We start from the raw sequence: 72089 nt of genomic DNA, 5'->3' as shown, positions 1-72089 counted from the left end.
TCTAATATTCAATTTGAATTTAACAGGCCCTACATCTAAACCATCCAACCCTTGTCCTCATTGTTCTCCTCTCTTTTCCCTTTTTGTCTCATTTGTTTGATGGTGAAGTAATGATTATGGGTAGCTCTTGAAAGGTTCTTTACAACTTAAAGGGTCTTTCAATATCCCTTTAGCTACAAAGGCAATCTATTGAAAAATCCTCCACCTAGTATCATAGAATTTACATCTTATGAACACACAGTCCCTCTCTGCATGTGATCACTCCATTTCTGAAATTGTTCTAAAGTAAATACAAAGGGTCGCTTTTATAATCATACTTGGCCAATGCATTAATTATTAACTTAAAAAAACTCAAAGGCTCTAAAAATAGCCTAACTTTATAATGTCATGCATGCAACCAATATTTTCTACTTTATGCTTTTTAAGAAAACTAAAGCTTTCTTATTTGTCTTCCAACTGCCATTCAGTTACTCTTTTGAAAATCTCTCTCACCCGTACCCATGGAGCCTCTTTCGTTGTTGCTTTGAATCCTTTGGACCATCTACATATAAGGCTTTCTGGCTGTCCCATCTAGAGCTAATCCTATACAAGAGATTTGTCATGATCTTCCTATCTTTTGATCATAAAATTCACATTTCCTAGTTCCATACATTATAATTTCCTTCGTGTCTATCTTTTCAATCTTATCCATTGATTTAAGCAACATCTATCACTACCTACAAAGGCTCAACTTTATACCTAATTTTGACAAAGGTAATTCCTTTTGAGCTTTCTTTGGATCCATATGTATTTCTCACATTTCTTTCTTTTACTCAAAACTCGCTAGAGTCATCCTATTTGTGTCACCACGTGTCGAGCTCACATGTCAAACCCCTTTTCATCAGCTGACGAAGTGCCTTGTCCTCTTTTACTCAAGGCTCATTGAAATGAAAAAAACACCCCTAATGAGTGCCGAGTGACTTTTGCACATCACTTTCGCAACCATTCTCCTCAAATACTCGTTGAGCTAGAAACAAAAAATTCACCAAGCTCCGAGTTCTTAATCTTTCATGGCACTTGGGGTTCGGTGAAATAAGAAAAGTGCCTTCGCCGAGTTCCGAGTTCTTCTTTGGAACATTGCTTAATTGCCACATTGGACAACAACTCAATCATACATGAAAGACACCTCAAAAGTGGGGCCCATTTTAAAATAACTTAAAGCATGTGTTTTGATTTAAGTCCTTAGGATACCATGTGAGAGGGGACAAAGATTAAGGTGGATTAAATGTTAAAGTTACCAGTTGAAGAAAAGATACTAGGAACTAGGGGCTGGTTTCCAACGATCAAAAAACCCATGGGAAAGTGACTAAAACAATAGGTGATCGGAACATAAGGTCAATGATAAAAAAGAACATGCCCGCCAAAGGGACATTTAAATTCTTACTGGGACATAGTTTTGATTCCCTTTTGGGCCCTCTAACATGGTGAAAAGTAAATGCAAAGTATGGTTGTGAGTTGTAGAATTTGAACATGAATGAGTTGTGAAATGCATTTTCACAACTCACAACCATGGTTGTGAGTTGTGAATCATCAAAAGATAACCAAAAAGTAGTTATATTGACTACCTAAAAATAAAAAAGTTATAAGCAGTCATTAAGGCCGAAAAACCATGAAGATTCGATAGTCAATATAACTACTTTTTGGTTATCTTTTGATGATTCACAGAAGCGGCTAAACTCCACACCTGTACAGTTTTAAAAAATTACAAAACACAATCGATTTCTGCCAAATTTTGAAGAGTTAAATCTTCATGCTCTCATCTCCATTGCTGTTAAACCGCAAAAAAAAAACACTATATTTTATAAATCTGAAAAAAATTAAAATGCCTATACCATTCATTAAAGCATTAAAAGTAGTGGCAAATATTGTGGTTACAGCTCCCCTAGTGGGTACGCATGCACAACATGGAATCATACACAGAGAGCCTGAATTGATATAAATGTCTCGAAATGACATCATTCCTTGTACAGAATGATTAAGAATGATTACAGAGATTGCACAAAATGGATTTCCTAACAAGGCTTTCGAGATTTTTGAAGCAAATGCAACCGGTGTCGTGATGCCAAATTTCTCCAACTTTTGTCAATTCCTCTCTGCATACGCAGCGAATGGGAGCCTTGGAACAGCCATATGAGCAATGTTCTTGTGGATTGCTTTTAGTTTACCGGTAATTTCAAATGAAACAATCTGGGACAAAGACTTGCACTATACCAGTGCGTATCAGGTATCCAACAATAATTGAATGGACTGCCATTAAAATGCAAAAGATAGAGGATTTTTGACAGAGGGTGTTCGTGGTTTTTATTATCACAATAGGCTTGTATGCAAAATTTGAAAACATACACAAGGCTTATGCGAACTGTTTGACAGATTGCATCGCATATGGAAGTTTGAAATAAGGTTATGGACATCCATCAAAGCACAATTTCAACGCTTTGGTGGGCATGAATACAATTATCAGGTGTAAAGCCGAATTCCACTAGCTGCCTGACCAAAATGAAAGATTTGAAACAGCGAAGAAACTCCACCAAATCATAAATGGCAGAGAGGTTTACGTCAGATCTTATAAAGTTGTTGTTCACCAGAGATGAAATGCGTGTAATACATGGAAGCATAGAGGAGGCATGTGAAACGTTCGACAGAATGCCTCAATAGACTGTCATCTCATAGCTCGCAATGGTTGTAGTGACTGGACAAATGGACTTGTCTATTAGCTTTAGAAAGTCTCAAACAAATGCAATTCAGGTATAAAACCATAACTTGCCCTCGAAGACATACATGCAACGTGTGGGATCAAAGACATCGGCCCGAATTGTTTGATAGATTGCCTCAAACAGATGTCATCCCAGGGAATGAAATAAAATGATTACAGCATGTACAAAATGGATTGGTTCAATAAGTTTTAGGAACTTCCAAGAAAATGCAATTAACAGGCGTAAAGATGTGCCCCACAATCTTGGGCCAACATCTTCTCTGTGCTGCGAAAAATGGAAGCTCGATTAGTTGATATACATACCAAGCATTAACAAAGAGTGAACTGTTAGACAAAGTGTCTAAGGTAGCTGCCTCATGGTCGTCACGACCAGAGAATGTGCACAAAATGGAACGTTGAAAAGGCTTTAGTAACTTTCGACCAAATGCAATTGGTAGGTGTTATAGATAATTTCATGTATCTATAGATTGTAAATGGTATATCAGATTTTGACATTTTTTTTGGTTGTCCTTACATACGATTTAACTGTTTATAGCTATTGTTTTGGCTTCTGATTAGTAAAGATACACATTGTGGAAGTCGTTATGTATTAAGGATCAAAAAGTACACATTTCAAAGTGAAAAAGTACACATTTCAAAGTGTCATCCGATACTTGCTTAAAGATGCCCCAATAACTGTGCACTTAAAATTGCCAATACTTATGCACAAATGCCCTAGTAGTCATACACTATGGGGTACCAATAAAGGTGCACAAATGGGTCAATTATAGTCCAAAAATACTAAAAAATGAGCGACTATTGGTAGATGTGAAATTTATTAATGGACTTTTAGTTATTTGTTTTTTAGTTTTTTTGAAGTTAGTAATTGGACGGTTGGGTGTAAAAGGAGTGAACGACTATTGGAACATGAACAATAACTAGTGCTCTTCCTCTAATGGAAGGAACCTTTAGCAGATTTTGTTCAATTGGAAATGTTAGGTAAACATATATTCAAAGTGTAGAAAGCTGAGATAAATTCCCTAAACTATTTGTTCCAATGCCACAAATAAACATGGTTTTGTAAAATGCAATCATCAATGCTTATAAAATATGTATATAATGCTTTTAAAAAATATATTATGAACTTTCAACAAAATGTAATTAGCAAGCATACAACTATGTCCCACAACATTTATTAGCATCCTCCCTTCATGAGTGCCAATACAAGATATTTGAACAAATGGATAGGCATCCAATATGTGGGATAAAAAGATAGAAATAAATGTGGTCTCATAAACATGTCATTGATGAAGTAGTGGCTTAACTTTTTGTCACACTAATATAATATCCCAAATCCTAAAAAACATTAGCATGAAGATACAAAAGCATTAACTTATGTAAGATCATGAATTACAAAAAGACATTTGGATGAAATTTGGAAACATCTTGTTTCCAAGTAATGGTTGAGAATTAAAACTAAGGAAAATGTTGATCAAGCACTCAAGAACCAAATACAGGCAGAGGAGATATAGGCAAAAGGGTTTTAGGGAACAAATAGAGAATTTTGAGAAGGTAATTGAGGAGGCTTTTAAAACAATTCAAAGTTCAAAGTAGAGTTGGCTCAATTTTGAATCAAGGAAATTAAATAACAAAAATAGATAAAGGCCAAAAATTTGAAAAGCACAAGGCAAAAGTTAGAGGTCGAGCATGGTAATAGAGGTAGGAGAAATTTTTCCCAAGTGTTTATGGAATGGAGGGTTGATTTACTTTAAGATAATTAGGGTATGAAAATGGTAATGAATGCGATTGTGACTTATTGAAGATGGAAATGTGCTTAAAGATGCAAAATAACCAACTTTTGAAATCGTGAAAGTAACTAAGATGTAGACATATGTCATTGTGGGTTGGTGACTATAACAAGAGGCCCCATTTATAATATATGTTTTTAAAATGTATTTTTCAAGTTGATGTACAAGGTTTGATTTGAAAGTGGTTCCCTTGAGTATGATGAAATAGAAAGGAAAGTAAATGGATTACCAAATAGCAAAGTGGAGGATGAGTTGTCATTACTTTTAAAAGATTCATTTCCATATGAACAACTATTTTGTTTAGATATTCAATATGAGAAATTGTGTGTTGATGAAGTTTTAATTGAAGAAGATTTACTTTTAAACATTGTGTTCATTCATCACTATACACCAATTCATACCATGGCACTAAGAGGACAAGATAGACAATGCATACTGTTAAGAAAATTTTCAAAGGCTATCAAAGATGAAGCATATGGATATGAGAAAAGACCTTGATAAAACCAGTATCTTGATTTTCTTTTGAATTTATGGATATTAAATTAATTATTTGTATAAAACACTTAAGTCGCTTAATGTATGTAAAGGTTAGAAAATGAACCTTATTTTTGAAAAAATAATATAAAACACAATCAAATAAGGCTCATCATTTTCAATTTTGAAAAGGTAATGGAGTTAGTTACTAGGTAGTTACAAATTGGTTATCCAAGGAAGCCTATAAATATAGGCTATCCCATATTGTAAAAGGGGGGTGTGGGGGGGATTCTTATAGAGGGAGAAAGTATGGAGAAATTCTAAGAGTAAATTGTAAAGATTTTTAGTTTGACATTATGTATCTAAGGATTTTTGGAATTTTATAGTTTCAAATTATAACGAAGAATGCATTAAGTTCATATGTTATAATGTATTCTTACGTTGTTTCTTCTAATTTATCATATGTTAAATCAATAATCTCTTTATTTAATCATGCAAACCATTGGCAATTTATGCAATCGATGTAAGGAGGCACACTCATATATTGGTATTTCAGTTTGAATGTGTTGAAGTAATTTATCTCTTTGTATGTTGAAATTCATCATACTTATTTCATCATTATTGCATGTCAAAACTCATCTTGTGTTTAAACCCCCTTTGTAATCATTATTAGTTATGAAATCTCAATTGGTATTTCTATGTCTATCATTGGGGTTTTTGTTATCAATCTTTATTTAGTTATGTATTTTTACCTTTATGTACTTTTAGGTAAAAAGTACACAAAAATCTTAAACACCCCTATCATGCGAGGGATATACCCCTCTCAAATGCAAAGGAAGATTGTAGTTTCATAGCAATCACTTCAAATGCTGGCATGGTTGTCACTTGGGAAAATAGGCTCAATTACAAAGAAACAATCACAGTGGCAAATCTATTTGCTAACAGTTTGTTACAACAAGTTTCACTCCTTTCTTTCAAGCAATGCAAGAGTATATAGACACTCTGACTTCTAAATTTTCAAATTATTGGATTAAAGGCCAATGTTACCATTAGTAGCCTTAAATTTATGGTTACTCCTCGGCTGATAGAAAATGCAACTGGTATAAAGTAAAATGGTTTGAGAATTATGAATAAAAGCTCAAGGAATATCGGTTTTATTGACAAATTTTTTAAATATGGAGAAAAACTTGAGAATTTGCAAAATGGGTACGATAGATGAAACTTGTCTCCTCATGCATTGGTAAGCCTTCATATTATGTGTTATTTCACTTTGGAGGGTCATTACATGACAATTCATGGCTAACATTTCCCTATTTTAAATCATGTTAGGTATACTGAAAGGATACATGTGTCATTTTATTTGTTCACCTCTCTACAATAGAGAATTTAAAAATATTCTTCCCCTACCTTGCACCAAGGCTTGATTACAACCTTGTACAAGTATGTTTTGGCTACTAACCTGTGATGATATGATGAATCAATAAGGATGCAGACAACTACTGAGAGGGGGTGGGGGTGAATCAGTAGATAGAAAAAAAACTAAACTTTTACCAAACTCAAAACCCAACTCATAAATCAATCACTGAACTAACTAGTTCAAATACTGAACTATAAACTACAACTACATTGTCAAGGTTACCGGTTGACTAGTGTACCAAAATAACAGTGTAACAGATCTAAAAATCTCAAACCACTTTACTAACATTAGTAAAAGCACATTTCAGATCACTTCCAATCATCTTAACACATCTAAGTGGCTTTACCAGTTAAACAAATTAACCATATCAAAACATAACCACAAAAACCATTCACCACTTGACACAAAGATTTTTGATGTGGAAACCCAAATGGGAAAAACCACGATGGGGATGAAGACCCACAAGTATTATGAACTCTTCTGAAGTCTGCCCTGTTAGGAGCCAAGCCTTGTTAGAAGCTTTACAAAAATGTCCTCTTAGGAACAGACCCGGTTAAGGACCACCCGGTTAATGGATTGACTACAATATCCTGTTAAAGACAATACCCTATTAGGAGTAACCTTGATAGAGGATTTCAAATCCAAGATAATGGACAACCTGGTTAGAGGATTTAAAAAACACTAAGCTTGTTACCCGGTTAAGGGATTTAACTATTGTAATTGTTAGAGAACAACAGGGTTTTGCTGATATGGTAATAGCACTATTCTGCTTGGTCAGATCCTTTTCATGATCCTATCTGCCTTCACTCATTTTGTAGATACTCCTTCTAGTTTGGCAATTAATTACATTGACACTTAACCAAAATTGCCAATACTACAACAAAACAGCTCATCGACCTTATAAGAAAAACAATAGGTCAGTAACACATCACAAAACCTAAGATCTCATAGAGATTACAAACAAATCGGTTCAAACATGACCGTTAGATTATGTAGCAATCATCTTCACATTGTCCAAGACAACCTCGATCGCTCCTGAATCACCGCACACTGGATCCTGTAACTCATCACGTAGTTTCCACTTCGTACTATGCACTCGCTCATTCCCAAGATAAAACAGTTATCTCTAGGCACCAAAACAACTTTGAAACTCATCATGTGCATCATGCATACATGGCATAATCATCTCTGATCACCATTCGATCATAGATCAACACAACCAGTTCACCAAGCTCCATCGGTTAGGATTCGGTATATCAACAGGTAGGTTACTGGTTGATCTCACTGCTTCAATAGTAATATCAGTTTCCTTCACTTGCTCAACTATCGGTTGTAAAACTGTATCACTACCGGTTGCAATACAACTCCATTATGGGTTACAATTGACATCAATGACAACACAATAGTTCATCAATGCAATCTTTATGAAACGCCAACAACCTACATAGTAGCCCTACTATGAACTTTCTTGACAATTCCCACCCCCTGGCCTCCTCTATTAGAACTGAACTTCTTGATAGTAACCCTCACTTCCCTAATAGATGTAATCCCTCAGGAAGGAGAAAAGATACCAAAAATAAGGTTGCTCCCCTACTCAGCAAGAAAATGAGCTCCTGAAATTGACTCCAAAAAAATGTAAACCCTCACCTTTTCTCCTTGGGTCTTCAAAAATGAGAAATATGGAGCAAAATAGACCAAAAAATAAAGGTGTGACTATCAATTTAGTTGGTGACTAAGAAGGTGACAAGAAGGGTAGTGATAAGGACAAGTGGGAAAATGTTTTTGGGTTTACCTTTTTTGGGGTTCAAAGATCGGCCCATCTGGCTAATGTAGCCTCAAATTATAAAGGGCCTAACATCAAGGGTAAAAATCCAATTCTTGATGAGGATGGAGATGTCTTTTCCTCAAAGGAAGAATTTTTTTTTATAAAAGATGATGACTGTGAGGAGACTGAGTTAGATGAGGACCGTGAATACGAGATGGACAAGGAGGAAATTTAAGAGGAAGATAACAATTTTGGTGAGGAAGACAAAGAAAAAGATAAGGAAGATATGGGGATTGATAAAGATGGGGTTTAGTATGAGAATAATAAAAAGCAAACAAAGGAAAATATGGAAGAAATCCATAACATTGTCAATGTCACTGATGGCTTAAAAGTGCAGATCATAGATCTTCATGTTAGGATGGGTGATATGGACTCAAAATTGGAGGGGAGCTATAATAAACAAAAGATCAAAGATATGGATAATGCAATCAGTTCTTTAATCTCCATTACTGATGGTATCATGAAAAAAGATATTATGGTAATTGTCTTTGATCAAACCAAAATAAGGAAACAATTGAAGAAGAGTGGCCTGACCTCTAAAGAGAAGAAAGTTGAATAACCAAGAGAAAAGTGGTCAAACCTAATGGAAGGAGTCTCTTGCTAAACTTTAGAAGGCTTTGGATCTCATAATAGCTCCCAAAAAATGATGTTTCTTTTATGTCTCATGTTCTTCTAGTTTATAGACCCTTTTTATTAGGACTTACATTCCCTGATAATCATAGTTCTTATAGTTATATTTTATTATTTCACCATCATCCACATAAATATTGGCCCATGAAATAGAGTCCTTGAAACAAGATATGATAACCATTTAAATTAGTAGAGCGAAAATATTAACAAATCCTTTCTACCAACAACCCAGTATGCCATCTCCCATCTCACAAGAAAAAATATCAAACCCATTTAACCAAATCACAAACCAAAACCAAATATCAAATCAAAACCCATTAAACCAAATACCAAATCAAAATCCATTCAACCAAAACTAACTATCAAATCAAAACCCTATCCCAAACCAAAACCAAAACCAAATCCCTTTCAACAAAAATCAAATCACAAAACAAGAACAAAACCTCAACCAAAACAATGCTCCTCAACAACAAAAAACAATCTCCCCAAAAACACATAAAACTGAAACCCGTAACTTATATATCAAAACTACATCCCCAAAATGACATAATACCCAACCAACAAACCACATACACACTTACACCTCAAACAAACCAATCATTCACATCCAATTTCAACCAAACAACTAAAACTATGATCTCCCATCACCACCGACAAAACACATCACCTAACCATGTCACTACATATATCCCCATGATAAATCCTCAGAACCACTCACATGTTCCTCCAAAAAATGATTGTATACTAAACCTTCTCACAAGGGCTCTCCAAGCATCAAGACAAAAACACACCAATAGAGACATTTTCGCACAAGCATGATCAAAATCACATACCTATCTAGCAATAGCTTATTACAAAATCAATTTATTGATACAAATCCCTTCTAAAATTTATAAAATCCTAGATCCAATGCCAACATAAGCACCATTTCCAACAAAACCCACTCCAGAGATTCCCATTCAAATTCCACTTCAATCATGCCAAAATATGGACTTCATCCAAGAATCCCTCGTACATATTCAAACTCCTACCCCATGTTAATAGGATAATCCAAAGAATGAAGAAACAAGTCCTAAAATAAATCAAGATCAAGATCCCAAAACTTTCCAATTCCATTGAATTGTTGACCAAGATCTCATTTCCCTAGAATCTCATGATGATCTCACCATCCATTTTGATTCCATCCAAGATGTTCCCCTTTCATCTCAAGATAAAAGTGTCATTCCAAGTCCCATTCATAATCCACTTCCTAAGAAAGATCATGATATCCATTCCATCCCATCCAATGATCCCATTCAAAAGCAAGAGAAAAACATCCTTAAAATGGAATATAATGCTCCTCTCCCAAGTTAAGATCAAAACATCCTTTCACCTCAATGTCATAATATTCCATGTCCACCTCAAAATGCCATCATCCCTCATAATACCCCTCATGATCCTAGTCCACCTCAACATCTCATCATCCCTCCCAATCTCCCTCATGATCCTAGTCCACCTCAAGATCTCATCATCCCTCCAAATCCCCCGCATGATCACATCACCTCTATCCAAGCTATTCATGAACCCCCTACATATCAAATTGGTTCCTCCACTTCCATTGTAATTGGGTTTACTCCACGAGCCTATCATTTCTTCCATACCATATCCCCATCAAAATGGAATCACATCTTGTTTCAAAAGAAACAATTATCCCATTGGAAAAAAGATTTGTCAAAGAATGCATTATCAAAGAAAAGGGATAGGCCTACATGAGCAAGGTATATTAGAAAGCCTTCATGTTAAATAAAATCCTAATTATCATGACCTTGACTACATATCTCATGCTCAAGAAATTGGTATCCCTACTAAATCCCAAATTCATTCTTCTAAATCCAAAATACGCATTCCCCTTCATCCCTTCCATCAATATCAGGTTGTTATAACCCTCTATCCAATATCCATATCACTCCTATCTCACAATTCACTTACCCTATCGTAAAACAAGATATAAAAAGGGACACATATTTTAGAACCTTCTATCCATTGACCTATGCCAACCCATCCAAAAAACCTCCATATCATCCTGTAATGGTAAAAACTATTAGGGTTTCCACAATTAAAAGTATGAAAACTACTAATATTTAAACTTAGGGACCATTACATTAAAAGAGGCATGGACCCAATAGATCTAGCCACAAACCAGCAAGGATAGGGTTGAGAATTCTTATTGGATTCACTTTTTTTTACGGGTTAACCTTTTTTAAATTGAAATGTGAAAAATGTTGAAATTAGGGTAAATGTGTTGGAATTGAAATAAAAGTACACGAATAGTGAGCTATAGTCATCAGATCAGTTCGTAAACCTGGATCTGAGGAATGTAAGTGTATTCGGATTTGTTCCTAGAAGGAGCTCCTAAAATGTCAGGATCAGTATGCCTGTCACACCAGTCCTTCAAACTTTTCAACATCCAAAGGTGAATCTATTCATCACTATAAATAAAGTCAATTTTGAAGATCACAACTTTATTATTATTCCTACACACACTAGAGGAGTGAAATAGGTTGGGAATAGGGTTTTTCCTTAGGTCAAACCCTAGCTTTGGAATTAACCATGAAATAGAAATGAAATGTAATTGAATTGCAGTAATTGAAATGTTCTACTTTTGAGGGAGATGCTATATAATGACTAAAACACTAATGATATACCTTTTCATGGAGTTTTGTTTGTCTCCACAAGAAATTAGGGTTTCATGAAGTCTTCATAAACATAGAACATGAATGCCAACTCCAGTGCTTGAAATTTGACCAAGTACTTCTCTCTGATGCTTGAAAGAAGATGGATTGCTTGCTCACTTGAATTTGAAAGAATACTTGATTGCTTGATTGAATTTTTGGATGTGTGGTTGTTAAAATGAGAGGGGTAGACCTCCTGTTATACATACCCATTGAAAAAAAATTTAATTTTCCAACATCAACCGACACGGGATCTAGGTCCTTGCCAAAATGATGTGATCGTTAAGGGGCCCAAAAAGGGCATTTATTGGGAAGACCAGAACACTAGGTTCTCTGGCCCCTGAGGACCAAGGTGCCAGTGCCCCGGTCTTGACCAATCAGGAAGCAAAAAACAAGGGGGAAATGAAATGCAAGATGAAAATAATGAACAATTTGCACGGTGTGAACAATTTCAGGGCTTCTATCAGGCCTCGAGACATGAATTCCAAGGTGAGGGCCCAAATGAGGATAAAATTGTAAGGGAGTAAAATTTAGGACGCTACATTTAGCCCCCACTTTAGCAGGAGCATGAGACTAAGAATATTCTCGGTAAAGTACAAAGGTTCACATCAAAGACTTTTATCAAGATATAAAAGAGACAAGACACACTAAGCCCACAATGGACTTTAGGATCTTACTACTTCAATATCAAGATAAAAGGGACATCATATGAAAAAGAGAGAGAACCATGACTACTATCCTAGAAAGGCTTTCTTACTATGAGTCATGAAAAGAAGAAAATAACCAAAATTACAAAGCAAAAGACTACTTTTTCAAAGTAACTTGAGTATCAAGATATGCAAAGAGTGAAATATTGAGCAGAGTCTATGGCCCCATGTTAAAGTGATTGGATATGCCACAACAGGAGAAAATTCTTTAAGGTAGTATACATGCATTCAAAAGGTAAGCACGATATCACAATTATATGCCCCCAAGAAACGTTAAATCAAAGGATAATGATGAAAAAACACATAAGGGTTCTACTTAACTCTGGGGGGAGTATAATCTTATGTTAAATAATGTATATCATGTATATATTTGCATCAAATTGACCTCATCCCCCAAAGAAAGTAGAACCATAATGGAAGAAGGGCACATGTGTCTTTTGAGTGAACATGGGAGACCAAAAAAGATCTCAATTCTTTGCATCATCCTCAAGTAGACAACACTAGGGACGATAAATAGAAGAATTGAGAAACAAATAGACGAAGATTGTGAACAAGTAAGAGAGGAGAGAGAATCTACGACATGAATGAAGCTAATCAATCAAATCATCTACCTCGCAATCTTGATCAACATTGTTTTGGGAAGGTGGAGAAGATGCAAGAGGAACAACTTCAAGCATGTTAGATGGAGCTACCACAAGTTCTAAATAAGGACCATGCTCGAATGATGAGTCACTTTGTCTGTTACTACGAGCTAGGATTAATGCATGTGAGAATTGTTTAGATAAATCATTGTCAACATCAACATATTCATATTCATCACTTGAATTATCAACATTATTAGTATGAACATCATTTTCATCCATCTCTTTATCAAGGATAATAAAAATAGGATCTTTAATAGGAATAGAACATGAACCATTATTTTTCTTAAGTATTTTTAATCTTGGAGATTTAGGTTGAACTTCCTCCATAGGGTTAGGAGAAGGCTGGACAAATGGGATCATATCAACATTCGGTGTCTTCAGGGAGGAAATGGGTTGAGAAGAAAGTTCACAAGCCTTAGCATGATGTCTCCATCAGTGTTCTCTCGCACAATGGTTTCTTTTAGTTTTAGCCAAGGGTTGTGAAGATTTAAGATCAATAGACATAGGCTTCTTCTCTACTTTTAAAGAAGGATGAATAGGAGAAGGACTATTAGACTGAGAGATAGGAGATTCCAAATTCTTCCTTTTGTAAGATGTAGAAGGCAGAACCACAACATAAAAAGGAGGAATAAGAGGTGTAGGAAGGAGACTGGGTCCATCATGAGGAGGAGAAATAGGTCTAGGTTCTCTAGGCTTTGTTGGCATTTGGTGTTCTGGTGATGCTCTGGTGAAAATTGATTGTGCCTAATGCTTGTAGATTCTTAGGAGTTGTCATTGATGGAAACTCAGTCTAATGACCTGATCCAATATGAAGTTTTGGTTAGCTAGATGTCTTGAATATGGTAATTCTGGATTAAGTCTGTCAGTGCAACTCAATATACAATTTTATGATTTCTGGTGAAGAAGTTTTCCTTTCAGTGATTGGTGATTAATTATTTGGGTATATGAAGCAGATCAACATGAAATTCCATCCTCTGGTATTGATTCCTACACCTGTTTGAAGGTCTGGTATCCAGAAGAATAGTAAAACAAAGTACTCTTTATTTTTTATGGTGTATCATGTGACCAAATTCTTTAAGTTGTTTTCGGTGATTGGAAATGTCTTTGGAATGATATGTGAGACCTATAGGAAGTATGTGATCATGTATTTTGGGTTCGGTATATGATCCAACAATAGATCTAAGACAACATGTAGCCACACGTTTCACATTTTGACAAATTGGTGAAGTCGACTTGTGAGAGATTAATTTTGAGTGTCTGGATATATAAGATCATTTTGGATAATGGATTAGGTGTCAGATATAATCAATGTGGTGTTTTTTGAGCGATTAAGAGTAGTTTCATGTGCGCACTCATAATTGTGTTGATCTGGTAGAGTTGAACTGAGCAGTTTATCAGAATAGTAGAGCAGATCATTTTGTACCTAACTGGAACTGATATTTGGCATAGTCAAATGCTATTTTCTAGTTCTTTACTTATTGTAATTAATTTTTTATCTCCTATAAGGTAGTGAGCCTTGCTCCGAGCTTGTAGCCCTATTTTTGTAACTTGAGTAGTGAACTCTAGGCAGTGTGCTTGAATGCAAGTGCATTCCCCTTATATAATATCATTTTGCTACTAGCCATAGTTGAATAATATTGTTGGTTCAATCCCACTATAGATTTTACCATTTGGGATTCCACATAAAAAAATATTGGTGTTATGGTTGCATGGTTACTTGCTCTATATTTCTGCACTTTTATTTCTTTGTTGTTCATCTAGTGGTTAAATAATCTGGTGCAGTCACAAGTTAAGAGGGACCTCAAAGAGATCAGTCCGGACTGGTCAGCAAGAGTAAACACAACAAGAACACAAGGATATGATGGAGGCAGTGCATAATTGAATGAATTAAATCAAGAAAACTGATTACAAGCAACCAGTAACATCCGAGATACAAGATTGGGGTCACTAGCCTACTACAAACATGCTCAATTACATAACAGCCCACAACCGAGACCTCAAAACTTTCAATCTAGCTTCTATGCTCTAAATTTCCTCTAATCTACATTCTAATGCTCAATTACAATGATTTATATGATCCAAGGGGATCTAGTTGGCCCAAAAGGATCAAATGCCGAAGAACAAGACCAAACATGTAAAACCAGCAAGGTCGGCCTCCACCAAAGAGATCCCTCCAAAAAATCCAAAGGATGAAGTGCAGATTAAAATGAAGGATGGCCACACTGCAAGGAACATCAAAATCACCGCTTGGGGCTCTTCAAACTATGGAAGGGATCCGGTAGATTCACCAAAACAAATAGGTCCAACCGGTTTCAGTGCCAGAAAATTATCTCGGAAACCAAAATTGATAACTTGTTGGAAAATGATCCAAGTGCTCTGTGGTTTAGGAATAAGGAAGATGATCAAGTCCTCAAGAAGAATCCAACTCATGAAGATCTAGTGAGCCAATGCCAGAAAATGCATAATGAAATGTTGAAACTGCAAAACAGAAAGGAAATATTTTTGGTTGATGCAAGATTGCCAAGAACCAGGGATGCTCCTACATCAAACATCTAAGGTTGTTGAAAAAGTGAGTCTCTCACTTTGCTAGGGTAAGAGGAAAACCAAGGTGGTCCACCTCTACCTGACAAATCCAAGATGAGTCTTCAATTGGTATGTCCTTCCATTTGACAAGATACTCCTTATACTAACTACTCTGGGTACTACACCCAATCCTAATGTCCAAAATGTCTTCAATCTAATCTAGCTCCTTCTGGGGCAACTATTTTTCTAAGTTTGCAATATTGTCCTTACTGAATTGTGGTTCATGATACCGATGTAGATCTACAATGTTGAATATAGGTGAAAAACTCAAACTATCTGGTAACTCCACTTCATTTGCATTTCTAGAACTAAACTTTCTCAAAATCTGGCAAGGTTTAAACTTCCTCATCTGCAACTTGTTATAAGTTTCAACCGAGAATATTTATTTTCTCGGATACACCATCACTTAATTTCCAACTTCAAATTCCTTATGTCTTCTCTTCTCATCTGCTTTCTCCTTATACTTGTTGTTCATGTCCTCTGAATATTGCTTAACCTGAATATGCAAGGTTGTCATGTGGTCTGCAAAGTTTTTTTCTTTTACTGAATTATTGTAGGAAAACTCTTCTTGTGCAAGAATAAAATCCTAACTTCTGGTTTTGTCTCCAACTAAGCATCTTAACAAATTTCCCAAGCTCTAGTTAACTAGCTCTATTTTCCCATCAGTCTATGGGTGAAAATTAGAACTGAACTTTAAATTTGTCTTCATCGTCTTCCAAAGTGTTCTCCAAAAAAACCAATAAACTTAGTATCTTTGTCTGAAACTATTCTCTTAGGTAATCCATGCAATCTTACCACTTCCTTGAAAAATAGGTCAGCTATATGCACTGCATCTGATGTTTTCTTACAAGGTATGAAATGAGCCATCTTAGAGAATCTATCCACTACCATAAATATAGAATCATTCCCTCTCCGTGTTTTTGGCAATCCAAGTATGAAATCCATGCTTATATCCTCCCAAGGTCTCTCTAGTATTGTCAAAGGCTTATACAATCCCACATGCTGACTACTACCTTTTGCAACTTGACAAATTCTACAACTTTGCACATATTTCCTAACATCCTTATGAATTTGGGGCCAAAAGTAGCACTCACTCACCAATGCTACTATTTTATCAACACAAAAGTGTCTGGTTAATCCTCTACTATGTTTCTCCTTTATCAAATTCTCCCTCATAGAACTCTTAGGTATACACAATTGAACTCCTCTAAATAATATCCCATCCCAAATGAAGTAATCCAACCACTTGCTTCTATCTACCATAACCAGTTCTCTACATGATTTCCAAGGTTCTGCAAAATCCAGGTCATCATCATACAAGTTTTTCAACTCCTCAAATCCTAATATTGTCACTCTCATCTCTGTCGGCAAATTCCTCCTTCTACTCAATGCATCAACAACTTTGTTAAATTTCCCACTTATATGCTTCAACACAAAGGTGTAACTGTGCAAAAATTCTAGCCATCTCATATGTCTCTGATTCAACTTACTCTGACTATTGAAATACTACAAGGATTGATGATCAATATATAACAAAAACTCCTTAAGCAACAGGTAATGTCTCTACTTCTTCAAGGATTAATTATGGCATAAAATTCATGATCATGCACTGAATATCTCCTCCGAGCATCATTCAACTTCTCACTGAACTAAGCTATTTCTCTCCCTTCCTTACTCAATACGACTCCATTGCACTTCCCCTTGCATCACAATCTATCTGAAATACTTTGTTTAAATCCAATAAAGCTAACACAGGCTTCTTAGTCACTTTCTGCTTCAATAATTCAAAAATTTGTTTGCTTTGGTTGTCCACTTGAATTCCTTCATATCCCCCCTCATTGTCTCAGTCATAGGGTTACAAACTGAATTGAAATTTTTGATAAACTTCTGGTAGAAACTAGCCACTCCATGAAATGATCTTACCTCTCCAATGCTTTTTGATGTAGGCCATTCAACAATTGTTTTTAATTTTCTCAGGGTCCATCTTCAAACCATTGACAGATATCACAAATCCCAAATAGACTAATTCCTCCTCATTCATCAACCTCATGAAAGTACTCGGTACATTAGTTAGCCCAAAAGGCATCACCAACCATTCATACAATCCTTCATTTGTCTTGAACGTTGTCTTCCACTCATCTCCTTCTCTGATTATGATCTTATGCTATCCACTCTTCAAGTCTATCTTTGTGAAGTATTTCGCTCCACTCAAATAGTCCATTATGTCATCCATCCTAGGAAAAGGAAACTAGTATTTAACTGTGATTATGTTTATTTCTTTGGAACCGGTACACATCCTCCATTCTCCATTCTTCTTAGGTGCTAATATTATTGGTACTGTAAAAGGACTCAAACTTTCTCTGATCAAACCTTTCTTCAACAATTCCTACACTTGTATATTCAGCTCTTCATTCTCTGTCGGTGTCATCTGGTGTGCAACTTTGTTAGGAAAAGTAGCTCCGGGAACCAGGTCCATGCAATGATTGATACTTCTCATAGGTGGTAATCCATCAAGAACATTATCTAAAATAATGTATTCATACTCTGACGGTAACTACTATATCTCTTCTTGTTCTTCTTCTTCATGGTTTAGATTCTTAGTCTTGTTAGGAACTAGGGAGAAACACACATTATCATGTCTCATTCCATCTAGGAATTTCCTCCCATCCACCAAATAGATTCTAGCATTCGTTCAGACTTCACTGTTCAAAGACTCCTCCAAGGGAAACAAGGTTTGCTTCATCTCATTGGCCACAATAATGTATATATTCTTTCTCCCATCATGTATTGCCTATCTATCAAACTTCCAAGGTCTACCCAACAAAAGGTGACAAATATTCATAGGCATAATATCACACAAGACTTCATCATGATAATTCCTAATTTTCAATTTCACCAAACATTTCTCACTTACTAACAACTTATGATCATCCCTGAATCCATGGTATCTAATAAGGCTTAGGGTGTTTCAATCTTTCCAACTTCAACTTATTCACCATTTCTTTTGAAACAAGATTATTCGAACTACCACTATCAATAACAACTTTACAACACTTACCGGATACCTTACATCTAGTCTTATACAAATTCCTCCTCTGCAAGGGCCCCTCATCTCCTCCGATATGACACAAATCTCTCCTCATCATCAATAGTTATCCATCTTCCAGTTTGTTAGCTAATTCGATGGGGTTTTCTTCTACCAATGTTGTCCTCCCAGTGTTCTCTGTCTTCTTACATTCGAAAGCACGATTTCCTTATCCTCCACACTTATAGAAAGTTCCTCTAAACACTCTCTTATCTTGTCTTCTATCATCTTTTCCAAGAATTTTACTTCGGTAGCCATTCGGTTCTCTCCTCCAATAGAAATTTTTATCATCCTTCCAGTATGAATTACCTTCTTTGCTTATTTCTTTGTCCTTGTTCTGATCTATATAGGTTCCTCTTCCTCCTTGAAATCTTCCTTTGGAAAACCTTCGACCTCTACCTCTCTGCCTCTGCTCATGTCTTTTGTTCAGTTTCTCTTCCGCCTTTAGGGCATACTAGTAAGCTTCTTTAACACTCTACAATTTGATCAAACTAAATTCATCTTGTATAGACATCCACAATCCATTCAAATATCTTGCAACTTTCTCAACCTTGTTATCAACATGTCCAGATCTGATATTCAACTTATAGAATTCTTCGATATACTCCTTTACACTAGATTCCTTTTGCTTCAATTCTACAACTTTTGGAATAGATTCACTTGATAATCAGCTGGCATAAATTTTGATTTTAACTTAGCAACCATCTGATCCCATGTTTTGATCTTCTCTTTACCTCTTCTCTATCTATCAACCTACAAATGCTCCCACCAAAGAGATGCATGACCCTCTGACCAGGTGAAAGAATATTTCACCTTCCTTTCCTCTATGGTGTTCTTAAAATCAAAATATTTCTCCATCTCCGAGATCCAATCCATCAATTCATCTAAATCCAACTTTCCATCATATTCCAGTGGGGTAAAATGTGGTTTAGTATTCACCCTACTCAAATCCCTTAAGAACATTTCTTCATTTGGATCAATTGTTGGTGGGTTTACTTGTTCTATTGGGGCTTCTTCTCCTTCATCTTCACTCACATCTTCCATATGTCGGCCTCTTCTCTGAGCTATCTCAATGGCTTCCAAATAGGCTGTAATTCCTCTCAACATTTCTATCACAATAGGGTCTACATTCCCACGCGCTTCACCATTCCTATTTCCTCTTCACGCCAATCCTCTGTAGCTGCAGGTCGGATTCACAATCCAACACCCTACAATAAAATTCTCAGGACAATGCAATATCCAAAACAAAATCTTGCTTTGATACCACTTGGTGCAATCACCGGTTAGGAGGGAAGTCAAACAGATCAGTCTGGACCAATCAGCAAGAGTAAACACAATGAAAACATAAGGATATGATGGAGGTAGTGCATAATTGAATGAATTAAATCAAGAAAAATGATTACAAGTAACCGGTAACATTTGGGATACAAGATTAGGCTCACTGGCCTGCTACAAACATGCTCAATTATAGAACAATCCACAACTGAGACCTCAAAACTTTTTATCTAGCTTCTATGCTCTATATTTCCTTTGATCTACATTCTAATGCTCAATTACAATGATTTATATGATCCAAAGGATCCAGTCAGCCCAAAAGGATCAAATGTCGAAGAACAAGACCAAACGTGTAAAACCAACAAGGTTGGCCTTCGCCAAAGAGATTCCTATAGAAAATCCAAAGGATGAAGTGTGGATCAAAGGGAAGGTCAGCCACATGTGAAGGAACATCAGAATCAATGCTCAGGGCTCCGCAAGCTATGGAGGGGATCTGATAGATTCACCAAAGTAAATAGGTCCAACCGGTTCTGGTGCCAAAAAACTATCTCGAAAACTAGAATAGATAAGTTGCCATAAAATGATCCAAGTGCTTCGTGGTTTAGGAATAAGGAAGATGATCAAGTCCTCAACTAGAATCCAACTCCTTAAGATCCAGTGAGCCAATGCCAGAAAATGCAGAATGAAATGCTGAAACTGCAAAACAGAAAACAAAATAGAAAGGAAATATTTTTGGTTGATGTAAGATTGCCAAGAACCGGGGATGCCCCTGCATCAGAATTAGATTAACAAATTCAAAATTTTCAGAACATTGATTCACGCCCCCTCTCAGTGTTCATTGATTCCAACAATTGCAATCAATTCCTAGTTCCATTGAGGAAGCCTAACCGCTTGAGGAAGGTCTAGGAGATTGAATCAATGGATTCTAGTTTGCAGAGACAACTTTGTGTGGCTCTTGAAGATCTAGTTGCGACAAGAAATGAAATAAGATCATTGAAGAGAAACTTGAATGCGGCTAAAGACTTCATTAATGATTTGAAAGATCAAGTGAACACTTCAAGAGACAAGAGGAAAGAGTTGGTGGACAAACTAAAAGAAAAAGAAGAACAAAGCATGGAGAATCAAGACAAGTCTGATGAGTGTGAGAAGCTTGCTAGAGAGAATGTTGTATTGAAGAATGAGATGCAATCTATAGTGATGAAGCTAATATTCAAGACCAAAAGAAGAATGAAGAAAGTTTAAATCAATCATTGAAAGATAGTGTTGATGAATGTTTCATACTTACCTATGAGAATGATCAGTTGAAGCTTGAGTTGACGCAATCAAGGAATGATGGTCAAGAACTTGAAAGTGAGATCATTTCCCTAAGAGATGAACTTGCTACTACAAATGAATTCAAAGACAAATTCAATGCTATCTCAACAAGTCTTGATGATATGCTGGATAGTCAGAGGCATCGGAAAGACATGATAGGACTTGGATATGAAAAAGGAGAATCCTCTAGTTCTGGATAGAGCAATGCAAAGCCTAAGAATAAGAATCCTCTAGTAAGACAACCTAATGCTTATAAATTCAATTGTAGATGCTTTACATGCAATAAATTTGGTCATATGGCAAATCAATGCAGAAGTAAGATGAAAAATGGAATGTGGACTATTGTGAACAATGGTCCTACCTTTACTGGTCAATGTTTCATATGCAAAAATTTTGGTCACAAGTCAAACATGTGCAGAGTAGTAATGTATAATTTTTAGAAAATGAGATGTTATGCTTGTGGGATGTTTGGACATATCTCTAACCAATGTAGGTTGAGACCAAATCAAATGGATTTCAGACCTATGCAGAGAAATGGTGTTTTTCATGCATGCAACAACCCTGGTCACATTGCAAAATATTGCAGAAGCTAGAATAATGGTCTAGTAAACAAAGGCAAATCAGATGAGAAAGGCAAAGAAAAAGTAGATGAAATTAGAGATCAACATAAGAAAATGTGGGTAAAGAAATAAGATTCCAATGTGCAGAATGGCTCCTCACTTGAATCTAGTGATGAAACCTCATCTGACAACTAGGGATTTTTGGGCTTAGGGGGAACTTTACACAAATATTCATAGAACCCCCTCTTAGGCTATCTGTAATCAATTCTAGTAGGTTGAATTTTTAAATCATGTGTGCAGATGTTATTAGAAAGCTTTGATGAAGATTTGAGGCTCCAGTAAGAAATTTCATGAAAATCAAGGTTTTTCAAAGGTTAAAAAGAGAATTTCAAAGATTTACTTGTCACAATGCGATCAAGAGAAAAGAATAGAATTAGGTTTTTCAAAGACTTATTACAATACAAAATTAGGTTTTTCAAAGGTTAAAAAGAGAATTTCAAAGATTTACTTGTCACAATGTGATCAAGAGAAAAGAACAGTGTAGTGAAGAAAAGAGATTGGTGATCAAAATCAAGCTTGCAATGATTTAGAATCAATTTCTTGTGCCCGATTGAATTAAAAGGTATTTATTTGTTTCGTGAAGCTATTCATTTTCAAACCCTAGATTTAAAATGGCATCGACATTTGGAATTGCTACCCCATTGGTTGTTGAGATTAAGGATAGAGCCAAACCTTTTTTTAAGAAACATCCCTTCAAGTTTGTCAGGGATGATCCAAAAGGAGCATTTTCTTTAGTACCCCACAACCTTCTTCATAATGAGGATATTAGGGCATACATCCTTTGTGATGTTGAAGAGATTGGCAATGTTGATATGTTGACATTGTATAATAAACATTTGGTGAATAGCTTGGGTAACCTCAAACCAGAATATAAGGTTCTTTAGGACAAGGGTTTTTCATAGTTCATCCATTTTCCGTTGTTTGATGAAACAAAATGGATCCGGTATATTCTAAGTTGAGTCCATGATGAGTTCATATGGCTTGATAGGCCTCATAAGATCACTAAGCATGCAATTCAAGATTTGACATGCCAAAGTGAAATCGGTGAAGTACCTAGCCTGAGAAAAGTATCGAGTAACATAGTGATAGCCACTACCGGTTCTAAGTTTGATAACCAAGCAATGATTATCAACGACATCTTGGAGCACAATGTCAAAATTTTCATCGATAGTGGTCGGTTACAAAGTCTATCAATCAAACAAACACAACTCCATCTCCGAAACTGCAATTTATTCAGCATATTAGATACTCAAGGATGACAAGAGGTATGATATGTGCACATTCCTTTTGAATGAACTGATGAGTAATTTGAAGACATTTAAGAAAGACAAGAGGCACACCTTTAAGTAAGAGTCTCTTCTTATTTGTTTGGCCTTATATTTCTTGAATGAGATACCCAGTGTAAAAGGAAAGGTCTGATGGGCCTATGATAGACCAATGGCAATGCAAATCAAGGAGGGATTGTGAGGAATAGGAGATAGCACAATGAGAATACCCACATTATGGGGATATTTCAAGAATTTTCAAGCCTCCATGAAGTGCAGAGAAAGAATCCCTAAGGAGATTGTGGAGAAATATGAGCAAACTATTTGTTTCATAGTTGATAAAGATGTATGTCAGATGGAAGCAGTTGAGCCTAGGATAGTTTGGATCATGCCCATGGGGTATGAATTTGATGCTATCATGCTTGAAGAATATGCTCAAAACCTATTGAACCAACCAGTAGATCTAAAAGAAGAAAGATTTGGTACTTTCAAGGAAAAGGACTTAAGTCTGCATAAAGAGTTCACTAATACCAGAAGAAAGACGAAAATCAAAAAGGAAGAAGAGGTTGTTGTAGAGAAAATGGGACTGACAAAGGAAGCTATACAAAGGGAAATAGCTTAGAATATTTTGAGGGGGGAGGATGTAATCAAACCACAACCCAAACCAGCCAACCTTTCTATGCAACCCAAAGCTAAACCTAATAAGTCTGCACCTATTTCCGTAGTGAAGAAACTGGTTCCTCCACCCAAGCCCAAGCCTATAGTATCAACTTGTGGAGTGGAGAAGAGGAAAAAGGAGAAGCCTTCTAGGAATTATGTTGGAATAGAGGAGGAGACAGAGTTGGATGAAGAATTTTGAAAAGTTAAGAAGACTACTACTTATGCTTGAGTAGTTAGAAAGTCATCTGATGATACTCCACTCTCTAAGAAGACAAAGATTGTGAGCCATCCAGAAAGTCTAAAGGATCCAGGAAGCCAAAATATGAGATAGATGCAGCCTTGGAATATGATAAGATTGAGATTATTCCTCATAAATCCTTAGAAGATATAAAGAACCAAGTCATTAAGGATGGAAATTTGAAAAATCTTGGTGTATACTATGAGAATGTGAATGATAAGGAGAGGAGAGAAATTGAGGAAGCAGTTGTACTATACATGAATAAATTTAACAGAGCTCTAATTGAGTTATCATTTGAGTTGCCTAAGGAGCTGTATGATATCCTTGATATCTGGAGAAATACTACCTACTAGAAAGATGAAGAAATGCAGGAGTATGTTTTGGTGAATACTTGTTCAACAATGTCTGGGGATGAAGTTGAAAAATTATTAAAATTGGCAAAAGAAAAATTCAGAAGCAAGATAAGAGTTAAAATAATTATGCTTGGCAAAAATTGATGAAGTTGCAAGAGAAACAAAACAAATAATGAAACTTTTTACTTGAGCTGAGATATGAGGTAAATCAACCTCAGGATGCCTCCCACTTGCAAGGACAAAACCTTGACACTTTCATTCCAAAAGTACATATAGAAGTCTTTGGTGATCAGGTAAATCAACAATCTATTGAGAAAGAATCAACACTAGATGTACCCTCTGAAAATCCAATTGCAAATGTCTTTGGTGAAGCTACTCAGGACCCTCCTAAGATAGAAGTGATTGCAGAAATGATACTAGAGGAGATAGGAAAAACTAAAAAAGAGTGTGAATGTAGAAGTTGAGAAGGAGAAGAGTAATGAGAAAAAAGAGAAACCTCTGGTAACCATGACTGTGGCCATTGTCACCAACAAGGGTAAGGAGGTTGATGTAGAGAATGACTTCTCTCATGGTATAGTTTATTTGAGAACACTTTTCCCTCTTCAATCTTTGAAACTTGCCACCCAAGCTCAGATTAAGGAAAGTGAAGATAAAGAGATCATCTCTCTTGCAACTGAGGTTTTGAAAAATCTTTTACCCAGTTTTTGTCAGGATTTTAGTACTTCTCCCTCCGAAAAGCTTAAGAACTTGTTAAATGTTGTTAACTCCAGTTTTGTATCATTAGAAAAGGTTTAATGAGATGAGACTGCAGGAAAAGTTGAAAGAAGTAGAGAGGGATAAAGCAAGCCTAAATTTTGCAATGAAGAGTGTAGAAGAGGCATTAGATGAAGGCGGGAAAATTTTCAAATCATGTCTGTTTTTTCCCAAATTTATTACAAACATTGATCAACAAATAAGAAATCTTGAGGGTAAGCTTGTCAGTATTGATCATTCTTTTGCACCTCAATCCATCTTCCTGAGTTCCCTTGAAGAAAAAATTTTGGATTATTCTAATAAAATAAAGGGCTTGAATCATGACAAGGAAAAAATGTTGAGTAGAGTAGGGGAAATAAGGAGCTTGATCATTTCCCGGATGGACACCTTGCTAAGAGCGCAACAGGATGCAACAAATATTTTAGGTAAACCAGTTCCATCTAATCTTTAGAGTATTGATATTCGTGCATTATGTACAGTGCCCTAATAAATTTCTTTGATTGTTTCTTGAGAGGATGGAACAAATATCTTAAATCCTTTAAGGTGACTTACTCAGACATCTTTAAGTTCATGTAATCAAGTGCATTCATTCATCCATTCATTCTTTTGTATATAAGTTTTGGTGGATTCCCACCCTTTTCCATTGATGTCAAAGGGGGAGAGAGAGGGCCGTGAAAAATGGAGTAAGCAGTTTAGGGGGATTCAGTCAAATTGAATGTACAGAGTTCAGATTTTTGGTGTCTTGCAGATTTTGGATACTTATCAATTTTCACCTGTGTTGCCATCAATGCCAAAGGGGAGATTATTGGCATTTTGTGTTCCGGTGATGCTCTGATAAAAATTGATGGTGTATGATGCTTGTAGATTCTTAGGATTTTTCATTGATGGCAACTCAGTCTACTTACCTGATTCGATATGAAGTTTTGGCTAACTGGATGTCTTGAATATGGTAATTCTAGATTAAGTCTGTCAGTCCAACTCCGTATACAGTTTTATGATTTCTACTGAAGCATTTTTTATTTTGGTTATCAATGACTAATTGGCTGGGTATATGAAGCAGATCACAATGATAATCCAGCCTTCGATATTGATTCCTATGCCTATTTGAAGGTCCGGTATCCGGAAGAACAGTAAAATAGAGTACTCTTGATTTTTTATGGTGTATCATGTGACCAGATTCTTTAAGTTGTTTCCAGTGGTTAGAAATATATTTTTAATTATATTTGAGACCTATAGGAAGCATTTGATCATGTATTTTGGGTTTTGTATATGGTTTGGCAACATATCTAAGCCGACTTGCAGCCACACGTTTCACATTTTGACAAATTTGTGAAGCCAACTTGTGAGAGATTAATTTTGAGTGTTTGGATATATAAGATCATTTGGGATAATGGATTAGGTGTCAGATATAATCAGTGTGGTATTTTTGGAGTGATTGAGTGTATTTTCATGTGCGCACTCAAAATTGTGTTGATCTAGTAGAGTTGAACATAGCAGTTTATCATAACAGTGCAGTGGATCATTTTGTGCCAAACCGAAACTAATATTTGGCATAGTCAGATGCTATTTTCCAGTTCTTTACTTATTGTAATTAATTTTTTATCTTGTGTAAGGCATAGAGCCTTCCTCCAGGGTTGTAGCCCTATTTTTGTAACTTAAGTAGTGAACTATAGGTAGTGTGCCTGAATGCAAGTGCATTCCCCTTATGTAATATTGTTTTGCTACTGGCCATAGTGGAATAATATTGTGGGTTCAAATCCCACTGTGGTTTTTCCCATTTTGTTTTCCACATAAAAAAATCTTGGTGTTATGGTTGCATGGTTGCTTGTTCTATGTTTCTGCACTTTTCTTTCTTTGTTTTTCATCCAATGATTAAAGAATCGGATTAACAAATTCAAAATTTGCAAAACATTGATTCACCCCCCCCTCTCATAATGTTCATTGATTCCAATAGGCTTACTCAAGGATAATATCATCTCATCCTTCCCCTTTTGATAAGACTGAAAAAGAGCACCAGATCTAGGTGTAAGAGGTTCAAATTGTTTGGACCAAAAGTAATCAAGATTAACATCTCCATGCCTCACCATGGGTTGGTACATGCTATGATTAATTGTTGTGATATTTTCATTATGAAGAAAATTTAAACACTTATGAATGGTAGAAGGGATCACTTTCATGGAAGAGAGCCAAGGATGTCCCAACTTCACATGAAATTGACCTGATGTAGGAATGATAGCAAAAATTGACATCTAAACATTGTTGTCAAATGCACAGTCCAATGAGAAATTGTAAGTGATTGAAGGTTTTGTCATTGATGGCAACCTTGCAATCATATGATACTGACAAGACAAAGAAACTGACACTGACACCGACAGACAAACTCTACACTGACACACAGGACACCGACAGTTAAAGGAAGGATACCGGCACCTTGGCCGACTTCAATTTTGTTTAAAATGTATGTTGTAATTAATTGTAAAATCATTGTAAGCTGACATGGTGAGTTGTAATATGACTCATATATGTATGAGATCATTTTGTAATAGGAAATAGATGTGAAATAGGACATGAGATAAGCAGACCTAATATGCAAAATATTGGTTAAGGATTTATGTTGTAGCAGAGCTTAAACCAGTACTAAATCTGGCATAGCATATGCTGATATGAAGCAGTATAAGACATTGGATTAGTATAAATCCATTTTGTAAGTCAGTGTGACTTCTTTTGTAATTGAGCAGTGAGCTCTAGGCACTTGGCCTTCTTGCATGTTTAGGCCCCTATTGTAAGAGTAATATTCCCTTATTGGCCAGTATGTGAATATTGTGGGTCAAAAATCCCACCGAGGTTTTTCCCACACCGGGTTTCCTCATTAAAATATTGTGTTATGGTGTGCTTCTCATGTGGTTGTTGTTATTCTTGTTTACTGCATTATTTCTGGTTTACTAATACACAGTTTTAATATGTTTTTCATGTTTTAAGTCAAGTAAATTTATATACCGGTTAGATACTGATTCACCCCCCCTCTTAGTATCTTTGGGAATCCTAACAAACACTTAGTACCAACCTCAATGGGAAGAGTAATAGAACCAATAACGAGATAAGAGAACCATCAACGATCTTAACAACCATGTCAGATTTATCATATGCTACTTGATGCAATTGTAAAGTATAAATATATTCTTCAATTATCATATTCACCATACATGTTGGATCAATGAGAACCCCCCATGAGAGTATGTCTTTGATCTTCACAATTATATATAGTGGGCCATTAGGAGCTTCAATAGTCTAACTAGGATGAAAGGTAATGCATAGGTCCTTAGGAGGTGCGAGTTTATCAGTAGTATTAACCACATTATTAGACTCAAGGCCAAGGTCATTGGGGGAAAATGAAAGATGCTCACACTCAACCACATTAGTAGAATGGAAAGACAAATGATTATTAAAGCTTTGAAGGTTTTGATTTGGAGGAGATACAAATTTATTTCCCTTATCATTCATACCAATCACAAATATGGTATTGTTATCAATAAGGTCTTGAATTCTACTCCTTAAGGAATAACACTTTTAGTGTCATGACTAGGTTGGTGATGATATTGGGAGAAAGCTTTGGAATCATGATAATATGGCAAAGGTTTGGATGTGTCAACTGGTTTGATGGGAGGAAGTTTCAAAACATTTTTGTTTAACAATTGTATCATGATTCTATGCAAAGATTCAAAAAGAGGAATAAATTATTTCCTAAAATACTTGGATAAAGGAGACATACCTATTGTTGTATCTGCTACTTGGGTATTGTTGTTGTCATTGAATTTTATGAATCAATTATTTGGTTTAAGCTTCGCAAAAGATTATCAAGAGAACTTTTATTCTTATCAACCAGAGCCATTGAAGGAGATTGCTCAAATTGACTCACTCGAAGCTGATAGTTATGAAGCACTATGCACAACTACGTGAAGGAAGTAAACTCATAAAAGAGAATCTTATCCCTAATGTCTTTTCACAAATTATAAATAAAAATTCTATGAACATCTTGATCAGGCATAGGATAAGAAATTTTAGAATACAAATATTTAGATCTACCAATAAAATTAGTCACTTTTTATTTAACACCTTGCTTACAATGAATCAAATTAGTCAAAGTAATCTTGGACCAATATTATTGTGAAATTGTTGAATAAAAGCATTAGATAATTGTTGAAATTATGTAATATAATAAGAAGGCAAAGAACAATACCACTGCAATGCTTTATCCCTAAATGTTCTAGTAAATAATTTAACCAAAATTCATTGATCATGAGCAAAATCACAACATAAAGTTTGAAATATTTCTATATGAATCAAGGGATCATCTTTTCCATTATAAATCTCTAATTAAAGGACTTCCACATGTTTAGGGGGGAAAACATGAACAATATCATTAGATAATGGTCTCACTACATCAAATGTGGGCATATTAAACTTTGACTAGTTCATGGAAGCTATTTGTTGTTGTAAGGATGAAACGGTTTGAGCTAGGATATTAGTGGTTACTTTGGTGGATGGATTGAAATTAGACATGTTGGATTGGGATGGAGGAGTAATATTATTGTATGAAGGAGGAGGTTGAGAATAAGGAGGTGGAACACTATGATAGGTAGGTATGGGAGATGACTGGGTCACAAATGGAAGACTTACCGAAGGAGGTTTGAAAGAGTTTTGATTAGAAATGTTGCCACCTTGACTATCATGTGTAGGATTAATATTTTTTTATATGTAAAAGTAGGCATACTAGGCTAGGATGTAGGCATAGGAATAGAATGATTGAATTGACTAGGCACTTCAGTGTAACTAAGAGCCTCAACACAACTTTTCATAGGCATGATATTAGTCAACAATTTGAGCAAGACCATGCAACAAATTAAGGCCAATTTTATCACTTTGAACTATTCTTTTTAATCCTTCAATCAATGGGATAGCTTCACTTTCTAGGTACTATTGACTCATCCATTGTTGAAGATTTTTAAATTCATTATCAATCTTCTCCAATTGGTCAACGAAAAACCTAGTTAGTAATTCACCCTCATCATGAGAATTATGTAAAGACTAGGGATAAATAACATCAATTGTTGGATTAGAAGAACTACCCATATTCTCATCAAACAAGTTATCCAAATTAGGCATTGTATCCTTAGCAATTAAACCTTGGGAAGCATTAATTGTACAACTTCTCATAGGAATATTATAGGTAGGACTAATGGTAGCAAAACTCATGCACAAAGGAGGGAAATTTGAATTTAAAATTTGAAAATTATGATTAAGCAAGACAAAATTTTGTGAAAATTATTGATTAACAAATTTGATTTGTGAATTTGAAAGATCAAGTGATCTGGATAACAGCATGACATAAAGATCGAATTTGAAAATTAAGTTGAAAAATTATGCAACCCACAAGTAAATTTTAGAATTATAAATTAGGGATTTTGTAAATTCAACCACTAAATTAATGTAATTCAATGTGAAATTAGATCTAGATTTGAAATTTTGAAATTTAAATTAAATAAATAATTACATATGAAATAATAAATCCAAATTAAACAACCCACAAGCTCAATTTTAAAATTAAAATTTAGGGTTTTTGTGAATTTAACCTCTAAATATTTGAAATTCAATTGAAAATTAAACTTGTAAATGTAAATTTGAATTTAAAATGCATAAACACTCAGATCTAAGAACATGAATTATAAAATAAAGTGTAAGATGTCGCGTTCACCAAAACGTAATGGTGAAAAACATTAGGGTTTCCACAATTAAAAGTATGAAACTGCTAATATTTAAACTTAGGAACCATTACATTAAAATAGACATGAACCCAATAGATCTAGCCACAAACCAACAAGGATAGGGCTGAGAATTCTTATTGGATCCATTTTTCTTTATGGGGTAACCTCTTTTGAATTGAATTGTGAAAATGTTGAAATTAGGGTAAATGTACTAGAATTGAAATAAAAACACATGAATAGTGAGCTAGAGTCGTTGGACCGAGCCACAAACCTAGATCTGAGAAATGTAGGTGTATTCAAATATGTTCCTAGAAGGAGCTCTATTGGATATTATTGCTACTAGGATATGTTGTTGTCATTGATGTCAACATATTGTAGTGTTTTGGTGTTGCAAAGAGTTGTTTTGGTCTTTTGGTGATTGCAATGAGTTGATCTAGTTGGTTTTGTTGACAATTTGAAATTGATTATGTGTTGCATTGATATTTTTTCATTGATGGCAACACCGGTTGTATTGGTTGTTTATCGGTTTCCAATTGGTTCTAGTAGAATGGTTGATTATGATATTAATCTGGTAGGATCTGGTATGCTTTAGTTTGTGGATTTTGTTTGGATCTGTCATTCATACTATTCAAATGTGTATCATGATCAGTTGGTTCAGGATTTGATAACTCAGGAGCTATGATTTGTTCTAGTAAGCCTTTTGGTCACCGGTAAGGGTTTTACCAATAGAGCTTTGTTGAAGATCTTTTGATGTATGTGATAAGTGGTGTTGGTGTGGCTTCTAGATGTTTTTGGTTATCTTGTTCGTGTTGGATTTGGTTTATGGCGACCTATTTTGGGTTTGGTGTTATCTAGGTTATGGACTAGTTTCTGTAACATGTTAGAGGATGTTCCTAATGTGTTATCGACGAGATTTAATGATTAGTTTATGGTGTTTTCAGCCTAAGCTGACTTGGTTGATCATTGGATTATGGGTTTATGTTATGAATTTACTGTATTATCTTTTAGGTAGCCAACCTAATTGTTTAGGTCTTGGGTTGGTATAAATATGATGTAAGATCTCTTTGTAGATCATGGGTTGATAGAAAAAGGTTATGGGATGATCTATGTGTGAATAATGTTATAATCATATGAAGAAGGTTTGGTTGATCATAGGTGATTGAGTTGGGTTTGTAAGAGAGGTTTAAGGCCTTTGGTATTGAGCTTAATCGGAATTGTACTCAGGCATAGGAGATGTTATACTTGCAATTCACTCTTTTTTCTGGATTGTAGTTAGTGAGGCTCCTTTTTATGATGAGAAGTGAAATCTAGGTTGCTGGCCTTCCTGCATGTGCATGCCCCTTATATTGTAATCACATACTTACTACATAAGTATTATCTGACTTTGGGTAGGCTTCCCACCGTGGTTTTTCCCTTTACTGGGTTTTCCACTTACAAATCTTGGTGTCATGTGTTATAGATGGATGGTAACTGTTCTGTGATTTATGTTTATGTTTAAATGCTTTATCAATCATTCTAGTATTTGGTTTATGCATTTTGGTATTAAGTTTATGTGTTCCGTAATAAGGATTTAAATGCTTAAAGTTTTATAATCCGGTGACAATTGATTCACCCCCCCTCTCAGTTGTCCTCTGGTTATCTAATTTGTCTAACAATTGGTATCAGAGATTGGTCCTCTCTGCAGAAGCTTAACTACTTGTGGAAGATCCTATGGCATCTAGCAGTTCAAGTTCATCTTTTGTTGTTTTCTGGAGAGAAATTTCTAGGCTTGATGGAACAAATAATAGGGTATGAAAGATTCAGATGGAGACTCATCTGAGATATCTTGGAAAGGAGATTTAGGAGATCACTGGGAATGGTGTTACATCATTTAATCTGGCATCTGGCAATCCTCCTCCGGCTGGTCTGGATAAAGAGCTTGAGAATGATTGTAGAGCTAGAGAAGCCCTTTAATGTGCACTTTCTGATCAACAAATTATGGGACTAATTGACAAATCAACTGCAAAGGCTATATGGGACAAATTGGAGACGTTGAATGAAGGTGAGCCTACTGTTAAAATTTTTAAACTTGATGGTTATTGGGTAAGGTATGAAAATTTGAAGATGGAAGAAGATGAAAGGATTACTTCTTTTATGGAGAGAGTGAATGAGATTGTTTTGGGAATTTAATGTTGTGGTGGATCTCTGAGCGAAGATGAAATAGTTTCTAAAGTACTAAGAGATTTTCTACCGGCTTATAAGATGAAGGATACTATAATTAATGAGTTGAGAACTATGGCAAACACCTCTATTAATTGGGATACCTTGGTTGGTAAATTATCTTCTTTTGAGCTTGAGGAGTTTGGACCTTCTGGAGCTGTTAAATTTGAACCTTCTTTTCATGCATCTACATCATCTACCGGAAAGAGTGATTGGAAATATTTATATGCAAAGGTGTTGGAAATTGACACTCATTGGAATCATATGTTGTCATTGATGGCAAAAATATTCTATTGAAGGCATACACCAGCAGATATTGGCATTGATTATTCAGGGTCATCACCGACACTAGCATCCAACACTTCAATGAAGCCAACATTAGTTTGAGATCCAAAAGGTTTTATTTATAAAATCATTTTGTAATTATTGTAAGGGCCGACATTGAATATATTTTGTATTGTAAGCCGACATAAGGCATATTATTTGTAAAGGGTATGTAAGTCAGTCTGTTAGGTCATTTTGATATAGGACAAGATATATGACAAGGTAGTACAACTGTGTGATGTGAAGGATATGTATGAAGGTCATTTTTATGTGAATGTAATATCATACTATGATCAGTAGATGGTTTGTATAGCATTCTTGGAGGAAAGGAGATACCGGTAGAAGGATTCAGAGTTTATGAACTAGTACAGAATAGAGCTTTACACGAAACACTTTTTGGCATTGCAGATGCATTTTGTGAGTTCGCCAATACTGTTTTATCTTAGCAGAAGCTTGTGTTGAGTAGTGTGCCTTCCTACATGTGCAGGCCCCCATGCTATGTATTATCTTTCATATGGCCAATGAATTGATATTGTGGGTCACAAATCCCATCGTGGTTTTTCCTCTTTGAGGTTTTCCACGTATAAATTCAGTGTGTTATGATGTTCATTCATGTGGCTGGTTTATTTACTTCATGTTATATGTTTCTTCATTAACCAGTTTATGTGTATGTTATAAAAGGTTAAACTCTTGGGTTACTGATAGAACACTGATTCACCCCCTCCCCTCTTAGTGTTCTTGCATTCATTGTATTCCAACAATTGGTATCAGAGCCTGGTACCTTGAAAGAAGTTTAATGGCTTGAGGAAGATCCTGAAACCAAAATCATTGAACATGGCTATGGAGAAGCAACTTGAGATGGTTCTTGAGGATTATGATGCTGAAAGGATGAAGAACTTAAAACTACAAGATGAATTAAATTCTGCTAATAAATTCATTCTTGTTTTACATGAAAGGTTATCATCAGCTCAAGCTAAGAGAAAGGAACTTTTGCAAAAACAGGATGATGAAGAGAAAAATACATTTAAGGAACAATGTCAGAAACTAAGTCAAGAAAACATGCTCATGAAGAATGAAATGCAAGACCTAACTATGAGGTTATCAAAAAATATTGAGGACAGAAAGAAGAAGGAAGAAAATCTTGCTATATCTCTGAAGAACAAATTTGATGAATGGGGTAGATTGACTCATTAGAATAATCTTTTGAGAACTGATTTGGTACACTCTTGAAATAATGAACAAGAGCTTGAAAGACAAATAACTACTCTGAGAGATGATCTGACTATTGCAAGTGAGTATAAAGAAAAATTCAGGATTAGTGCTGCATAGTTGGATGATTTATTGAAAAGACAAAGGTAGAGTGAATATTCTAGAGGACTTGGATTTGTGCAAGGTGAAAGCTCCGGTACTACAAATGAAGATCAGACAATTGGTATGCAGAACTCATTAGACCAGAGGAAACCGGTAAGGTAATCTAATGCTTAAAAATTCAATGCTAGATGTTTTGTTTGTAATAAATTTGATCATATGGCTAGACAATGTAGAAATAAAGAAAATCAAAACTACAATTCAGTTCCCAGTCAATGTACAAATTGCAAGAAATATGGTCATAAATTAGAAGGTTGTAGAATGAATGTTAAATGTCATACATGTGGAAAGTTTGGTCATTTGACTAATCAATGTAGGTCAAGGAATGGCACCGGATGCGTCAAAGTAATTCAAAAGAACAATGTTACATGTTATGCATGCAACAAAATAGGTCATATTGTTAGGTCCCAGAGACAACTGAGAGTGGGGGGTGAATCAATTGTCAAATAAATTCAAACCAAAAACAACCTAACCAACTTAATCCTTAATATCGGTAAACCAGTTCAATATGTCGGTAGACATTTTTAATAGTTAACTGCTATACCGGTAAGGATTAGTGCATGAAACATAAAGACAAATTCATCCATAGCACATAACACCAATATTTGTACGTGGAAACCCTTTAAGGGGAAAAACCACGGTGGGAAACCTTGCCCACAATTAGATGATACTACTGCAGATAGTAAGTGTACATAAATGGGGTCTGCACATGCAGAAAGGCCAAGTGCCTAGAGCTCACTGCTCAATCACAAAATGGGAGTCACACTGACTACAGTTGGATGGTTAAATCCAATAAGAATGTACTGCACAAAATAGCATCTTCATATGCTAGATCCAGTATCGGTGTAATTCTGATTGTCTTCACAAAAACCTTCCTTTAATCTTCAAATGATGTCTGCATGTATAGCTCTGCTTATTCTTGCATATACCTTCACACAATCCTTTTTTGCATTCCACATTTGATCTTACAAATAAGATCTTACATTTATACCATAACCTAAGACCAATTTTAGTAGGTCGGCTCTACAAGATATTACAATAAAAACATTTTACAAACAATACAATATCTGATGCAATAATCGATTGAACATGTCGGCTTAATGCATTTACAACAATAATTAATCATCTCCATTGCGTGTTGTGCTGATCTGGAAAAGATAAACCTGCTGGTGTAACCTGAACCTATTTGTTGGTAACAACAAATATGCAAATGCTAATGTACCAATAAACAAAACTCCAAGACAAGATGTCCAAATGATGTTTTTGACATTACCAAGTATTTTCCATATCATTCCAAGTGTCGGTGATCATTATATCTTGTCAGTGTACCAGATACCGGTGATTGTGCATGAGTCACTTGCTTACTGATGAATGTTGCTGATTCTCCAAAGTGCCAGAGTTGATAAGTGTTTAGTAGGTGTCATCAATGACAAAACCATACCAAAATACCAGCAATCTCCCCCTTTGGTATTGATGGAAAGACAAGATAGAAAAACCATCAAAGTGCCAAAACAGAAATGCCAAATACCAAAAACGAAACAATCTCCAAAAAGAGATCATAACCAGAAATAAAAATATAGATATAGAGAGTAATAATCTCTCCCAAACAACAATCTCTCCCCCTAGGAGCAACATGTGTTTTCCTTGTGTTTTTCCATACCAATCTCTCCCCCTTTGACATAAAATGCCAAAGTTACAACAAAACCAAGTTCATTCACAAAATACCAATCAATTTAACATACCAACTACTCCCCCTGAGAAGTAGCTTCCCATCAAAGCCGGAAAAAAAAATTTCTCTGTTAATTCTGCCGGTTGATGACAATCATCAACTTCCTAAGTCTCTACCGGTGGGGGTATGACCCCAAGTTGATCTCTGAGATATTCAAAAGTCTCCTTAGGCAGAGGTTTAGTAAAGATATTTGCAATCTTCTCTTTAATATTCACATAAACCAGTTTTATTTCCTTTGCTTCAACATTTTCCCTTAGAAAATTTAGTTTGATAGAAACATGTTTGGTTTTAGAATGTAATACCAGATTCCTAGATATATCAATTGCTACAGTATTATCACAATAGATAGTAATAGGTTCCTTGCATTTTACCTTTATGTCTTTCAACATTTTCTTAAGCCATAGTACCTATGTACAGTTAGTTGCTGCTGCAACATATTCTGATTCTGTTGTTAATAAAGATGTAAAACTTTGTTTCTTACTCAACCAAGAAACTAGTCTATTTCCAAGAAAGAATTATCTACCAGTGGTGCTTTTTCTATCATCCACATCTCCTACCTAATTTGCATTTATGTATGCACATAATTCAAAGTTTTCATCTCTAGGATACCATAATCCAAGATTTATAGTGCCTTGTAAGTACCGAAAAATCCTCTTTACTACTGATTCATGATTTTCTCTAGGATTACTTTGAAATCTTGAAACAATACATATTGCATTCATAATATCAGGTCTGGTTTGTGTCAAATATAGTAAACCTCCTATCATAGATTTGTATCTAGTTGGATTAACAGGTGTAGATTCATCCCTTAGTGATAATTTGTCATTTGTTGTCATAGGTGTGCTTACTGGTTTAGAGTTCTCCATCCCAAATTTCTTTAGTAACTCTTTTAAGTACTTGGATTGACTCAAGAATATACCTTTATCAGTCTCTAAAATCTACAATCCTAAAAAGAATTTTATTTCTCCAATCATAGACATTTCAAATTCTTGCTACATTTTAATAGAAAATTCTTTACATAACCCATCTTCTCCTCCAAGGATTATATCATCAACAAATACTTCTATAATCAATATGTCATCATTAGTTATTTTATAATATAAATTGTTGTCTACATTTCCTTTAGTAAAACCAATCTTCAAAAGATACTTATCCAATCTTGCATACCAATCTCTTGGAGCTTGCTTTAATCCATACAAAGCTTTTCTTAACCTACAAACCATATCATTGTCATCTATCAAAGAAAATCCACCAGGTTGTTCAATGTAGACTTCCTCTTCAAGATCTTCATTCAAAAATGCACATTTAATATCCATTTGATATACTTTGTAGTTCTTATGTGCTGCAAAAACCAAAAATAATCTGACTGCCTCAATTCTAGCTACCAGTGCAAAGGTTTCATTGTAATCAACTCCTTCCTTCTAAGAATATCCCTTACACACTAGTCTTGCTTTATTTCTGACAACCTTACCATCTTCATTAAGTTTGTTTCCGAATACCCATTTGGTTCCAATTACATTTTTATCTTTAGGTTGGGGAACTAATGTCCAAGTGTTATTTTTCTCAATTTGTTCTAATTCTACTTCCATAGCTTTAAATCCAAAATTTATCTTCACATGCCTCATTAACAGATGATGGTTCAATTTGAGAAATAAGACATACCTCTTCATTTGCCAATCTTCCTCTTGTCATAACTCCTTTAAACTTGTTTCCAATTATCTGATCTTCAGAATGATTTAGTCTTACATACCGGGGTGTCTTTGTTTGTTGTTGTTCCTTAGTTACTGTGGAATCCTCAGATGATACTGGGGTAATTGGATCTTCATTCTTTACTAGTGGATCCAGTGTAGGTTTATCTATCAAAATTTATGTTTCTGATTCAGAGTCTATATACCTTGAAGTTCTTCTAAATTGTTAATCAATCTTTACATTTGTACTTTCAACAATTTTCTGCAATCTTTTGTTAAAACATCTATATACCTTGCCCTTAGATGAATAACCAAGAAATATTCCTTCATCACTCCTAGGATCAAATTTCCCATTTTACTCATCTCTTCTAATGTAACATTTTCTTCCAAATATTCTGAAATATTTAAGAGTAGGAGTAATACCAAACCATAGTTCATGAGGGGTCTTATTGGTTTCACCTTTGATGTGAACTTTGTTGAATATATAGACTGATGTACTGACTACCTCTCTCCAATATACATGTGGTAGGTTTACTTCTGATAACATACTTCTTGCTACATCCAAGATAGTTCTGTTTTTCCTTTCAACAACTCCATTTTGCTGTGGTGTCCGGGTGCTGATAGTTGTCTTTTGATTCCATTTACTTCATATAATGTATTAAACTCCTTAGATGTAAATTCTCCTCCTTGATCTAATCTTAAAAATTTGATTTTCTTACTGGTTTCATTTTCTACCATTGCTTTGAATAGTTTGAACTTTCCCAGTGCTTCTAATTTTTCTCTGGAAAAAGTAACCCAACACATTCTAGAGTAGTCATCAATGATTAGCATGAAATATCTATCACCTTGTAAGCTTTTAGTTCTAGCTGGACCACATAAATCGGTGTGAATCAAATCAAGAGCATTATTGGATTTTTCTTGAATACTTTTGAAACTAGCTCTAACTTGTTTTCCAAATTGACATTCCTTACATACTGTATTCTGAGGTTTGACAATTTTAGGTAAATCTCTAACTGCCTTAGTAGTACTGATTTTCACCATGCAATCAAAGTTTACATGATAGAGTCTCTTATGCCATAACCAACTTTCATCAATATGTGAAATTAAGCATGTCTTTTCAATGTTATTCAAATGAAAGATATTACCTCTAGTCTGATTACCGGTTGCCATTTCCAAACCAGTTCTATTCATGATTTTGCATTTTCCATTTTTGAATTGTAACTGAAATCCTTTCTCAACTAATTGACCAACACTCAAAAGATTATGCTTTAATCCTTCAACATAGTAAACATTGTTAGTGTTATGTTTACCATCAAGAGATATTGCACCCTTACCTTTGATTAAACAAGCTTTGTCATCTCCAAATCTCACTAAGCCTCCATTGTATTCTTGAAAGTTCAAGAATTTACCTTTGTCTCCTGTCATATGATGTGAGCATCCAGAATCAATGATCCATTCATCCTTTACTTCAACTTTAGCTGCCAAGGCCTATTCTATTGGTTGAGTAGTAGGTGTCGGTTGATCTTCTATTATAGCAACAAAAACCCATCCATTGTCTGTCAGATCCTCATTAGAATCATCGGTCACACTTTCATCAACAATGTAACAGGATTTGTCTTTATTCTTCTTAAATATGTATCTCTGATATTCAGGGTTAGGCTTGTATGTTCTTCTAGCTTCTTCTCTTAGTCTAGCATGTCTATCAGGGTATCTCGAAGCCATATGACCAATCTTATTGCAGTTAAAACATTTAAAGGGTGCTTTACCTTCATATTTACTTCCAACTAGACCTTTAGGCATTTTTCTTGCAAATAGTGCTTCAAGTTCTTCATTTTCTTTCCTGCTTTCTTCAAGTTCTCTTGCATAAAAGGATTTCTAATCAGATTTATCAAATGATGGAGTAGATGATGTTGATGCTTTAAAGGCCAAATTTGTCTTTATAGTAGCAACAGGACCAAATTCTTCAATTTCAAAAGCTGAAAGTTTCCCAATCAATGTATCCCTAATTACTGATGTATTAGGCATTGTTCTTAACTCATTTATAGAAGTGACTTTCATTTTATATGCTGGTGGCAATCCTCTTAAAACTTTTGAAACAATTTCATCCTCACTTAAGGTTCCTCCACAACATTTAATACCGAAAACAATCTCATTTACTCTTTCCATAAAAGCAGAAATCCTTTCATCTTCTTCCATTTCCAGATGTTCATACTTGACCCAGAAGCTTTTAAGTTTTGCAATTTTGACTATGGAATCTCCTTCATTCAGTGTTTCCAAATGTTCCCAAATAGCTTTAGCAGTAGACCTATCTGATAGTTCCATGATTTGTTGATCTTATAATATGCTCAAAAGTGCTTCTCTTGCTTTGCAATCATTTTCCTCATCTTTATTCAAGTTGGGTGGAGTGGGATGACTCTAAGTAGGAGCAATATAACCATTCTTTGTAACATCCCAGATGTCCTTTCCAATGCAATTTAGATGTGTCTTCATTCTGATCTTCCATATGCCATAATTGGTTCCATCAAGTTTAGGACTCTCCTTTCTGAAATAGTTAGTAGACATTGGATCCCCTCAAGTTGTTAAACTTCTGCAAAAGAGGACTAGGCTCTGATACCAATTGTTATGTCCCAGAGACAATTGAGTGGGGGGGGGCTGAATCAATTGTCAAATAAATTCAAACCAAAAACAACTTAACCAACTTAATGCTTAATACTGTTAAACCAGTTCAATATATCGGTAGACGGTTTTAATAGTTAATTGCTATACCGGTAAGGATTAGTGCATGAAACATAAAGACAAATTCATCCACAACACATAACACCAATATTTGTATGTGGAAACCCTGTAAGGGGAAAAACCACGGTGGGAAATCTTACCCACAATCAAATGATACTACTATAAATAGTAAGTATACATAAATGGGGTTTGTATATGCATAAAGGCCAAGCACCTAGAGCTCACTGCTCAATCACAAAATGGGAGTCACACTGACTACAGTTGGATGGTTAAATCCAATAAGAATGTACTGCACAAAATAGCATCTTCATATGTTGGATTCAGTACCGGTGTAGTTCTGATTGTCTTCACAAAAACCTTCCTTCAATCTTCAAATGATGTCTGCATGTATAGCTTTGTTTATTCTCATATATACCTTCACACAATCCTTTTTTGCATTCCACATTTGATCTTACAAATAAGATGTTACATTTATACCATAACCTAAGACCAATTTTAGTAGGTTGACTCTACAAGATATTACAATAAAAACACATTACAAATAATACAATATCTGATGCAATAACCGATTGAACATGTTGGCTTAATGCATTTACAACAATAATTAATCATCTCCATTGCATGTCGTGTTGATCTGGAAAAGATAAACCTGTCGGTGTAACCTGGACCTATTTTTCGGTAACAACAAATATGCAAATGCTAATGTACCAATAAACAAAACTCCAAGACAAGATGTCCAAATGATGTCTTTGACATTACCAAGTATTTTCCATATCATTCCAAGTGTCGGTGATCATTATATCTTGTCGGTGTACCAGATACTCGTGACTCTGCATGAGTCACTTGCTTGCTGGTTAATGTTGTTGATTCTCCAAAGTGCTAGAGTTGATAAGTGTTTAGTAGGTGTTGACATCAATGAGAAAACCATACCAAAATACCAACACATATTGATAAGTACCACAGAAGCAAGACTACACTGGTTAACAATGATAAAGAAAATGAGAAAGGAAAGAAGAAGGTAGATGAAATACAACAAGATGAAACCAAGAGATAGGTTAGAAAATCTGAAGAACCAAGTGGAGATGCAACTACACTAGTAACTGCACTTGTAACTCCACCAGTAGAACAGAGAATTCCTACACCAACAGGAAATTCAACTGGTAACTGAGGCATACACCTTAGGGGTTGACAAATTCAATGCAAATCTTGCATTTTCCCCAGAAGAGATTTGGAAGAGATTTGGAGAGTGGTATTAATCATTGATGGAGGTTTATCCGGCATAGAATTGTGAAACCAACATCTGGTAGGGTACATCGCTAAGCATTTATGACAATGATGAATTAGGGTTTACTTGTTGATAAAAAGAGAAAATGGACTCATTTTCACTCACCCAGCACTCAAGCAAACCAAAGAAAAGAAAAGGTGAATCATAGGTGATCAAGATCGAGCAAAGGCATTCCAAAGAATTTCTAGCAGTCATCTGAGAAGAAATCAAAACCCTTCAATCGACGACTATTTTCTATGTATTTCTTAGAAATGGCATCCAGATCATTATCTTCTCCTACTTTCATTGTGTATCCCACTGTTGTTGAGGTCAAGGATAGGCTTAGGACTATTTTCAAGGAAGTTCCCCAAATTTCTATGAAGGAAGACTCTACTGGCGTGTTTTCGAGGGCTCCCCATGGCATGGTTTATGTAGAAGATGTTAGGGCCTATAATCATTGCACATTGGAGGATTTAGGGAATGAGGAAATTAAGGGGATGTATCAATATGTGATACTAGGTAGCTCTGGAACAATCAAACCAAAATTCAAGGATGAAGTGATCAGATATGTTCTAAGCAAGTTCCATAATAAATTTATCTCACTGGATCGGCCCCACATGATCACCAAATAAGCTATTCAGGTGGTCATTGGCTTACCTAAAGTTGGAAAGGAACTAGGAAAGAAGATCTCCAACACTATGGTTGAGAAGCTCACCGACGCAACCCATGATGGAAGATCTATGAGGGTCAACACCATCAAAGACACTGATGTGAAATTTGCCAACATGATCATCGGCTATAAGGTAACTCAATCAAGTCGATTAAACTCTATTGCTAGTTCTTGTATCCATGTTGCATATCAAATGATAAAGAATAATGAAAAGTATGACTTGTGCGAATGGTTGAGGAGTGAGTTAATGATTAATCTTGGCAAAATTAATGGGGTTAATAAAGGAACTTTCAGGTTTGGCAATCTTATTGTTTGTTTGATGTTATACTTCATGAATGTGCTACCAGGTTTGGGAAAGAAGCATTGGGCTCATGACATACCGATAGGTATGCAGATCAAAGAAGCAATCACTGATCTTAGTAGTAATAGGATGAGAAGATTTGGGGCTACTTCAAAAATGTTTACGAAAATATGAGACTGATGGAGAGAATTTCCAAACACAATATGGAGAAATACTCCACTGATATTTTCTTTATGGTAAAAGCAGATGAGCCACTGATGGAAGCAGTGGAACCTAGAACTATATGGGTCACTGAATTAGGTTATGAAGTAGATGACAACATTTTGGAGTTATATTCTAAAATGTTGATTGATGCTCCTTTGGATGATCAGGCTAAACACTTTGGCACTACAAAGGAGAAGGCTCTTGAGGTTAAGATTGGTTTCAACAAGAAAAGAAGATAGACAAAATGTCTACATTTGTTCAGGATGTAATTCATAGGATTGATACAAAACTAGGTTTTGGATCTAAACCGATAGATCAACCAAAAGAAGCAAGTGCTCCTAAGGTGAAGAGGCCTGAAACTTTCATTTATTCTATCACTTTTGACTATGATCTAGAGGATAATCAACCTCTTGCATTCAGAAGGGTACAGAGGAAGAAAGCTGGAAAGCCTAGGGTAGAGGAGAAGAAGGTGGAACCAAGGAGGAAGCTAGTTAGAAAGGTAACAACTGCACCCACACCTCCGAGAAAGAAGAGGTAGCCTGCTCCATCTGCTCCTGCAACCCCCAGTAGGAAGAAAAAGAGTGATGAAGCAATTGAAACTGGTAAAATGACTTGTGCTGAATTGATTGATGAGATAACTAAAGATGGAATGTTGAAAAATGTGTCAAATTTTTATGAATATTTAGATGATAATGAGTAAAATTAAATAGAAGAAGCAATTTCATTATATTTAGACATATATAAGAAGGCTTTGGTAGATATTTTGAAGGAAATTCTCTTATCATTGTATAATAAGTTAGATGCAAGGAGATTAGATGCAATCAAGAGGGACAAAGATATCAAAGAAGTTCAAATTTTGAATATGTGTGGCTCTATAAATAATGAGTAAATGAAAAGATGTATAGATGTTGCTAATAGAACAATCTTTAGCAACAAAACCCAACAAATAGGCCTAATGATGGGTAGAGTCAATGAGAAAGTAAATGAGATCAGAGATAGTTGGACCAAATTCTTCCAAAAGAATCTTGATTTTCTCACTTCTCAAGAAGAATTCACTAAGCCAACAACTCCCACCATTCTGGACAAATCTAAAGCGAAAGGAATTTTGGAAAGTTCAATTCAAATTTTGAGTGAATTGGCAGATAAACCTAAAACTGATGAGAGTGTTCAAACTAAACCGACAAAGACTACATTTGTACAGTCTGAGCAAGGCAATATAGGCAATGTACAAGTTACAGATAATATTGTGGCAATACTCCACCGACAATAATTGATACTACACCCAGTGGCAAAGCCACTGGTGCATTAGAGGAGGAGAAAAGAGATTCATCAGGAGATGGTAAGGAAGATAAGGAAAAGGAGACTGAACCAGCAATTGATTCCCCAACAAAATTTTTGGTAATTGACACTTCTCAAGTTGAGAAGAAATAAATCATAGAGATGAGTCCCACAGAGCTAATGATGATGGCTACTCAAAAGATAATGAAGGAATGATCTGCAGACAAAGGAATAATAGATCAATCAATAATAGTTTTGCATAGATTGATTCCTAAATGTATGATTAAACATGAAGCAAGCCCTTCTGGCAAGATTAAGGCGCTAATAGAGCATATATCTAAAAAAATCCAGTCATTGTAGCAGATTTCTGACAAAAAGACACTTGAAGGTTTTACTCTAGCCAAGAAAGCCACTTTTGACTAGATTATTGAGATAGAGAAGAGGAAGGTTGAAGAGAAACTTGTACTCATTGAAAATTCTTTGAAATAGTGTACTAACATCTACAGGGTCTGTTGTAATATAGAGATTCTTACAACAAATGTAGGTCAGAGGTTAAAGGAATTACATGAAAAGATTGCTAATATTGCTAATTCTTTTGATGGACTAACTTCACTCACAACTTCCATTGATGGACAAATTTTGACCTTGGAGAACCAAGTTTTTGCTTTTGAAAAGGAAAGAGAAAAGATCATTCAGAGAGAAAGGAGTCGTAGAGGTTTGGTGAGTCCAAGATTGGATTCACTTGGTGTACATAAGTAGGAATGTATGGATAAGCTTGCAAAACCCACACTGATAGAAGTCACTGAGAAAGAAACACTTGTAGATTTACTGATTGGACTTGTATCCATATCCGGAACACTCAAAACTGGCTGGGATACCTATGTACAGTTGCTAGAGAAAGCTTACCCAGAAATTTTAAGATTTGTCAAGCTTTGGTAAAGTAATCTATAATTATTATTTCAATTCTTTCACTAGTCTTTGGAATTGATGCCAAAGAGGGAGTGTATATTATGTGAAAAATATGTGTAAGGGAGGCAAAGTCAATCAACTCAGGTGGAGCATGTTCATATTTTAGTTGAACCGGCAGGGAATCTATTTTTCACATGAGTATTGTCATCAATGCCAAAGGGGAAGATTGTTGGTATTAACACTCATTGGAATCATATATTGTCATTGATGGCAACAAGATTCTATTGAAGGCATATACTGACATTTGGAGGCATACACCGGGAGATACTGACATTGAGTATTCAGGGTCATCACTAGCACCGGCACTGACATCCAACACTTTAGTGAAGCCGACATCAGTTTGAGATCCAAAAGGTTTTATTTGTAAATTTTTTTGTAATTATTGTAAGGGCCGACATTGAATATCTTTTGTATTGTAAGTCGACATAAGGCATATTGTTTGTAAAGGGTATATAAGTCAGTTTGTTAGGTCATTTTGATAGGATAAGATATATGACAAGGTAGTAGAACTATGTGATGCGAAGGATATGTATGAAGGTCATTTGTATGTGAATGTATTATCATACTATGATCAGTAGATGGTTTGTAAAGAATTCTTAGAGAAAAGGAGATACTAGTAGAAGGATTTAGGGTTTATGAACTGGTACAGAACAAAGCTTTAACCGAAACTCTTTTTGGCATTGCAGATACATTTTGTTAGTTCACCACTATTGTTTTATCTTAGCAGAAGCTTGTAGTCAGTGAGACTCTTTTGTGTTGAATAGTGTGCTCTAGGTAGTGTGCCTTCCTACATGTGTAGGCCCCCATGCTATGTAATATCTTTCATATGGCCAATGAATTGATATTGTGGGTCACAAATCCCACCACGGTTTTTCCTCTTTGAGGTTTTCCACGTATAAATTCAGTGAGTTATGGATTTTATTCATGTGGATGGTTTATTTACTTCATGTTATATGTTTCTTCATTTATCAGTTTATATGTATATGTTATAAGATGTTAAAATTTTGGGTTACCGGCAGAACACTGATTCACCCCTCCTCTCAGTGTTCTTGGGTTCATTGTATTCCAATAGAAGGAACTAGAGTATATGAAGAAAGAATATGAAGAGTTTGAGCAACTTGAAGCCTTATTTAATAGAAGAGTACCTAAAGGATCGATAGGAAGTAAGTATGAAGGAAAATCACCTTTTAAATGCTTTGCATGTAATAAGATAGGTCATCTTGCATCTAGATGTACTGAAAGGAATTCAAGATTTGAAGAAAAAACTAGAAGATCTTTTAGGCCTAACAATGATTATCAAAACAAGCATAAGTACAAGAAAAACAAAGACAAATCATGCTACTATGCGGATGACGAAGGTGTGACTGATTTTGATGATGAACCAACACAAGATTCAGCTAGTGGATTTGGCAATGGAAAGGAATGGGTATTTTTGGCTATCAAGGAAGATGATTCGGTACCTAAAGAGAAGGCCCTTGCTGCTAAAATTGAAGACAAGGATGAATGGGTAATTGACAGTGGATGTTCACATCATATGACTGGAGATAAAAGGAAGTTCTTAAATATGCAAGAATTTGATGGTGGTCTGGTTAGATTTGGAGATGACAAAGCATGTCTGATTAAGGGAAAATGAACAATATCATTGGATGATAAGCATAACACTGATAATATTTATTATGTTGAAGGTTTAAGGCATAATCTTTAAGTGTAGGACAATTAGTGAATAAGGGACATATCTGGTTTGGAAATTGTAACCAGTACACAGACTAAAGGTAATATATATTTCATTTGAACTCTGGTGAGAAGACATGTTTCATTCCACAAATTGATGAGAGTTGACTATGGCATAAGAGGTTGTGTCATGTGAATTTTGATTGCATTGTGAAGATCAGTTCTACTAAGGTAGTTAGTGATATACCTAAGATTGTAAAGCCCTATAATCCGGTATGTAAGGAATGTCAAATGGGAAAGCAAGTTATAATTTCTTTTAAAAGTATACAAGACAAATCTAATGATGTTATTGATCTTATTTATACTGATTTGTGTGGTCTTGCTAGAATAAAAAAATTTCAGGGTGATAGATATTTCATGCTAATCATTGATGATTATTCTAGAATGATGTGGGTTACTTTTCTAAGGGAGAAGTCTGAAGCATTTGCAAAGTTTAAAATCTTTAAAGCTAAAGTTGAGATAGAGACATGATTGAAGATTAAATATTTAAGGTCAGATCAGGGTGGAGAATTCACATCTGGTGAACTTAACAATTATTGCGAGAAGAATGGGATAAGGAGACAATTGTCTACACCTCAGACACCTCAACAGAATGGTGTTGTGGATAGGAAGAACAAAACTATCTTGGATGTAGCTAGAAACATGATGGTGGAAGCTAATCTACCTCATATCTATTGGAGAGAAGCTGTAAGCATGATGGTATACACATTCAACAAAGTTCATATCAAAGGAGATACCAGTAAGACACCTTATGAGTTATGGTTTGGTCATACACCGATAGTTAAGTATTTCAAATTCTTTGGTAGTAAATGCTATATCAAAGAAATGATTCCATTGGAAATTTTGATCCTAGATGTGATGAAGGAATATTTCTTGGTTATTTTAATGAAAGCAAAGAATATAGATGATATAACAAAAGATTTCAAAGAATTATGGAGAGCACAAATGTCAAAGTGGATGAGAAGAACAAAAGTCAAATAAAAAATTATGAGAGAGAATCGACAGTGGAAATGATCATAACTGAACCGGTAGCACCTATACCATAACATAATGTTGAACTAGTTACTCTGGCAGTATCAGAAAATTCAACAAAGATTGAAGATCAGGACAGAGGAACAAAAAATCGGAAGACTCCTAGGTACGTAAGGTTGAATTATTCTAAAGATCAGATCATTGGAGATAAAAGAAAAGGAGTGATGACAAGAAGAAGGTTGGCAGCTGATGAGGTATGGTTTATTTCTCAAGTTGAACTGACATTAGTAATTGAATATTGGATGAAAGTTATGGAAGAAGAATTAGATCAGATAGAAAAGAATAAGACATGGACTTTAGTTCCCTGGCCTATAAATAAGAAAGTTATTGGAACTAAATGGGTTTTCAGGAACAAATTGAATGAGGATGGACAAGTTGTGAGGAATAAAGCTAGATTGGTTTGTAAAGGATATTCTCAAAAGGAAGGAATTGATTATGGTGAAACCTTTGCACCGGTAGCTAGGATTGAAGCTATGAGATTATTTCTTGCTTATGTTGCTCATAAGATTTACAAGGTTTATCAGATGGATGTTAAGTGTACATTTTTGAATGGAGATCTTGTAGAGGAAGTTTATATTGAGCAACTTGATGGATTTTTACTTTCAGATGACAAAAACAAGGTTTGCAGGTTAAGGAAAGCTTTATATGGATTGAAACAAGCCCCTAGAGCTTGGTATGCAAGACTAGATAAATATCTTTTGAATCTTGATTTCACTAAAGGGAATGCTGATAGTAATTTATATTATAAGATCATTGATGATGACATATTGATTATTGAGGTCTTTGTTGATGATATCATTTTTGGAGGTGAATATAAGTTGTGTATGGAATTCTTTAACAATATGAAGAATGAATTCGAGATGTCTATGATTGGGGAGATGATATTTTTCTTAGGTTTGCAAATTACTCAAACTAATAAAGGTATTTTCATATGTCAAACTAGGTATGCTAGAGAGTTGTTGAAGAAATTTGGTATGGAAAATTGTAAACTAGTTAGTATTCCTATGGTTACAAGCGAGAAATTGACAAAGAAAGATGCATCTATATTGGTAAATCCTACTTCATACAAGTTTATGATTGGTGGTTTGTTATTTCTGACTTAGACAAGACCGGATATAATGAATGCAGTTTGTTAAGTATCAAGGTATCAGAGTGATCCTAGAGAAAATCATTAGAGTATGGTGAAAAAAAATTTTAGGTACTTGCAGGGAACAACTGAATATGGTTTGTTGTATCCTAAAAATGATGACTTGGAGGGTCCCGCTAAGAGTAGTAGTAAATGTGGTAACCCTAGTTGGTGATGACATGGTGGTGAAAAGGCACTGAGTTGGCGGTATGCATTGGGTCTGGGAAAGGTTGTCATAAAAAGAGTAAACAACGAGAAAGTTCTTGAGATCTAACGGCTTGCGTGAATTTGCGAAGATAAGATGCTAGCAAGTTAGTCATTGCGAAGTAGCGAAAAGGCCGATGGGCCCAAGGGATAGGCATGGCATGAATTTAAAAGCAAGCCAAATGAAGAATAATGTTCGCGAAGTCGAGAAAGATAGGTGGAAATCACATAGAGGAGTGACATGGCATAACAGCTGCCACTTTTTGTAGAGCTTGGAAAAAGCTCAATGGCTTCTCGTTGTTTCATGGTCGGGAGATGCATGAGCTATACCTTCAGTGAAATAATGAAAAGGTGGAGGGTCCTGCTAAGAGTGGTAGTAAATGTGGTAACCCTAGTTGGCGATGACATGGTAGTGACAAGGCACTGAGTTGGCTGTATGTAGTGGGTCCGGGCAAGGTTGTCTAAAAAATAGTAAACAACGAGCAAGTTCTTGAGATCTAACGGCTCGCATGAATTCATGAAGATAAGATGCTAGCAAGTTAGTCATTGTGAAGTAGAAAAAAGGCCAATGGGCCCAAGGGATAGGCATGGCATGAAGCTAAAAGCAGACCAGGTCTATTCTGATCTAACGGTTCTTGTGGTTTCGTGGCTGCAAGCCAAACAAAGAATAATGTTCGCTAAGTCACGAAAGAAAGGTGGAAATCACACGCAGGAGTGATGTGACATGTGGTTTAAAAAAGTGGTTGAGGGCCTGCCTAGATGTAACCGACAGTTATGTGGGAATAGTAAAAGGGAACACGTGGCAGATTAAGGGTGGAACCAAAAGGAGTTTCCAGGGCTAATGGCCAACTGCCATATGGCATTTATTAACCGGATAACAAGTGGGGTAAGTAATTCTTGGATAAAGGGCCCACTTAAAAGGCATTCATCTCAAGATTGATCCAATGCTTCTTGTTGTTTCGTGACCCGAAGATGCCCATAGCTTAACCTCAGCGAAATGGTGAAAATTGTTAGCCGTCAAGATGAGGCACGGTTAGTTAAAAGGATTGACAGTCCCCGTTGGAGTTAAAAGTCGGGTGATTTGAGTTTGATCTAACGCTTGGTGTGGCCTCGCAAAGGAAAAGTGCATGACTGTTAAACTCCGTGAAGTGGCGAAAAGGAGGTAGGGCCCGACACTAAAGCAAAGAGATTAAATGGAGATAAAGGCAATTTAAGTTCTTGAGATCCAATGGCCAGCGTTGTTTCATGAAAGAAAACAGCACAAGTTTTATGTTCTACGAAGTAGCGAAAGAGAGAAACAGAGGAAAGACTTAGAGAAATTATGACCCGCTGGAGGCAATTTTGAATTTGATTTGGCAAATTTAATTCTGAAAAGAAAGCCAAAGCATGCAGAGTTAATTTCTAAAAACTTAAATGCCAACTTGCCCTTTTCAGTTTGCATCAACTTGATTGCTAAGTATTGTTTCATTGAAGTTTGTTGCAGAGCGAATTGTTGCAAAGTGATTTTCTTCAGGCGAATAATCAAGTTTCTTGTGGTTTTCTTGATAACTCTTGGTTTGTTCTCAAATACTACTGTGTGAATTACTTCATTAGAGGTCTATGCTAGCTTCTAGTGGCATAATTGTTTGACCAGAATGGCACCCAGAAGAGAATTTACAGGGAAAGTGAATTACGAGGACCGAAATATCTGTGATGATTTTTTAAAGCAATTAACCATGTCCACCAATGCTGGGGCTAAGGCCAAAGAGCTAGTACCTAAGAACCCTCATCTAAAAATTGGAGATGGCCTTTATGATAAGGGTAATTGGTTGAGGGACCTTGAAATAGGATTGTCAGGCTTAGGACTCTTCAAAGTCAGTTTTGGGCAAAGGAATTCCCCAACTCCTTGGAATGGCATATGGGAGTAGGATGTAGGAAAGCTTGTGGTCCCAGGTGTTTTTATGGATGTAGATCTGTTAGCCCTGATTGCACAGAATTATGACTCTGTGGCAAGATGCATTAGGAACATAAAGGGATCAGTCTTGATTGAGATAAATGAAGATGAATTCAGGAAAGTGTTTAAACTCAGTGAGTCCTCCAATTTGTTAGAACCTATTGACTTTGAGTCGTTAGCCTAGGTTTACAACACACAAAGGGATCATCTTAGAAGTGGCCCATTGAAAGAATTCTTTGTAAAGATAGGGGGGTTAATAGTTGTAGGCCCCAACACAATGGAACCATTCTCTCTCAACCTATTCACTCTGAGAGCTAAGGGTATGTATTGGGCATTATGCCAGATTTTTGGAGAGGATGCTGAAAAGAATATGCCAACCCATTATATGTTAATGATTGCAAAAATTCTAAACCCCTCCCTAGCAATAACATTTGATTATGCCTCATACCTTGCTGATGAAATTCATAAAGGTCTAGTAGGAATAAAAAATGGTAAGGTGGATAGGCCATTTGAATTGTACTCCATGTTAATGCATATGTTTTTGTTCAAAGGGGCTGATTATTTTGGAAAGGAGATGGACCTGATTAAGGTCAAGGATAAAGAGGAGATGCCAGTGCAATTGTGGAGTACTGTTCTATCTTGGGATAGAGAAGATGCAAGTTATTTAAAGTTTGATAGATGCTTTTCATCTAAAATTAGGATTCTTCTATGCAGAGAAAACCCTAGAATTCCTAAGGCTCTTTTGGAGTTTCTCAAACCAAAGGAGTTTGCAGAGGATATCAAGATTGTTCACAATTGGGGAGACATATATTTGTACCCTGTGTCTACTATTTTTAGAGTGTTTGGATTTAGAGGCACCCCCTTTTTACTACCCTATCAGGTCCCATTGAAGATAGGGATTGCAAAAGTCTTGAGACAAATTGGGGGAGTACAAGAAGCATAGCTAACCAATAGAGGTAAAGGGACTATTTTCCCAACTATTACCATGGCTCACCATTTTGTGATCACTAAGGGTGGATGGAGATTTTTGAAGAATTCTTTAAGCTATATAGGCTGTCTACTACAGTGTCAAGATGTGCAAACCCTGAGGATTGTTTCAATGGCATGTTTAGAAAAAGAGCAGTGTACAGAGGTAGGCCACATCAATTTCAATTCCCAGAAGATCTGATTAGAAATGAATTCAGCTTAAATGAGCAAGAACTGAGGAAGGAGAAGTGGGTGGCATATTAGAAAGCCCTTGATTTTATCCATCAATTTGACACTGGCTATGACCCCCTTTCTAGCTTCAATCCATTTGAGGAGAAAATAAAATTCCTGATTCTTTATTTTGAAGATCTCATGCAGACCTTAAAAGAAAAGAGTGAGGCGATAATGCAAAATGAGCTTGATAAGACGAAGATGGTATTGGCTAAGCCTGCCTTTGCTAGAGATATCCCATGTGGTGACTATGTAATGTACAAAAGGTCAAAGTACATTGTGATAATGCCAGTGACAAGTGAGCCTTCCACTTCAAAAGGGAAGAGGAAAATTGAAGATGTCATTGACATCCAAGATTCCCCTAAGAAGTAGAGAGTGGGAAAGGAAATTGAAACTGATGAGCCTCAATATTCTCCATCTCAGTCTCCTATCCACATTGGAGATGAACAAGCTGTGGCTGAACAATTATTGCAGTTAGGCAGTCTCAGTGAGATTGCCTATACCTATGAGGAGACATAAGAGGGGATGCCCGAAGAGCCACCTAATGCTGAAATGGATTTGATTGATGGTGAGTTAAAGGGCCAAGAAATGGACCTTACTATTAAGCAAGCTAGTGAAGAATTCCTAGCTCACAGTAATTTTGTCACATCAGGAGCTTTTATACAGTTTCTATGGAAGCAAAATATTGATCAATTCAAGACTAGATGTGAACAGAGGAAAAGTGAACAGCCTCTTAAAAATACAACTCAGGTAGAAGAAGAGCTTAAGCAAGAAATGATGGAGGAGTTCAAAGAAATCACCCCTAAGAAAGGAAGACAAATGGTAGCAAAGGCTGGTGTGTTGATTCTCCCTGAATGGGATATAGCTGATGCCTTAGTGCTTGATGCAGTGAGGAAAGAAACAAAGCCTATGGAAGGAGTGACATTCAGTAAAGATAATGTTGCTCTTGTCATATAGTCTTTAAAGAAGGATGAAAACAAAAGAAGCAAGGATGCATCAGATTCTAGCCTCTTAAGAGGCATGATAGTTAAAAGAGTCCAAGACACAGGGGTAGTGGAAGTTGCAAGCACAGTCCTAGAGATTGCAAAATTCAGTGTTGCGGTGGTAGAGAAAGAGGCACAAGAAAAGGCTAATCTCCAATTGAAGTTGGAGACTATTTTAAAAGCTTACAATGATGCTAAAGAAGGAATAGCCAACAAAGACAACATAATTGCTAGACTCTAGAGTCAACTGGCAGGTCAATATCATCTTGGTGAATCTTCTACACTCATGATAGCCTCCTCTCTAGCAAGAACCCCTCCTACTAGTCCCATCATTGAATATCCCCCTTCTCCTATGCCTTCTAGTTCCCAATTACCTGAAAATGTTGAACATGAGTTGGAAAAATTGAAACAAGCTTAGACATTGTATGCAAACAAATATGAGGAGAAGGTGAAAGCCACCATCTTGAAGTTTGCTGACTCAGTCAAAACCTCCAATGTATACATAAATATGAAGAGGATTCTTGATATTTTGATCAAATTGAGAGAAGAAGAAGCCACTTTGGAACCAGTCCTGAATAAGTGGGTGCCTAGAGGTAAAGAGTTAGAGCTCATGTGTTCTTCCCATGCAGATGCAGAAGAGAATGACAATCTAAGGTCCACATGTGAGTTTATAAAAGTGATGAATATTCTTTCAGTGGAAGGAGCAAGTACAAAAAGAAAAGCCCAACTTTATAGGAAAGAATATTCAAATCATAAATTTGAAATGTTTCCAGGAGGTTTCATTGGTCCTTTCCAGCTAAAGGAAGAGAAGACTTGGTTAAAGGAGGTGGACCACAATTTGTCCCTACGGATCAATCAAATTATTAGTACTGATGACACATCCTTATTTGTCCAAATAATTGAGGAAATTGAAAAAGTGAAATCTCATTATGGTTTCATAGAAGCAGAGATTGGGCATTTACAAGTCACTTGGAAGTGGCTAGAAGATATGAAACAGAAGATTGCTAGTTTTACTTGACCTAGTGATGATGTGTATCAGGAATGGAAAGATAAGTAAATGGGATAGAAAGAAGATGCTCGAGAGCAGTTACAGGAGGTTGCAATAGAACAACAAGCAAAGGAAGCCGCAGATGCTGAAAAGGACTTATAACCGCTTCTTGAAAATGACCGGTTGTTTGTAACAAACTTTCTTTTGAAGGCTCCAAAGCTTGTATGAATCCATACTATTATAAATGGATACTAGGACTCCTAAAAAAACAATCGCAAGTAATTGTAAGAAAACGCTGCAAAAATTTATCTGAGCTTTTTTCTAGTCTTATGGAGAATACTCTGAGTTTTGTAATATTTTCTCAAAATTAATATCAATATACAGACTAGAAATAGTGTATATACATAAATGTGCATAGTAGTCATAGGGCAAGTCATGTCAAATGTGCAACTCAATACAATAAATAATCTTAGTTTGTAGCCCTATAGCATCATAATGCAGTCCTTGACCAAGTATGCATATAAGAAACATCTAGTTCTATTAAGGCACAAGCATCAAAGTCAGAGGTTATGACAACTAGTGGAAAACATCAAGAACAAAAAATTTAGTCTCAAGAATTAGGAGTTGTAATAAAAAAACTTATAAGGATGAGGCATATTCATAACTTTTACAGTCCCACCTTGGATATCAACACTAGAAGCAACTCATATTGTTCGTGTACAGACAAGACAATATGGGAGTTCATTATACCCAGCAACTCATGGTGTTGTTGTTCGTGTTGGCTCTGTTGGACCCTGCAATTAAGATTCAATATATATTATTCAATAAGATTAACTGTGCAACATAATGAAATATTGAAAAGTGTGTTATCTTGTTGAGCTTCACTTGGTTTCGAGAATAGTATAATATTCTCTACTTAACAGGGCCAACCACATGAAGGTGGAAGCTCATTTGGCCCCTCCCCCCCCTAACATCACTCTAAATTCCCCATTAACATCTTATAACATTCATTCATTAATTCTTTCTACCATTAATAAAATATAGCATTCATTCATTAATATCACATAATGTTCATTAACACATAACATTGATTAACATTAATTAACACACAACTTTCATCAATATTAATTAACACATATCATCCATAACCATTAATTAGCACATAATTACATTCACTAACACATAAAAATCAGTCATTATCAAATAAGTTAGATTACAATCATTTCTTTCTTTGTTTTTTCTTTGAAGCTATGAAAAGACTAAGTGGAACATCGGTGTCTTCATCATTTCCCCCCTCTGTAGATGTTCCACCAAGTGCTCATGATCTCAATGTATGCCTAGTCCTATACTGAGGACGAGGACACTGAAGCGAAGGGGGGTCCTCTGCAATAACAAAGAAATGGGTTAAATTCAAAACAAAAAAATATTATTGTTACAAGTATTTCATTAATTTAGAGAACACAATTGTTGTGCTCTTTACCTGATGGGGCCACATCATTTTGTGTAGCCTCAACCTCAACATGTTGAACACCACGGTCCTCTTCACCTGAGTGGGGAACATCACGTTCTTTAGGTTGTGTACCCAAATCATGCTCCACTTTCTCACCACCGACTACATACTCTAAAATATTAACAAGAAAGCTTACATTAATTACTACTCTAATTACAAATTAAGATGTTTAATTGTATTAATAGGTAAATAAATAAATTTGAATAGCAAATGAATACCTCCACTACTGGGATGCACATCTGGACCTTCATGTGCAGGTGGTGTTTCACAATTAGCAGGCTGCATTCCAATGACATGCACATTGTTATCATTGCTTGCTTACTTAAAACAAATATAGTCACTTTATGTTGGAACTCAACATCAATTAGATTATTGGTAAAGTATTCAATTTGAAACAACTTCCATTTACCATATTTACCTGTGTGACGGATGCACTCAAATGTTGTGTATGCCCACTCAATTTTCATAGCTAATCAGGCACGGTTGAATAGCCTTACTGGTAGGCAATTCTCTTGTCATCTTCTGTGGGCTCTTAATTGAATTCAGAGCCCTACATTTTTGCTTGGTACCGTGAATTTTACTTGCATTGTTTGATAAAAAAAAAAAGTTTGCAATTTGTTAATATTTTGAGACAATATGGGAGTTTACATGAGATACTTACAATTCGTGCAACAAGTTTCATGTAACCACTAGAGTCGAGTTTGTGTTGCCCATTCTTTTCTTGCCTTGCTTTGGTTTCCTTTGACGTGTCACTCAGTCTATAAAAAGTTTGAAATATGTTAGATTATATAAATATAAGGAGTAATTAATTAGTACATAATTACATTCTTAATAGTATCCCATACCTTCTTCTGGCGTCTACTGGTGTATTTCCTTTTTTCCTTTCAATTCTCTCCTTGGCATCCAAAATCAAATCCTTCCACTCCCTCTCTGGAATCATGGGGGGACGCTTGTACTTTAGGTTCCTCTCCAAATGGGTCCTGTATTGGTCCCTCACATACTTTAGATATGTGCCAGCTTTTTCAAGGAGCTTGGTTTTGTCAAAGGTGTCATTTCCAAACCACTTAACCATTTGGTTTGTCAATTCATCTTTTAACCTTTTTTTCTTGGTCATTCCACCTTTTAAAGAAAAAACAAACCCGTTAGATTCAGAAATGAACTGAAGCTACATTTATTACACTTCAAGAAATGGATCAAAGGAAAAGTATTCTAGCAATGATATGAAATCAAAAGTAGATAAGGGTTAGTTCACATATGATGTACCACCTTTTACGTATGGTGGGCCCAAATATCTGCAATGCAATGTCACTAAGATGTTTATAAAAAATATCATTGCTTGCAAAAAAATCATGGGATCAATATTAGTCCAAAACGAGTGATCATAAAGTAAATTACAATTAGAGTATATATAATAATAATTTTAAAGTACCTGGAACCTTTTGTATCTTTAAGGGGAGCATTTCTTCGTCGCTCACCATGAATGTGGCCTGCAATGTTCCCGTACTAGCAATACGAGAAGATCCAAGAAACGATGCTATGTTATCAACAGTAGTCACCTTTGGCACATCCTCGCATGCATCTCCTCCTGCAAAAAATAAATCCACTATGAAATGGCATTAGAATTCAAGAAAGAACACTTGAAGGGAAATAAACACATGACAGAAGATAGAGAAAAAGAGGGATCTACCAACAGTGGGGGGGCCAATATGATGTGCACTAGAGGATGTCTGCATGATACGTGTTGCCGACATTGCAGTTGGCAATACAAGTGAGGGTGAGCTTTGATGAGGTGGCGTCGACATTTGGACAATAACATTGACAACACCTAAAGAATAATACATTAAATATATGAAAAGTACAAGAATTGTAAACAAGGATGAACCTTTATTTTGAAAATTGACAGTATCAAGTATGATGTGTTTTGGGTACTCAGAGTGATAAGCCAAGCAAGTGATAATACAAGAAAATCATCATCACCTGATCCTGCAACACCCTGATCGTAGGAACAACTTTCATGAGGGTAGATAAATTGTTGTAAAAATAATACGTACATATTTTAGTTAATGACATAAAAAGAGAATAAAATATAAACCATTATTGAACTTTTGTTATAATTAAAGCTTTCATTACTGCTTACTTGCAAGTTTTCTGCTATCTTATACAATAATTCCACCCTATGTCGTATCTCATCAGTGGTAGGATGCACGGCTGCCAAAGCAACAATCTCTTTTCTAATTTTTATAAGAGGCATTTTAAAGAATTTCACAAGGTCTATGGGATCTTCAGGGTCATCATTGCTTAACCCTAATGATTCCACATCCATAGAAAGGTGCTCAAGTACTACAACTCCCTTTCCCTTTCCCCGAACATCCGTCTATGTCAAGAATATCATTAACAATTACAAAATTAGTATAAATCACTAAAAAAAAAGAACATAATAATGTAACAGTTTGCTTCTACCTAATTTGTACAATTAATGAGGTTTACCTGCTCAGTAGAAGTGTCGCAAGGTACATCTCTGTCTGCGATATGTGATGGATCCATGTCGGCCTGTGACAAAGAAAAAATATAAAAAACGTTAGCGAAATTCATCATACACAACATGAACAACATGAACTTTTAGACAAAAAGAGTATTAAATAATAAAAAGATGTTGTCATCAAAATCATTGTAAATTTTGTAATTCCTTACCTTTAATTTATGTAGACTATGCAAGATCCTCAACTAAATGGTCACATAAATAGTCACATAGCTAATAAACAATCCAATTTCTATAAATAAACACAATTTAAAAATTGTCACATAAATAGTTACACCCCCTATGTCCATCTCCATATTAAAAGGTGCATCATGAATTAATTATGTAATGGCATTAGAATTCAAAATAGAATGAATTAATTATGTAAAAAATATTCTATCAAGAAGTCAATATTCAATAGATAATATACTAATCGCATTCCTCATCATCATGAACATCAAGGTCATCATCGCCATCATCATCATCATCAACGTCTTCGCCATCATCATCATCAACGTCTTCGCCATCATCATCACCATCATCTTCTTCTTCTTCTTCATCGTCATTGTGAAACTGTCGATTGTGATCATCATCCACTTCATCTTCTACTTCTTTGGTATCTTCTTCTTCCATCACATTATACTTTATCAGCCTTCCTCTTGGATCATGTCTAACAACAAATGACCAACCCGGTTTATGTGGAACCTCTGAGTAAAATACTTGCTCACATTGGCTTGGAAGAACATAGGGCTCATCCCCAACTGGTTCAAATGACCTTGTATTTAGCATTATAAAACCATTATCATGTTCAATAACAGTTCGATTAGGATCATTTTTATTCAATCGTAGCCCATACCATTTGACGACGAACAAAACTAATTTGAAGGAATTAAAGTCACACTCAAGTATATCATCCAAAATGCCATAGTATTGATTTTGAGATTGTTGAGAATGAATGTCATTTCTCAATGAAATATTTGTCACCTCAAAGACTGCAGTGATGCCAGAATCACAAGTTTTCTTCATGTCATCCAACTTTTTTATGTGAAATTTATGACCATTGCAACACATAACATTGTGGTGTTTGACCTGCGATATGTCAAACATGTAAAATTTATTGCATTGTGAGTTGATAAACATATGGGTGATTAATAAATGTATACGTACTTGTTTATCTCTTAAACCATATGCTAAATCAATTTCCCTTTGCATAACATTGGAATCTCCATTACGATGTGCTTCTTTAACCAATGAAGCCACACCTTCCCATGTTAACGTGCGTCCAAAATGTTGACAACGTTCAATCCATACCATCATCCAATCAAGATTGTTTGAAATATACAAATGTAGTGCATCCCACTCTCGACCAACCGTACAAAAAATAAATAGACGTCTTACAATCGATTTATTTTGAAGATTAAGAATTAGTTAACTACAATAACATCTTATAATTACCTCTCACTTTCCTCAATCTACCTTTCCCCATCAAGTACTCCCCTTCAAATTTGTTAATGGTGTTGGGATCCCAAATGCGATCCACGTGGATCTTTGCTACAAACTTAGGAAGATATTTAGAAATGTACACCATAGTCTGGTATACCATATATCCCTCCACCATAGAACCCTCAGGATGTGCTCTTTGTCGAACCAAAGCCTTCAAAAATTCAAGTGCCTCTCAACCATCCACATTGACCTAGTGTGTACAGGTCCACACAATTCAATCTCCTCAACTTGGTGTATGAGGTAGTGTTCTTGTACATTGAAAAAAGCTGGAGGTAGACACTTTTGCATTTCACACATTAAATGAGGAATTTTTCTCTTCCAATATTTTATATCGTCTTTATGGATTTCTTTACATGACAACCACCTACAAGGTATTCAAGATGCAAAAAAATATATTACATAAGAAGTAAAACAAATCGCAAATATAATATCTATACAATGAACTAAACAAATATCACTACTTACCTTATGTATTTTCCAAGATCATATATGACTTGCTTGACATTATTGTCGAAGTCATCTGGGAGAGATAGAGGTAGAACATACTGCAACAATTATAAAATTATCTTTTCATTTTTTTGTAACATAATGAAAAGTACACGTACGCTCAGTACTTAAATACATACTAAAAACACAAGAACATGAATTACCTTAATGAAGGTATGCCAATCATGCATTTTCATCCTTGGCCCAAATTCACTTTTCTTTGATATGAGATTGTTTATGTTCGCAGCAAATCTTGTGGGAAATCGAATTTTTCGTATGACTTCTTTTATAGCATTGCTTTGTTGGTCCGTTAATAACCAAGGAAGCTCACTTATATTAATCTAGTCTCCATGGCTATTTGATTGAATGACATTTATCATTGCATGATTGGAATCTTGAATGTCACTACATATTTTGACAATTTTCTCTTTGTCACGCCTTCCATCCAATATTTTCCATAATGTCTCTATTATATTCTTTCCAATATGCATACTATCAAACAAATGAACAATTTGTAACTGCTCGTAGTAGGGCAACCTACTAAATTGTTGGGGATAACTTTTTATTCCCTTAGGAAGGTGGTCATTTATGCCTTCATGACCTTCATGATCATCAATCACATCATCAGTAAACAAAACAAAATAGAAAAGATGTTTTATGATAAACCAATAGATGGAATGGCATTACCTTGACGATTAATTCTATTATATTCCAACTTCCACAGGTGAGGTTTCATTCTTCGTGGCTTTGATGGATTCTCTTCTTTCCCATTGAAAAGATGTTTTTCAGTATTTCAATACTTATGATTTTTGTGGAGAAACTGCCTATACTCATCAAACACCTGCTTTCCTAAACTTTTTGAATGACGAGATTTCATCTTTGGACAACAAATAGGACATGCAAATTTTCCCTTTGTTTTAAAACCTACAAGATAATGTATAATTGGATTAAATTTGATAATTTTTTGAATTATAATGTTCATGCACAACTTAAACACTATAACATACCACAAAAATGTGTTAGCCCCGGGGCATCGTGTATTGTCCATAGAAGCATCACACAGAATTGAAATTGTCTTTGTCTTATTGGTCTAGAGATGTCATACATAGTGACACCATTCCATAACTCCAACAACTCGTCGATAAGAGGCTCGATATATACATTCATATCTTTAAGTTGGTACTTACCTAATCGAATGAGCAAAAACATTACATAATTATTTTGACCATTTTACTACAATATTTATAATTAAATTTAGATCACTATATTTAAATGATAAAATCCCTGAAACAATCATTGCCCACACTATGTGCTCCCTCTTTATTGACATCCATGGAGGAATGTTATTGTTGATAACAAAAACAGGCCACACTAAGTAAACAGATCTCATCTCTCCAAATGGATTGACACCGTCCGTTGCCAATGAAAGCCTGAGATTACGAGGTTCTTCTTTAAAGTGTGGCCACTTTTCCTCTATGTTCATAAATGGTGAACCATCCCCAGGCATTCGAATAATGTCATCTTGACTTCTATTGCGTGCATGGTAATCCATAAATTGTGCCAAGCTAGTGCACTTGAATAATCGTTGCATACGTGGAATAATGGGAATATAGCGAAGAACCTTGCGAGGAACCCTTTTTGTTATTTGATCTGTTCGATATCTACTGATATGACATTCAGGGCATTCAGTTCAAAATTCATGTTGTTTGTGATATATAATATGATCATTGGGACAAGCATCTATTGCTTGATACTCCATTCCAATATCTTTCATAACGGTAGATAATTCTCGGTATGAGCAAGGTAGAATATTTGATGGTGGTAACAAAAACTCACCTATCAATCTACAACAACAAAATGTAATTTGTTATAATAAAGAATATTAATGGTACAACATGATTCACAGTTTATTATGACATATATGACATGCCTTAACATACGTGACATTGTTATGTTGGATAAACCATTCATAACCTTCAAGTTCACCAACAACAATACAACGGAGAGAAGAGTTCCCTACGAGCCTTCATAAAGGGCCTCAGATGCCTTCTCAAGTAGAGGGACATCATGAACAACATCAAGGTCATTTTCATCATCATGATCAGCTGCGCGAGTACTAAATGAGTCATGGATCAATGTATTTGTACCATCATCTTCAATTGTGTTTTCTGGCTCATGATCGTCATCTTCCATAGGATCATTATCTTCAGCTTCGATATTCACACCTCCATGTTCGTCCACTTCGAAAACCATATTCTCAGGGTTGTGTTGATCCATACCATGTGCTCAAGGGTGCTCGACCTATATAAAATTGATATACATAAATAAACTGTGATCATGATCTCATCATCACGTGATTTATTATGTATATAAATTGTCAAAACGATATAATAAAAAACTTACCAATGGGTGATAATCATGTCTACCTTCAATGTGACCATGTAGCCTACAATGTTTCTTTGTTGTTTTGATTAGAAGTCTTCTAGTCTTTAACCCCTTACAAATTTTGCATGGACAATAACAATTTCCATCACCTTTTCTTTTCAAGTTAGACCACAATCTAGCAATTGTCTCCTTATTTTGTTTTTCGTTGATATTGTCTGACATGGTCTTTCTTCACAGGCAAGAAAATATAAATTATTGTCTAACATGGTATTTCCCTCAAGGGCTGGTAGATCCTACTTCCATACTTTAATTCTATTTTCTCAAAGGACAATCCTAAAAATCCATGCATTGCAAACAACTTTTACACCTTTGTTGGTTGTGGTGGCATCACAGAGAGTTTACATCAATAAATGAAGAACATGCCAATGCTTTTAATGCAGCAGTAGAAGTCTATCTCTTATTCAATATCTCTAGTGAAACCCCAATGATCTTTTGTTGGAATAGAATTTTTTATATTCTAGAAAGGGTCTTGTCCTTTGTTGATGGGATATTCATCTACCTCAAGAAATAATTGTTCTTTTCTCCAACAAGAAGTGGAACTAAATGAAGATCTAGCACCATGAAATTAATCCTCAAAAGGATTACTATAGTTAGTTTTGGTAGATAATGATCTGGGTAAAATACTAATGTGGCTTTATGAAACATTATGTACTAGCTTAGTATACTCTAACAACTTTGGTGCGACATGCTACATCCAATTAAGTCTCCATCGGTATCTCTATTGTGTTTATGGATTGGGATTCAATGTACTATTTTTTTACACAGATTTTACTTTCAACTGAGGAGGTTTGTATGTACTTACTTGTCTTTCAGTTGTATCCCTATTTCAAGAATTTCTTCTATCAACAAATCATTTGTTGTAAGTTGTACAAGTGGAAGCTTGAACATGCCTTCCATGCTAGCCTTGTTGATACGTTCAACACCATCTTGTGCAACAAATCTTTAGAACTCCATTTTTCTGAATTGAAGAGTGAGTAGTAGGGACAATCTAGGATACTTACAGAGGTTTTGCAAGAGAGATAAATAGACCTAAATATTATGGCTTAATAATGATCAATAGGTAAATAGATAAGAAACTCTCAATATCAAAATGACTTTCTCAATTGTCTTTACTAGAAATGGATAGATCTGCTAATAATGGCTTTATGACTGTATGTCAACTTTAGACTCAATCTAAGAAGAGCTATAACTAATATGCGATATCTATATTTATGATCTCTATGATATAACAATCCCATAATTATGTTTCCATGCATCTATACCACAACACAAACATCATGCTAGTGTTCAGCCATAGCAATTGATATCCTAATTATAGAATGTGAAATATGCACATAACTATGAATAAAGATTAAGAAAAACAAAGAAAGATGCTTATTGCAAACATAAATGACTAATGGACAAGAATTGAATTCATTGTAGATAGTTTTGAATATCAAATTCACTTATTTGTGTGCATTTAGTAACTCATGTACTTGTGGCCAACCATTTATCTCTTTTATAAATTAAACACTTATTAATAACATTAAATGGCTGAGTAATTATGTTTTAGTTGAAATTGAAAATAGAATATTTTATTTCAGGACAACTCACACTATTACCCTATCATATTTTAGACTCTTGGTTTTGTTAGTAGTGGTTTGATATCTTTGGAGCTGATCATTGTATTTCTTTAGTTACGTTTGCCAGCCTACTCCCAGCCTATGCCAAAATGGGAGCTTTGGAACAGGGTATGGACATCCATCAAAGCATAAAAGATAGAGGAATTTTGTCAGATGTAGTTGCAACTGCACAAAATGGATTTGTTGAGAAGGCTTTAGAAACTTTCAAGCAAATGCAATTGGCAAGTGTAAAGCGAAATTCCATGACCATTGCTACTATCCTCCCTGCTTGTGCCAAAATGGGAGATTTGGAACAGGGTATGGACATTCATCGAAGCATAGGGGATAGATAAATTTTGTCAGATGTTGTAGTTTTAACTACCTTGGTAGACATGTATGCAAAATGTGGAAGCATAGACAAGGTACGTGAACTATTTGATAGAATGCCTGAAAGAAATGTTGTCTCGTGGACTGCAATGATTGCTAGATATGCACAAAATGGATTTGTTGAAAAGGCTTTAGACACTTTCAAGCAAATGAAATTGGAAGGCATAAATCCAAATTCCACAACCTTTGCCAGCATCCTCCCTGCCTGTGCAAAAATGGGAGCTTTGGAATAGGGTATGGACATTCATCAAAGCATAATGGATAGAGGAATTTTGTTAGGTGTTGTACTTGTAAATGCCCTGCTTGACATGAATGCAAAATGTGGAAACATGGACAAGGCTCATGAATTGTTTGATACGATGTCGCAAAGAGATGTGATCTCATGTGAACAATCAACACGCGCGTATATAGGAGGAAGGGATTGCTGATACAAAATTGAACGCTCACTCCTCAATCACAGTTCTATAGTTTTACGAGATTAAACTAGGACAATTAACCACCACATGTATATTTTTTGCAACATGAAATTAAAAAATAGGGTAATTTGAATCTACCTCCTGTGTGGGATTGCCTTCGATGCGTGTTTGATGTTCTTGGGGGTTGAAGTCGCCACGGATGCCTACGCAGGATTGCAATTCACAAATGAATTCCCCACCTCTTTTTTAATTTTGTAATGGCCGCTGTCGTCAGAATTACGACAAACTCGAGGACTTTTTTGAAAAAAAGAAAATTCTCATTGCTAATGCCTTCTTCGTCGAAACCAAATGGGTAATTACCATCGGAATTACGACGAATGCAAGAATTTTTTCAAAAAAAAATCAAATTTGGCCACAATATACCTTCTCCATCAGAAACCTTAGTCAAAAATCTAGTCCAAATGTATTAGTGTCTATCAAGTTTTGAAGGAGAAGGTGGAAAAAAATGAAGTCAGACTGGTTTAGGTGAACACTAAAGAGCGGATTGCAGACATTTTCATGAAACCTTTGCTGAAAGAATCATTTGAGTACTTCAGAGATAGATTGGGGGTTTATGCCCCTCTGGTAGATACCTGAGTGATGCAGATTGGCATCACTCCGATATGCATTATCAGAGTTATTACTCATTCCAAATTGATGTGGTGGTGCTACTACTCAGGAGGAGTAGTCAGCTGTATGTTTTAGAGGATTTATGATTTTTCTTTGATGTTTTATGCTAGATATTTGGCATTGATGTCAAAAGGGGGAGAGATATATGTGAAAAATAGAGCTTAACAGAATATTAGTCAAAAGTGAGTTTGGTTTAGAACTTCATTGCTATATCATTTTGTGGGAGATTGTTGGTTGTTTTCCATTGGGGGAGACTTATTTGACATTTCTTGGCACTTGGATGTTTTTCACATCTAGTGTTGCCATCAATGCCAAAGGGGGAGATTGTTGGAAATTTGGAATTGATTATGTGTTGCATTGATGTTTGGTCATTGATGGAAACACCGGTTGTTTTGGTTGTTTACTGGTTTTCGATTGGTTCCGGTAGAATGGTTGATTATGATATTGATTCGGTAGGATCTGGTATGCTTTGGTTTGTGGAATTTGTTTGAATCTATCATTCATGCTATTCAGATGTGTATCACTATTAGTTGGTTTGGTATTTGATGACTCGGGAGCTATCATTTGTTGTAGTAAGCCTTTTGGTCACTAGTAAGGGTTTTACTGGCAGAGCTTTGTTGAAGATATTTTGATGCACGTGATAAGTGGTGTTGGTGCGGCTTCTAGATGGCTTTCAGGCTGTTGTTGGTTATCTTGTTCATGTTCCAGTTCATTGGTGGTGTTGGATTTGGTTTATGGAGACCTATTTTGGGTCTCGTGTTATCTAGGTTATGGACCGGTTTCTGTAATGTGTTGAGGGATGTTCCTGATGTGTTATCAATGAGATTTAATGATTGGTTTACAATGTTTTAAGGCCTAAGAAGACTTGGTTGATCATTGGATTATGGGTTTATGTTATGAATTTATTGTATTATCTATTAGGTGGCCAACCTAATTGTTTAGATTCCGGGTTGGTATAAATATGATGTAAGATCTCTTTGTAGATCATGGGTTGATAGAAAAAGGTTATGGGATGATCTATGTGCAAATAATGTTATGATCATATGTAGAAGGTTTGGTTGATCATAGGTGATTGAATTGGGTTTGTAAGAGAGGTTTACGACCTTCGGTATTGAGCTTAACTGAAACTGTACTCAGGCATAGGAGATGCTATACTTACAATTCGCTCTTATTTCCGGATTGTGGTCCAATGTTTATGTAGTCAGTGAGGCTCCTTTTTGTGATGAGCAATGTGGTCTAGGTTGTTGGCCTTCTTTCATGTGTAGGCCCCTCATATTGTAATCACATACTTACTACAGAAGTATTATCTGACTGTGGGTAGGCTTCCCATCATGGTTTTTCCCTGTACCGAGTTTTCCACATACAAATATTGGTGTCATGTGTTATGGATGGATGGTAACTATTCTATGATTTCTGTTTATGTTTAAATGCTTTATCATTCATTCTAGTATTTAGTTTATTCATTACAGTATTAATTTTATGTGTTCCGGTAATAAGGATTTAAATGCTTAAAGTTCTATAATCTGGTGACAACCGATTCATCACCCCCTCTCAGTTGTCCTCGTGTTATCTAAGTTTTCTAATGGGTTTATCTATTTGATATGTTGAATCAACTAGAGATACTTCATTCAATCTTTGTTTCATGATGATATGTGGTGATTTGATCGAGTTGTGGATTCTGGTATGAAGATTGTCTTTTCAATGTTTAGTGTTGCAGTGTTCTGTTATTTGATCCGTTGTGTTCCAAAATGATTATATCTTAAGTTGTGGATTTGGGAGATTGTTTAGGATGTTTGTGTGCATCTTCAATTTATATGGTTCATGATTTGGTGCTCTACAAGTTATCTTTCTTGTCCCAGTTGTTGTTGTTGAAGTGTTCTTGAGGATTAGCGTGTTGATCGACAAAGATTTGATTAAGTGGTGTTCGTGCAACTATTGCACACCATTATAATATGGTTGTTGGTGTTTTCTAATCATGTCCTATTTGTTTTGGTGGTTCGCATTGATCATTGTGTGCATTATTGAATATTTTATGGGTTTGATGACATTCATCGTGTTATGCGATATTTTTGGTGGTGTAGCGTGTTGCAATTGATCTTGGTGAGATTTTTGGTGGTGTTGTGTGTTTGAAGATTTGATTTGGGTCCATGCTATGTTGTCATGGCATTTTATTGGTCTGGTGGTTGATTTACATATTGTGTGATGTAATTTTGTAATTAGGTGTTAAGGGTTGAGCCAACCTTGTAGTCAAGGTTGATGATTTGTATAAATAGGTGTTATATTCACGTAATTTGGGTATGGGTGTTGTGTCTGCATTATTAGAGAGTGGTGTATGTGTGAACAAGCAAATTTATCTTTTGGTGTGAAGTATATAAAAGAGTGTGTTGCAAGGTAGACAAATTGTGCTTAACCCGAGCTGTCATCAGGCATTTGGAGAGGCTATTCTTTTAGTTCATCTAAACCCGATTGTAGTCCGAATATTATTGTAAGGTAGTGAACCTTCCCTGAGGGTTGTAGCCTTCCGGGTCATTATATTTTGAGCAGTGAGCTCTAGGAAGTATGCCTAAATGCATGTGCATTCCCCATTATAATATTTACACATACTACTATAGAGTATCATCTTATTGTGGGTAGGTTCCCACTGTGGTTTTTACCTTAACTAGGTTTTCCACATAAAAAATATTGGTGTTATGTGTGTTGTTGTTATTGTGTTTATCTCTATTCTTGTTGCAGTTGATCAAGTTTGAATTTGTGTTTAAATTGTTTGATCCAGTGAAAACTGATTTACCCCCCTCTTAGTTTTCCTTCATTGTTGTTGCCAACAATTGGTATCAGATCTAGATCCTCCAGAAGAAGCTTGACCACTTGAGGAGATCCAGGTTGGAAACCTATGTTTTCAAGAAAGAGAGTCTAAGATTTGATGGAAACAATTATACTATATGGAAGGATTGGATGGAGTGTCATTCAAAGTGTCTTGGAGAAGATTGTTGGAAGATTATAAAGAATACCTACACTATTCCTCAAAATGCTCTGGTTACCGCAGCTGAGATCAAGGATGTTGAACATAACATAAGAGATAAGGAAGAATTGTTGAGTGCCTTGACCAATTCAGAGATGACTAATGTGATGGGACTTCAAACTACACGTGAGATCTGGGAAAATTTAGAGACCTTGTATGAAGGAGATAAACATGTCAAAGTTGCTAAGCTACAGAGTTTGAAAGGAAAGTATGAAATGTTGAAGATGGGAGATGATGAAAACATATCAACCTTTTAATGGATAAGGTAAACAAACTTGTTATGAACATTAGATAAACTGATGGAACTCTTGAAGAAGATGAGATTGTTGCTAAAGTGTTGAGATCTTTGCCTCCTGTTTAAAAATCTAAAGTTGTTGCTATTGATTAGATCTAGATTGTAACTAATGTGACAAGAGATATGTTGGTTGGTAAACTTGCTTCTTTTGAGTTGAGTGAATTTGGAGAATCACATGGTAAATCTAAGACTGCATTTAAAGCCTTTGTATCCAAGAAGAAAAAGTATGATCTGGGAGAGAGTTCATCTAGGGTTTCCATTCATGAAAGAGAAATGAGAGAGATGGAAGAAAAGTAAAAAGAGTTGGATGAGCTTGAATAACTTATTGCTTGGAGATTGCCTAAGGGAGTCGGTAAGTGTGATGGAAAGTTACCTTTGAAATGTTTCTCTTGTAATAAGATAGGACATTTTTCTTCTAGGTGTCCTAAAAGAATGTCAAGATATGATAAGCATGATAAATTTAATAAGATTGATAGATATGAGAGATATGATAAGTGTGATAAGACCTATAAGCCTAACCAAAAGTACAAATATTAGAAGAAATGTTATTACATTGCTAATGAAGTTATAACAAATGAAGATTCAGTGAATTTAGAAGATGAATTTATATTTATTGCTATCAAGGAAGATGATCTAATACCAGTGAATTCTACAAGCTGCATTGTTGAGGAGAAAGATGAATGGGTAATTGACAATGGTTGTTCACATCATATGACAGGTTATAAAAGTAAATTTTTTAATATGCAGAAGTATGATGGTGGTATAGTAAGATTTGGAGATGATAAAGCTTGTGTGATTCATGGTAGAGGTTCTATTTCTTTTTATGGTAAGAATAATACTAATGATGTCTTATATGTTGAAGGCTTGAAGCATAATCTTTTGAGTGTTGGACAGATGGTTGATAAGGGATATGATTTGCAATTCAAGAATGGTAAATGCAAGATTATGAATGTCTCTGGTATAGAGATTGCATCAAGGACTAAGACTAAAGGTAATATCTTTCACCTAAATGCCGATGGGAAAAGTTGTTTGATTTCTCAAATAGATGAAAGATGGTTGTGACATAGAAGAATCTGTCATGTTAATTTTGACTGCATGATTAAGATAACTTCTACTCAAGTTGTTAGAGATTTTCATAAAATTGTGAAACCTTCCAATCCGATATGTAAAGAATGTACATTGGAAAAGCAAACAAGAATTTCATTTAAGAGTAAGCAGTATACATCTAATGGATTATTAGATCTTGTGCATACTATTTTGTGTGGTCCTACAAGAGTGAGAAGTGTCCAGGGTGACACATATTTCATGTTGTTGATTGATGACTACTCTACAATGATGTGGGTTACCTTTCTATGAGAGAAATAAGAAGCATTGGAGGAATTCAAAATATTCAAAGCTAAGGTGGAGACAAATGTTGGCAATATGCTGGATTTGGTTAAGTGTTGTCATTGATGTCAACACTGTATCTTGGTTGGATCTATCTAGGTTAGTCTTGGTGATATTCTTGGTTTTGGATGTGATTATGATCTGGTATGATTAGATCTCTAGAATCAGTCTTGGATGCTTCTTCTGGTGGGCTACATGTTTCCTATATTTTGTTGGTTCATGATTTGGTATTTACCTTTACCGGCCTGCCTCTGCTATCCCGATTAGCTTTACCGGTATGTTGCTTTGGTGACTTGGTTAGTGGATTTTGGGTCTGGCTTATGGAATCGGTTTCTTTCATGTTGAAGGTGTTTCTTGATCATGTCTCGAGGATTTGGTGACTTTGCACTGGATGGCGTGTTATTATGATGGTCCTATTTGGATACGGTCAAACTTTACATTACTTCACTAAGGGTTTCTACTAGTTGGTGAAGCATGTTGGATTTTGGTCTTAGAGGAAATTTTGGCGGATATAATTATTTGGTGATTTGATTTAGGTCCATGCCATGTAATGTAAATCATAATATTGGTTTGGTGGTATCGTGTGATTTAATTTTTGTAAGTATGGGTTTATGGGTTTAAGGTTTAGTCGACCTTGTCAATAAGGTTAATATGTATTTATAGGTGACTTATTCATGTAATTTGGGAATCAATGGTTATGGGTGGTTATGTCTACATTATCAAAGAAAGGATTATGTGCAAATAGAGTCATATCATTCCAATGAAAGTTGGAAAGGTTTTGTATTGGAGAGCAAACATTAATGCTTAACCAAAACTATATCAAGCATTAGTAGATACTACTTTCACAGTTCATTTCTTTCCGGATTGTAGTCTAATATTTATGTAAGTTAGTGAGACTTCCCTTTGTGATGATCAATGTGCTCTAGGCTATTGGCCTTTCTGCAAGTGCAGACCCTATTGTAATTATTCATAATACTACTGAAGAGTATTCATCTGATTGTGGGTAGGGTTTCCCATCATGGTTTTTCCCTTTTTGGGTTTTCCATGTCATAATATTGGTGTTATGTGTGTTGTG

Source organism: Cryptomeria japonica, chromosome 3 (assembly GCF_030272615.1).
Source record: "Cryptomeria japonica chromosome 3, Sugi_1.0, whole genome shotgun sequence".
NCBI classification, from domain to species: Eukaryota; Viridiplantae; Streptophyta; class Pinopsida; order Cupressales; family Cupressaceae; genus Cryptomeria; species Cryptomeria japonica.
Note: the sequence above shows the minus strand (reverse complement) of the source record.